Below are 60,948 nucleotides of genomic sequence, written 5' to 3' on the forward strand. Positions count from 1 at the left end.
AATTTACATCAATCACCTTTCCTAAAATGACCAGCAACAAATCCTTCCCTAAATTTAGCAGATTCAATTCTAACCAACCAAATTAATGTACTTTAATAATATTAAAGGTTAAAAAGAATCCGTTTTAAATAAATACAAAAACATTGAATAATCAAATGAAATCTAAATAGATTTGTACATGTTTCAAAATTTAAAAATATGATAGGATGCGATTCACCTCCATATCTTTTTTGTCATTTGTCATTAAAGTTTAGACTATTTTTATTATTGTTTTTAATATTAACACTATTAAAAAAAACTTTTAGACTTGTATCAACATTTAACAAATGGGTTATGTCAATGACTTTGCCTCAAACCTTTGGGATTAAAGTTAAGACAGTGATTTGTTATTACGTCTGGTTAAATAGTTTTTAAATATTTTGTTTTACTTTTATGACTGACATTTCCCATACAGCATCACAGTTTACATTTCCACCCCGGAACAAATTATTTCCATCCCGATTATTTCCTATGGGAAAAATAGTTTAGCATTCCAATCAATTGAGAGGTCGACAAATTGTGTCAACAAAAACAACTGTTTTGGTCTTGCGACCGGCCCGGCTGCACACGTGGCAGCTCCGTGTTTGCCTAAAAACAGCTGGAACATCTCAAGCAGATGTTCCTTCTGGCCTCGCCTTCAACACATCATGCAAACAAATTTTCCATGTGTGCGTGTGCTCCAAATGCAGTTGCACTCTGTATTTTATTGCACCCCAATTCGCTCTTACACACAAATGAAAAGCTCTCACATTCAATACTGAAAATATGATTAGCCCATACACACTACTGAAACACTCTCAGCCACATTAGCAAAAATTCTGTCGCTCTCTTTTACAAAAAAATTATCGACTCATATACAATGTTTAAATGTTCTCACTCATTACCGAAAAATTATCTGCTTACAAAAAAAAACATTCTCAGTCACACACACTTATGAAAATTATCTCACAAACACACTACTGAAATAAGCACTACCAATACTAAAAGCTCACAAACACATGAAACACTCAAGCACTTCTGAAATGCTGACAAACACACACACTACTGAAACACTGTCACGTACTACTGAAAATGACTGTAGCGAACAGGCACACTGCTAAAATAACAAAACTCACAATTAAAATGCTCACACTACTGAAAGGCTCTCACACTAACGGTGAAACACTCACATACAGTATAACTGAAACTCTCACACTCACTACTGAAAAATTATCCGCCCAGAAACATTGCTACAACGCTTTCACACGCACTACTGAAAAACGATCTGTTCACACAAACTACTGAAAGACTCACACACACTCACACACTAATGAATCACTTTCACAATCACTACTGAAATATTCTCCCATTCACACGACTGAATCGCTCCCACATCATACTAAAACATTCATACACAAACCATGATACACTGTCACATATAACACTTAAAAGCACTCTCTCTCTCTCTCTCACACACACACACACACACACACACACACACACACACCACTGAAACGCTCACTCACAATATTGGAACGCTCACACACACACTTCTGGAAAGGTCTCACACCTACTGAAACGCTCTCACACCCACACAAATACATACACATCACTGAAAATCTGTCACACACCACTGAAACGCTCTCACACACGCACTTTGTGTGTAAGTGTGCGTGTGTGAGTTTGACGCCTCACTCAGGCTTTAGCAGCGTGGGTGAAGTTGGGTACAGGAAATAAGCAGTTTCCTACTTTTAAATAAAACACCAGAAATGTGAGAGCAGAAGAGAGACAGAGACAGAGAGAGAGAGAGAGAGAGAAAGAGAGAGCGAGCAGAAGAAGGCCCCACTTACGGAATTAACGATCCCTTTGAGCGCGTGGAAGCCATCTTTGACGGGAAACACCTGGTCCCTGGTGTCAGCGATGTCGGCGAGCTGCGGAAGGGGTAGAAAAGGTTTGAGAACGCCGTGGTCCGGGTTGGACTGAGCCTTCACTTTTGAGCGAGCCGGGGGCAGGCGACGGAGCAGATGGTCCAACTGTGGCAAATGCTCGATGGTGGTGCAAAGGCAGACTAATGTTTCCTTTGTTTCGGACTTAACAGGCGCGGGATGGTTACCAATGGTTGCCATGGTTACCGAGGGGGGAACAGGACACTGTATTGGAGCCAGTGCGCATGAAATACTGACGGTGGCCAAATGTGGCCTACAGGGTTTGCTACTCCTTAAACTGCTGCGAATGAATCTGTCTTTTTTTTTTAATTGGTGAAAAAAATTATATATTTGAAATGAAAGCGAGCATAACAATAAGCTGATTTGACCTTAGGGCCCGGTTACCATAAAACATTTAAAAACATATATCTTGGGTTAGCTATGAGGTAAAATCAATGGGAGTCTTGCTCATAAATAATGTCTGTATATTTGAAAATTGTAGTTGGAGGTTTCGTTCAGTCAGTCGGTTGGTTGGTCATTAAGTAGGTTGATGGGTAGGTAGATGATAGTAAGATAGGGCAGATGGTTAGTTGGGAAGTAGATAGATAGGTAAGTAGATGTTTGATAGGTAGGTAGATAGGTGAGATAGCTGATCAGTTGTTAAGTAGATAGGTTAGTTGTTCGATCAGTACGTAGTAGGAGTGTAACAATTCGTTTTAACAATAATTCGATTCGTATCACGATTCGTGGTTGGTTCAAGGACTATAGCTTTGTTCCGACGTGAGCGCAGTATGGACGCTCACGTGGCGCGCATCCGACCTATACTGTCAGTCATCAAAAGGCGACAAATGTCACAACTGTTCGACAAAACAGACACGCCACAAAACGGCAATGGCGGACGAAGGAGCAGAAAACAGTCAGTGGCGAAAATAATACGCTTTAGAACTGATAAATATTAGAAAATGTTAGTTACAGTTGTACAAAATCGCAACAAATACGTCATGACGAGAGCTACGAGAGGGGCGATGTTTACTTCCGTCAACACAGTGACTCGTGTTTGCACGCATGCGCAATGTGACGTCCTGTTTTGTGTCAAAGTGTGTGATGTCACAGACACATTCCTTCCACAGCAGAAACCGCATGTGTTTTTGTAATGTAAACGACTACATTAAAAGATCAGATTAAACAAAAAAATCCAAAGTGGTGATATTTCCCTGCAGTGTCAACGTAGCCATTATTGGTTCATTTATATTGACACAATCCAAAACGATTTAGGGGCTTGAAATAGATTCAGAAACTTTTTAGCCAAAAATTTGACAGTCTGACTGTGAAATAAATACCTGAATACTAGACAGTGCCGTGGAAATTTCCTGGATTCCTTTTGTTTGTTTTAACGGAATCAGGTAAAATTAATTATAGATATAATAAACAACTATTAATGGCAAATGCAGTCACACTTTATTAAAATAAAGTCCAACTAACATCTCTTCAGGTTGAATTAAAAGTACATTCACCTGCTACTTCTGATTTTGTTTTTCAACATACAATTTATGTTAGATCCAAGTGTTCTAAATTGATACATTGATGTAGTGAATGAATCATTACACCCCTAGTAGGTAGGTATTTTGATGGGTCAAAGGTAGTAAAAGGTAGTTAGATGGGTGGGTACGTCGGTTGGTCGGTCAGTAGGTGGACAGGCAAGTTGGGCAGTTGGTCGGTCAGTAATTAGATGGGTAAAAAGGTACAGTAGGTCAATGGGTCGGTAGGTAGGTAATTAGTTAGGTAGTGGGTAGGTTGGTCAGTAGCTAGGTAGCTACAATATGTAGCTAGGTAGGTCAGTAGTTACAAGGGTAGGTAAGAATTGTCAGAGGGTTGGTCAATCATTAATTAGTTAGGAAGGCAGATAAATGGGTGGCTAGTTTGGTCGGTAGGTCGGTAGGTAGGTCGGTAGGTTGGTAGGTCGGTAGGTCGGTAGGTAGGTAGGTAGGTAGGTAGGTAGGTCGGTCGGTCGGTCAGGCAGTTGGTTTGCCAGTAAGTAGATAGGTAAGTATGTAAGACAGCTGTTCGATCAGTAGGTACTGTAGGTAGTTTGAAATGTCAGTTGGTCATTTGGGTATTAAAGAAGGCTGGCTTGTAGGAAGGAAGCAAGGTAGTTAAGTAAGTCGGTCGGTTGACTGGTCGGTAGTAGAAATGTAACAAATCAATTATGAACATCTGGAACAACCACTCAATTGTTGTGTGAGAAAAGCTCGGATTTCACACCATCCTTGAAGGCACTGCCTGACTTAATGAGTGAATGAAACCTTGATGTGTCTCCTCGTCTGTGTGTTCTCCCGGTGGGACGCAACAAAAGCAACCCTTAATGGTTTCACATGACATCCTGTAATTTTGGCCCATTTAAACCAGGGCGGGGTGCATGAAAGTGGGTCAGGGGATTCACTCAAGCGGCAAGGTACACTGGAGGCTCTTTTTTTCATACCCCTTTTCACACAGAGCTGGTGCCAGTGCTGGTTCCACTCCAAAAGCAGCCATTTTGTGTCAAGAAGCAAGCCCACTGTGTCCAGTGTTCCATTGCCTGTGAATATTGTTGTATGATCTGTTTGTATGTGTTGCTGTTCCGTGTCTGTAAAGTAACAGTTGTCTGAAGGTTTAGAATAACCGTGACATCAATGTTCATTTCTGTTAGCCTGTCGATGGCGTTTTGCATTATGTTAGCATTAAACAAACTATTCTCTCACCTGCTGCTCGTCAAAGTCCTTGATGCCCACGCAGTAGACACGAGCGCCGTACTTCCTTGCTTCCTCCGCCTGCAGGAACCCCGAAAACAAAACAAGAAATGTGAAATCCAGAAAACCGCCGGGAAAAAGATGATGACAAAGGACGGCACCTGTTTGACGGTGAGCTCGTGAACAAACACTTCCAGCTTCCCGTCCGTCAGTGCCAGGATGATGCTGGACGACTTGATGGTCTGCTCCTGGATCTGATCCGTGGCCTGCAGGGTGGAATGAGGGAAAAAGTCAGAGCAATTTCCCGCAGCTGTTACGACTCTGATAAAGTATCTCCGCGTTAAAGGGTGGCACTCACCTTTTTGATGCCTTCGTGCATGTACGTCTCGCCAGCTGGATTGACGCCACGCAGCTTCTCCAGGCCTTCTTCGATCTCATACCTTGAAATACAAAAATAGTTGTCGTGTTTTTGTATCCTAAGATACCGCTAAAACTGCACTGTTTTTTTCTTTGAAGAAAATGGGATAAAAACTGTCTCGTTTTGATCATTTTAGAGCTTGAAATGCTAACATGCTAGCACAAGAACAATAACTTACCGATCCCCGGTAAGCGGAAGGAGAACGTGAGCTTGGGCCGAGAACACAATGAACGACACTCGCATCCTGGGACTGAAGGGTAAAAAAAAAATAAATAAATAAATAAACAATGGCATTATTAATAAGATTGTGTACTAACTTTAGCTCATAATAACATAAGATAAATAGCATTTTTGCTATTACGACGGATGGCTATGAAGCAGAAATTTTCAAGATGTGGTGTTAACATTTTGTTAGCGTGTCTTAGGGTTAGGTGATTAATTGAATTCATCACTTCATTCACATCTACGGCTCAGGCGAATTTTTGCGAGAAAAAAGATTTGGGGGGACAATTTCTTAGAGGAAAAACTTTGTGGGGGAAATTTTCTGAGGATGAAAAGATTTTCTGAAGGGGTGAAAATATTTTTAGAGTGGGAATGAGATTTATTGCGGGGGCAAGGATTTTCTTGGGGCAATAATTTTTAGGGATGAAATAAAGATTTTGGGGAACATTTTGGGGAGGAGAATATTTGTGGGATGATATTATTTTGGGGGCAAATTAGATTTTCTGGAGGGGTGGAGTATTTTTTTTAGTGGGAACAAGATTTTCTGGGGGTGAAATAAATTTTTTGGGGTGGAAAAAAAGATTTGGGGGGATCTTTGGGAGGAACTATATCGTGAGAATTTTTTTTTATGGGAGATATTTTTTGAGGGGAAAAAATATTTGTGGGCAAACAAGATTTTTTTTGAGGGGAGTTTACTTTTTAGCTGGGACTAGATTTTCTGGGAGTGGGTAAAGATTCTCAAGGGAGTTGGGAAAAAGATTTTGACAGGGAAATATTTTGTTGGGGGAATTATGGTGGAAGAATTTTTGGGAGGGGAATATTTTTTCAAAATAAAGATTTTGTGGGGATATTTTTGAGGGATAAAATTATTTATTTGGGGAGAAGAGTTTTGGGTAGAAAAATATTTTTTTCTTTTTATTTTGAGGGGGGGATATTTTAGGGGTAGAAATTTTTTTTGGAGGAAGTTTTTTGGGAGAAAAAGATTTGTTTTATTTTCTACACCTGATGTAAGCATAATACTAAATTTAGCATTTTATTTATTTATTTATTTATTTTAAACACAGCTTCTGTGCGCCCGAAGGAAGTCACAGTTAACATGTTGCTGCGATATGAATCACATCATGCAGAGCGCAAATATGTACACAAATCTGTATCTCACACTTTTAACGCCACACCGGACAAAGTTAGCTGCATTTGATGACTCACTGTATAAATTTAAATCTCAATATCGAGAGACAAAGTCATGCATGTATACATGTATATACTCAATTTTTACCGCTTTTAAAAGGACATTCACACGCTGTTTGGAAAAGAGGATCTTAGTTTTTCGCCAAATTAAGCTCATGCAGCTAAAGTTGTTCCGACACCTTTTCCACGATCAACTTTCAGCATTTCCGCGACCTTACATATGTAAACGACATTTATTTTAAAATATGTACCCAAACAATATCAGTGATGATATTTGCACTTGAAGTAGTACAAAGAAAGCGTTAAAGCCATATAGAATCAATGTAGTAAACACTAACATTCTGCATAACGGTGCACACTGTAGATAATACACTTTATATGGTAATGTCGCGGCACGGTGGCCGACTGGTTGCGTCTGCCTCACAGTTCTGAGGATCGGGGTTCAATCCCCGGCCCCGCCTGTGTGGAGTTTGCATGTTCTCCTCGTCCGTGCCTGCGTGGGTTTTTTCCGGGCACTCCGGTTTCCTCCCACATCCCAATTGATTGAAATCTCTAAATTGCCCGTGGGTGTGAATGTGAGTGCGAATGGTTGTTTGTTTGTATGTGCCCTGCGATTGGCTGGCAACCAGTTCAGGGTATACCCCGCCTCCTGCCCGATGATAGCTGGGATAGGCTCCAGTACGCCCGCGACCCGAGTGAGGAGAAGCGGCTCAGAAAGTGGATGGATGGATGGTAATGTCTATGTACACTGGAAAATCGTATTTTATACATTACATATTTTATATTTTTGTTCTTTTAAAGCTTAATTGTAGTTTATTTCATTACAGTTAACATCCCTATTTCATGTTAATAACATCATATAATTTTATTTATTAATTTATTTGGATGGATTGGCGGCACAGTGGACAATTGGTTAGCACATCTGCCTCACAGTTCTGAGGGTGTATCCCACCTCCCACCCGAAGTCAGTTGAGATAGGCGCCACCACACCCTAGTGAGGATAAGCGGTTCAGAAAATGGATATTTATTTGGATGTTTAAAATCGATATTTATTTAGTTCTATTTAGGATATCTGCTGGTTGAAGGAAGCCAGATTTTTTTCACAAAGATCATGTCAATCAAATTTAAGATCACAACGAGCAGGTTCTGTGGGCCTCAATATTATATCACAATATTAGTCATTTTTAAGAAATGCTGTCCTATTTTTGGTTGTATATTTCTAAGGTTGAACAAAAATGTGCTATATTTTTGTTCAACCTTAGAATTAGTGCATTTTTAAGATCGTAGAATGGCAGATTTCAGGAATAAAAGTGTCACTTTTGAAAGGAGAAATAATCATCTTGGAAATGTTTGAATGTAGCGGCCAGTTTGTATGTTTTGTTCCCTTTGTGTTAAAAGTGTAAAATGGAATTGTAAATGAGGACATATTGGGTGGAAAGACAAAATGTGCCACTTTCACTTTGCCGGGCGTGAAGTTGCAAATCACACCGGCCAACTTCCAGCATTCCCACAGGCCTTTGTGGGAGCATAAGGTACAGATACTTGGCACCGTATTTTACTTTTTAAACTTGTTCCATTTTAAGTTTTGATATTTATGTTTTGTGTTTTTTTTTTTTTATATCCTATTTTCGATAGACCATCCTGACAACACAATGATTGTTGCTTTAACGATTAGTGTGGCATTTTTAAGGATAAATAAGGCCTTCATTTTGGAATACCACATGTAAAAACTTATGGATTTTTCCAGCAGCAAAAAATAAGTGTCTATTGACTCATGAGATTACGATTTAAAAAAGACTTCTTACCTTGGAATTTTCTTTCTTGGAAAAAAATTGTGCTTTTAATCTAGAAATATATTTGTTATTTTACCTTGCTACGTTGATTTAATAATCAATATTTTGTCTAATATATATTATGTATATATGACTACTAAGGTGAGATAACATTCTAGTAAAAAATGCTTTTTTTAATCTAAAAAATATATAATTTTACTTTGAAAAAAAATATACATTTATATCTGATGAAAACTGTGAACGAAAAGATTTGTTTTCACCAATTTTATACTTTAGATTTTTTTCTAATACAATTTTATATGACTACTGTCGTAAAATTAAGACTATTTTAGAAAAATGACTTCATTATGATGACTACTTATTCTATTTAAAAAGGTTTTATCTAAAAAAAAGTAACATTTAACAAAGAGTATGTAACAAATAATCAGAAAAAGAATGTTGTCTTTAATAACGAACACTTTACCTTGTAAAAAAATAACACTTTCTTCTGTAAGAGTAATATATATATAAATATATATATATTTTTTAAACATCTTGTTTCATCCAGAAACAGACAAAAATGTATTTTTTTTGTCTTGAAAACCTTTAAAAATTTATATTTTTTTCACATTTTTATGTTGAAAAAATACACACTTTTGTCTAGAAAAATAATTTGGTTATCTCCAATAATAAACATTTAATCTCGAAGAATATGACTTTTTTCTCATAAAAGTACAACTTTAAAACAAAAACTTTTTTCGCAAAAAAAAAAAAAAAAAAGACTTTTTAATCAATATTTTCAAAGAAAACATAGCAGCGTTACTCATACATTTCAAAGGCTTTTGAGCAACAGGTTTAGTGACATAGCAAGGCCTTCATTTTATAATTTTACATGAACACCCTGACTATTTTGTGTTCACTTGTCCTAAATTGCTCTTTAATTATAACAGGGGACATATTGGGTGGAAAGAGAAAGTGTTTTGAACTCAGCATCTGGCAGGAAACAATCAGACTTTGGCTTAAAGTTGCACACGGATGCTGTCCAATGCAGACACTTTAACTTGGAGCTCATCCACAAAAATGGCCACAGTGTACATCCATGTAATGACGTCGGCGATTGTATACATGAAGTTACGCCAAAACACACAGCGGGGGGGGTTGGATGACTTCCTGTCGGGATTGGTCAGACGTAGTGTAGCCATTAGCCACACATGGTGGAACAGAAGCGTTCCTGGTGTGCGGCAATCTTCAACAGATTGTCCTCGCCGCCTTCCAGCTGTATTAGTGTACATCGTGTACATTTTGGTGCAGTGGGAGGGGGTCTAGGGGGAAGGGCTGGGGGTGGGCTTAATGGCTTCTTGCTTTAACACACACCAATGTACACTGAGTTTTTCTCAGTAGAAAAGTGCTTAAAGAGTGACAAGGAACATGTCTTTTAAAAAGGTATCCTTAGTCATAAAGAATTTGATATTGTTCAAAGTTACTACAGTTCTTGCTCCAATAAAGGACAGAAAAATTGGTTGGTGAATGTTACCGAATTCATAATTGGGGGGAAAAAAACAATCTTTTCAGAATTAAGTCATGATTGAATAGGAGAAAAAAGTGGCAAAAAAAAAGCTGTATTTTCTGTATTTGCTGTAAAGCTGTATCTGTCCATTATTTTTTCAATAAATCGATGAATCGGGTAAAAACACATTTTTTAAATGTCCATCCCTTTATTCAAAAGCAGGATTATTTCAAATTGACAGTGCAGAAAATGCAAAAACAAATTGGGATAGGCTCCAGCAGCCTGCGACCCTAGTGAGGATAAGCAGTGAAGAAAATGGAAATCGATTGAGTTACTGGTTTAAAGGCAAAATGTTGGTCATTGTTTTCCAAAGTAAAAGCAGATGTTTGCATGTCTTATTTTGATTCAACACAAAGATACTGTAATTTCTTGTGCATAATATGCATTTTTTTCCCCAAAAAATTGTCGAAAGTCAATACTGCGCATTATACATAGGTATTAGGGGAAAATGGGAACTTTCACATTTTATAAATGTGTGCTGCCATCTAGAGGTTATGAAAAAGCTGTACACTTTAATTCCAATATGCCACCGCCACCTAGGTTATGAAAAAGGTGTAGCCTACACTTTCATTCCAATATGACAGGGGTACGCATGACTGCATATATGTACAGTGGTGCTCATAAGTTTACATACCGTGGGAGAATTTGTGAAAAATTATTCATTTATTTATTTTTTTTAAATACGACTGCCGACTGTGCCTTGCGACTGACTGGCGACCAATTCAGGGTGTAGTCCGCCTTTCGCTCGAAATCAGCTGGGATAGGCTCTAGCGCCCCGCGACCCTAACCAGGATAAAGCGGTGTTGAAAATGGATGGAAATGGACTGACAACTGAACAACAACCATCAATTTCTTTATGGTTATGTTTTGTTTAATGATAATACTTTTCTGAAATGGTTGACAGTTTAATTTGAATCCCATTAAAATAAAATTAAATGTGTTTCGCCTGGCCCATCATGTTTTCTTTAAAGAATTGTACCCATTTTACAAATTCTTCCTGGATAATCAAAATTACAAGCACAACTGTGTGCTTTCTCATTTACTAAATAAAAGAAGGGCTGTGAATTTCAAAATAAGAGCAAGTAAATAAAAAATCCAATATTTCGTGTTCAAATAAAGTGCTCAATTTCAGAATTATTATTTGGAAAAAAAAAACAAAGTACAGATAATACTTCATTTTGATCATATGGGAAGAAGCAAAAACATGCATTGTAAAAATGCATTATACATAGGAAGAAGGGTCGTCCAGAATTTTTAGGACAACTTTGGGGATGCGTATTATACATGGGTGCGCATTATACATGAGAAATTACGGCAATCTGTCTGCTCAAGGACTACAGATATCTCAGAATATTTACTGTTGAGAGGCTGACATTCCAAGGATTAGGACAATTTTAAATTAAACAAGATCTTTAAACAATTATTTGATCATCAAAAGAGTTGATTAATTTGATAATTCATTGTCAATTAATTGACTGTTGCACCTCTAACTGGAATCCTAGAAGACTATATTTTTAGATTAAAAAATCGCAGTTATTCAAGAAACAAATTAGAATCTGACGAGATTATAACGAAACTTTTTGAGAATTTTTTTTCGCAAATTAGATTTTATAGGTAGAAAAAAATTGCCCTATATTTTTTTTTCAACTAAATATTTTTATTTGTCTGTGAAAAGTCATATTTTGAGAAATATTTTGTATTAATATTTTGTCAAGAAACAGTAACATTTCTAAGATCTTTTTTTTTTTTAAAAAGAGCTGTTTTTAGCAGAGAAAAAAGTTGCAAACCTCTTGGAGGTCTTCATTTGTTTATCAAATAATTTCTAACAATAATTTTGAAGAGGAAAAAAGATACTTTATAATCTGACAAGAAGGGACTTTTTTTTAGAAAGGAAAACTAAGGAAAAAATATGTACTTTGAAAGGAAAGCGTTGCATAAAGAAATATACTTAAATTCAATGTATAATCAATTAAAAGAAATAAGTTGTTTTCAGTGGAACAGTAGTAATGTTTTTTTAGAAGGCGAATTTTGAGGGGAAAGAAGTCGTATTGTTATGATAATATAGAGATATTTGTTTTTAAAAAAAAACATTTTGAGGGAATGGTGTATTTTATTTAACAAAGTTGTATTTTTACAAAGGTTTTTTCAGGAAGAATAATAAAATCATCTCATGAGACTGTTTTTTCCGATAAAAATAATTTTTTTGAGAAAAACTGCGGAATTGTATTGGAAAAAAAGTAATATTTTTCAAGAAAAGTCACAATCTTGTAAGAATGAAAAGAAAAGTGTGATATTTTTCAAAATAAAGTAATTTTACGAGACTATACATTTTATCTCAGGGCACTGAATCAATTGCAACTGGACTGTTCAGACCAGAACAGTCCAGTTGTAAATCAATTGAATGCCTTGAGAATGAAATGACCTGGATGAATGAGAATATTCACAGGCAGAGACATTTTTGGGTGATTTTTTTTTAATCGTGTCTTATTTAAAGAATAATTCAATTTATAAGTAAACTTACGAGAACAAATAGTTTTTTTAGTAAAAGTTGTATTTAAAAAGTTAGCTTGTCCAGTAGGTTCTGTCAATCGGAGACGATATGGTGGAAGTCAATACAGTGTGTGTGTGTGTGTGTGTGTGTTGTGTGTGTTGTGTGTGTTGTGTGTGTGTGTGTGTGTGTGTGTGAGAAGGCGGGGTAGCAGGATTGGCAGTGGGGGAGGGGGGGGGGGGACGTGTTGCGGCCACTCCCGTGGCAAATGGCCGTTCTCACAGCACAGAAGAGTGCCCGACTCCGCCACCCACTCCCACCTGCTGCCTTTGCTATTTTTTTCAAGCGAGCGAGCAAGCAAGCGAACAAGCGAGCGAGCGGCGCTACTGGCGAGGCCGCCGCCGTCTGTCCTTTAGCTGAGCTGGCAGCCGGCGGCAGCGTTAACACTTTGAGTCGGACAATTTTTGGGTCTGAAGAGGACGTGTGGCCTAGTCGTCCATAAGTCAGGAGGGGAGTCGCAAGTGTTTTTCAGAGGCCCGCGCCAGCAGCAGGCAAATGTGAAAAAAACGTGACAGGATTTCAACCAGGAACAAAACTACTGGATTATGCAGGACATCCATCCTCGTATTGTTTACTCCATATTGTATTAGTTTTAGGAAAGTTACCAATAAAGTCATATTTTTCTTAAGGGGACAAAGCCGGAATCTTGAGGGAATATTTTTATTACAAGTTGTAATTCTACGCAATTTCTTTTCCTTATAATAATCCTGATATTAGAAGTATAAAGTCATATTTCTTAAAGAAATAAAAGTAATATGTGGGAAAAAGCTGTTTTTTTTTTTTTTTTACAAAATGTTTTCGAAGAAAATTGGAGAATTTTGTTATTTTTTTATTTCATTTTTTTACGTGTTGTATTTGGAGATTTTTCTTCGAACAAAATAGGGGGGAAAGTGTTTTATTAAGAAAATAACTGTCATTTCATGAGAATAAAGTCATATTTGTGAGGAAAATTATGTATTTTCAGCAAAAAGTAGTATTTTTTTCACCAAAATTTAAACTTTTGGGAAAATGTAATTGTTCAAAAAGATTGTAATTTACAAGTATAAACAGATTTTTTTGAGTAATATGTTTTTAATATTTGAAAAATGTTTTATTTTTTTAGAAAATGTTGATGTAATTTCTGGGGGTGAAAAAAGTTTGTAAGGGGGAAATGTTAATTTTTTTTCCCCCAAAAAATAAGTTGTAGTCTCATTCAATTTAAGTCAAATATTTCCAGTAAAATATGTATTTTAAACAAAAAGTAGCATTTTTTTAAGTTGTAAATTTTAATGAAAATTTTGAAATTTTTAGAAAAATAAATTTTAATATTACACGAGTATCAAGTCCAAACAACCTTGAGTAAAAATAAGCACTTTTTTAAATAAAGTACTAATTTTCAAGAAAAAAAATCAATTACATTTTTACCCAAAAAAAACTGGAATAGAAAGGCTAAGAGCTAAATATCTGGATATTCAAACAGACTGAAGTGTCATACCTAAAGTGAAACAACACTAATTCTTGTAGAGAGTGATTACAACGTGTTATTGTGTTCAACTTTTCGTTCCAAAGATGTTCCTTTTCGTGATGTGTCTTTGAATTTTTACTTCCCATTTTGATTTGAGTTGTTGCTACATACATAGCTGTGACTTGTGTTGTCATCATCGTCATTAGCACTCATGATCATTATCAATAACATCATTATTATTATTATTATTATTGCAGCAGATTGTAGCTATTTGTGGCCTGGAGTTTAGGGACATAGTCCGTGAAAGCGTGCAAATTTAGCCACTTTGGACGCTTGCCACTTACCTCACAAATCTGTCAGTTAGATTCCTGACAAAGGAGTAAATCTCAAACCAGTCGGCAGCGACGCTTCCCGACCTGAAAGGAGACAAAAACGCTGCTGCTCATCTTGTGGCATATACTGTATACTGTATCACCAAAAATCAATAGCATTCTTGCTCTGCTGTACAGCAAAAGCTAAATCGATGAAAGATCGTGGAAGTGTAACTAATAGAAGGAGGCTTAAATTCACCACACAGGAAGCATCAATGAATTTGACATAATGTTATCTTTTGGTTTGGTGGCTTTTGGGTTGGTGGCTCATTGCCTATGGTTATTCTCTTATGCTCTGTTCGAAGTAAATCAGTAGAAAAGTGGCAGAGAAAATATCAAAGTAGAATTTGTTTGCAAGAAAATTTGCCATTTTACGAGAAAAAAAAGTCGTCTTTTTTCAAGAAAGATTTGCAGTTTTTAAAATTAACGGAATCATGCACAAATACAGACATTTTTAGAGAAAAGGTCACAGTTTTTCAAGAAACATTTTATTTTATAAGGATAAGGATATTTTTAAAGAACAATTCTGAGAAAAAAGTAATTTCACATTAAGGCACATTTTGAGAGGAAAAAATATCCTTTATAGAAAGTTATTTTTCAAGAAATTATTTGTACTATTTCAGTGAAAAGTCGTATTTTGAGACTAAAAAAATTTTTTTTTCAAAGAAAAGTTTCAATTTTACCAGGAAACAAATGTTATTTCCTGAAAAACTTTTAAACTATTTTCCAAGAAAAAAAATCATTTTTTATCTTTTTTTTTTAAATTAAATTGGCATCCTACAATAAATATTTTTTTTAGGTCACACTTACTTTTTCAAGAATATTTCTTTACCTTACAAGCATTTTTACCTTACATGAAACATTTTTTAATAGAAAAGAGTTACATTTTTTTGAAATTTTTACAGAAATAAAGACATTTTGAGAAGAAAATCCTCCATTTTAGAAATAGTTTTATTTTTCACGAAACCTTTTGTATTTTTTTCTGTGAAAAGTAGTATTTTGGGAAAATACTTTTTTACAAGAAAATGTGTAAGCATAGAGTAAACATTTTTTTCGAGAAAAAGTCACAATGTTACTAAATTAAAGTCAGATTTATTTTTATAATTCTTTTTCTAGAAAAAGTCATAATTATGAGAAATTGTTTTTTCAAAAAAAATTGAATTTGAATAAATGAATTAAAAAACTTGTATTTGTTTGAGGGAAAAAAACTCATTTTGCCATGATAAATTTCAGAATTTCACAAGAGTAATGTTATTTAGCTATTCACATAAATAGGGTTGGGACAAGAAATGTTTTAAGAATTCTATCCATCTTGTATCTAGAAATCTACAAACCCCAATTCCAATAAAGTTGGGACATTGTTTAAAACGTAAATAAATGAATACAATGATTTGCATATCACCTATATTCAATTTAAAACACTACATAGACAAGATAGTTAATGCTCAAACTGATAAACTTTTTTTTTTTTTTTTTTACAAATATTCACTCATTTTGAATTTGATTGCCTGGAACACATTCCAAAAACCTAGGACAGCTGAGGACACTAATTGTTGAAGCTTTGTATCTGGAATTCTTTCCCATTCTTCATGGATGTACAACTTCAGTTGCTAACAGTCCAGATGCTCCATTGCTGTATTTTGGACTTCATTAAACGCCACACATTTTCAATAGGAGACAGGTCTGGACTGCTGGCAGGCCAGTCTAGTACTGGCACTCTTTTACTACGAAGCCATGCTGTGGTAAGATGTGCACAGTGAGGCATTTTCTTTCTGAAATAAGCAGGGATGTCCCTGAAAAAGATGTTGCTTGGATGGCAGCATGTGTTGCTCCAAAACCTGTCCCATAGTCCTTTTCCATGATTTCTCCAAACAATTTGAAACTCATCAGACCACAGCACACTTTTCCACTTCCGCGTCAGTCCATCCCAGATGAGTTCATGCCCAGAGAATCTGGCGGTGTTTCTGGGTGTTGTTCAGATATGGCTTTCACTTTGTATGGTAGAGTTTTAACTTGCGATTATAGCTACAGCGGCGAGCTGTGTTAACTGACAAAGGTTTTCCGAAGTGGTCCTGAGCCCACGTGACAATAGCTCTTACACAATAATGCCGTTTTTTTAATGCAGTGCCGCTTGAGGGATCGAAGGTCGCGGGCATTCAATGGTGGGTTTCCTCCTTACCGCTTACATGCGGAGATTTCTCCAGATTCTCTGAATACTTTGATGATGTTATGGATCGTAGACAATGAAACCCCCAAAATTCCTTGCAACTGTACGTTGACAAATTTTGTTCTTAAAATATTGGACTATTTTCTCACACAGTTATTCACAAAGTGGTGAGTCTCGCCCCATCCTTGCTTGTGAACAACTGAGCCTTTCCGGAATGCTCCTTTTATACCTAATTATGACACTCAACTGACTCCAATTAACCTGTTCAACTTTAGAATGTTCCAAACAGGTGGGTTTTTTTAGCATTCTTCAACTTTTGTTGCCTTTGTCCCAGCTTTTTTGGAACGTGTTCCAGGCATCAAATTCAAAATATTTGCAATACATGAGAGAATATTTGCAAAAAAACAATAATGTTCATCACTCTCAACATTAAATAGCTTGTCTTTGTAGTGAATTTAATTGATTATACATTGAAAAAGATTTGCAAATCATTGTATTTTGTTTTTATTTACATTTTACACAACATCCCAATTTAGACTTCATCCTAAAGCCGTACAAAAATCAAACTTGACGCCATCTTACAAACGTTGATGAAACAGGCTGACTAAAATGTCCAGCAAAGGCATCAGCATTCAGTCCTTTTACAGGAGGCAGGTTGGCTCAAAAATGGCTCAACGGGAGCGACACTGACACAGGAAGTTGAGCGTTTGCTATGTGATGATGCAACTCTTTCTTCCTGCGTTTGCATCAACCCCACAAAGGGAACACATGAAGTTGTTTTGGGTTAGAAGCAAGATGACATCCAACAGAAACATGTGGCCCGAAACTGATCCCCATCGAGTGTCCATCCATGTCGTGATGTGGACGGATGCCAGCTGGCGGTCCGGCTGGAACGCCAACAATGTTCCAACTTTTTTCTTTAAACCTCACAAACTTACTGTGTCTTTGGACTAATTATTAAGAACTCACAACTTTTGTATTGCTTATTTCAAGGAACAAGGCCCAATTCCAACTAGCACAACACTTTTTTTTAGGAGGAAAAAAAGATTGGAGAATAAAGTTTTCTTTCTAGAAAATAGTCACTTTTTTCAAGAAAAAAAGTTGGAAAGTTGCATGAATAACATTTGGGGGAAAAAGTTAGAATTTTACAGTACAATAAATCAAGAAAAAAAGTTTTAATCTTATAAGAATTCAGTGAAAATAAAGTTAAATATTAGTTACATTTTAAAGTAAAACTGTGGGTTTTAATTCCGTATTCTCAAGAACAACATTTGGATTATTCATTAATAAAATTTGTAATATTACAAGATTAAAGCTGTATTTGTATATAATTTTTAAAAAATGCGATTTTTCAAAATCATATTTTTAAAAGAAAAATATCAGAATTTCGGTAGAACAGTGGACAACTGGTTAGCACATCTGCCTCACAGTTCTGAGGGCCAGGGTTCAAATCCCCTCGCCTGTGTGGAGTTTGCATGTTCTCCCCGTGCCTGCGTGGGTTTTTCCGGGTACTTCAATTTCCTCCCACATCCCAAAAACATGCACAGTAGGTTGACTGAAGACTCTAAATTGCCCGTAGGTGTGGATGTGAGTGTGAATGGTTGTCTGTTTATATGTGCCATGCGATTGGCTGGCGACCAGTTCAGGGTGTAACCCGCGTCTCGCCCGAAGATAGCTGGGATCGGATCCAGCATACCTGCGACCCTAGTGAGGATAAGCGGTACAGAAAATGGATGGATGGATATCAGAATTTCACAAGAATAAAGTATTTTTTTTTGTAAAAGGACTGGAATCAAGTTGCATTTTTTCGAGGAAAATTTTACTGTAGCCTACATGTATGTGCTGCACGCACACGTCTGCTTGCGAAAGCATTTGGTTCCACTTTGACTTACGGCCTCAAAACTCAATGATGCTTGACTTTTTGGATTTTAACAGTTGCTGAGTTTGAGGGACTATACAAAACCGGCACAATGTTAGTACTCAGAAAAGCCACATTTTACGTCTTCTTTGGCGTCATAGTATGGATTTCCACAGCCACAATCAATCTTTTCATTTCGTCTGCTACTCGGTAAAACCCTTCCCCGACATTTCAGTGAAAAAAATCCATCATTAACCTCGTTATGGAGGATTATAGAGGGATTTGAAGTTCTCATTCCATGTTTTTTTATAGACTTAACACCGATCTGATCGGCCTGATCGGTATCGGCCGATTATTAGCATTTTATGCTGATCGGCTTTAATGTCATAATTTGCCAATCCGATCACTGGCTCCACAAAAGACATTCACTCCACGTCGTCATCGTGTACAGTATATTCGAATCATAAATCTAGTTTATTTTTAGCCTTGTCGCGTGTCTTTTGACGTAGTACTGTAACTATGTGACCACCAATAAAGTTTTTTTTTTTTTTTTTTTTTTTTTAAACGTGGGAAGTGGGACAGACAACAGGTAATGCCCGGATCAGACTACAAGACAAATTTGGTCTTTCACAATTGCACTATGTCAGACAACTGCAATAAAATCTTGTATTCCGATACCACCGCATCCCATTTTTTGCGATCACTGGGCTTCATCTTGTCGACTCAAACGCAACCAGGTACACTCGTTACCATGGTGACAACAACAATAATGGATCACACCATGTGTTTATAAGAACAAAATGGGGGAAAACGTGTGTTGGTAGTCACCGGTGCTCGGAAGAGGACGTTCGTTTAAGGCTTGCTTGAGGTATGTTCACGTACTTTTAATACGATACGGCTCGCAAGCAGTCAACAAAACGTTGTGTAGTCTAGCAAGCTAGTGCTAGCACTAACTGTTGTAATTAAACATGCAGGCGTTCTGTCGAATCATGCTCTAAAGTTTTGGTGTGTGTGAACTAATTTAATTGCAATAAAGTAATTTAATTACAGTAAGTTAGCACCCATTATTTCTGTCATGTTGTAATGTTGGTTTGACCTGACTGATTAGAATACACGATCTGACTAGAGCAGTGCTTTCCAACCTTTATGGAGCAAAGGCACATATTTTACAATTGAAAAATCTCACGGCACACCAACAAACAAAAACGTCACAAAAAGTGGATACATTAGTTACTGTATGTACTTCCTGCCATCTAATAGAAGAACATTCATTTGTTCTGTCTGTCACTGTGCCTCACTGGCATAAATAGATGAACAAAGATACATTATTTATTGTAAATATAATTTTTGGAGCAATTAAGTCCACAAGTATATCCAGTAAATGAACGAGTCATTTGAATAGACACATTGCTCCATCTTGTGATTGGATTGGTGACCAGTTATCGGTTTATTAAACTCGCTGATCGGTGATTGGCCCCAAAAATCCTGATCGTGTAAAGCCTAGTTTTTTAGAACATTCCACCAAGATGGCGACCACTTGTCACGTTGCTAATCAAAGAACACAAATTAGCTTGTCCAGGAAAGGTGTGCTGTTACTTTTCGGAGTCTACTTATTAGAACGAAAATATTGGACTTATTTTTTGTAAAAAAAAAAAAAAAAAAAAAACGGTTTACGAAAAGCCTATTGTTATGCCATATACAGCATTTAATAATGTCACACTGCCCACGCCAACAGGGGGACATATTTGAAAAGCATCTGGAGTTGTCATGACATGCTGATGTGGGCCAGCGGTATAACCATCCATTTATTTCTTGTTCGGTAATTCTTAATTCTCATGCAAATTGACATTTATCGCATAATAGCATCTCTGTCTCTTAATGGATTCGAATGCAATCGAGAAGAAAATGTACAGCTCGTCCGGGACAGATGTGCTATTACACTACATATTCCAATGATTTAACAGAATTTAAATATTTGTCTTTTACAAAAAAATAATTATTATTATTATTAAGCCATCTACAGCATTTAATATTGTCAAGCTGCCCACAGCCACTCGTATATGCATGGCACCTAGGATTACTACTGTATGATATATGCTGAGTCAGCTGTCAGTGATTTTCTTCTTTGGGCAGTTAATCTAAGACAGTTATTCTCAACTAGTGGTTGGGGACCCAAAAGTGGGCCGTGGACCCATTTTGGGTGGGTCGTGGATGGCTATTCAAAATGTACATGTATTCGTATTTAGATTTTTTTCTGGATTGTACAGAGGCATACCAAGTTCCCACATGGAACGTACTTGGTAAGGGAAAGGAAATGCTGCTCACTTGTGCTCTAGTCACAAGTTTACTCCGTAAACAAATATTGTACAGTGCAGCTCAGCCTCTGGCTAGCGGGCATCATGTCTAGCAATATGCCTTTGTCGGTATGTCAAACTCATTTGAAATGGTGTTTCAAAATATAATATACTGTCCATGTGTTTTCAGAGGCTTTTTCTAAACAAAACAAAATAAATAAATAAACGACTGGTTAGCACATCTGCCTCACAGTTCTGAGGACCGAGGTTCACATCCGGCCTCGCCTGTGTGGAGTTTGCATGTTCTCCCAGTGTTTGCATGGGTTTTCTCCGGGTACTCCAGTTTCCTTCCGCATCCCACAAACATGCATGCTAGTTTCAATGAATACTCTAAATTGCCCGTAGGTGTGAATGTGAGCGCGGATGGTTGTTTTTTTATATGTGCCCTGCGATTGGTTGTCGACCAATTCAGGGTGTACCCCGCCTCTCGCCAGAAGATAGCTGGGATAGGCGCCAGCACGCCCACGACCCTAGTGAGGTGAAGCAGGACGGAAAATGAATGAATGAATGTTCTTAAGTGGGTCGTGACTTTGCAACAATAGGAAATTGCGGGTCCCAGGGTGACAACAGTTGAGAACTGCTAGTCTACGAAGTAACATTTTACGTTCAAACGCAATTTCACATTTAGCATCTCCATCGTTTAACGCATATGTGTCAAACTTCAAGGCTGCTACATCATTTTATGTGGCCCGCAAAAGCAAATCATGGTCGTCAACTTCCGTGATTTTTGCTCAAATCTGTACCATAATTCCAAATTGTCATAATAATAAACAATAACGTTGAGATATTGCATTTTTCTGTTACCAAACCCTTCTTCTACAGTAACTTAAACAATACTTGAACAAACTATTATGCTTGTCTTCTGATTTCAAAACTAGTTATCCCTCAATGTGTTGTGTAATGGTAATAATATGATTTGGTGATTAAACATTTCATTGTTCTAACGGCCCTCGGAGGGAAATCATAACCTACAATTATGCCCGAGACAAACATGAGTTTGACACCCCTGATTTAACGGATTCAAACGCAATCGAGGATCAAATGTACAGTTTGTCCAGGACAGGGGTGCCATTGCTTTTGGAGTTCAAACACTTATCACGATAAGCCATATTGTTATGCCATCGACAGCTGGCCACAGCTACTCGGGGGAATATTTACATGGGGTTGTTATGGCAAACTGTGATGCTATTAGCGCTATCGGCACTTCTTTTATTTATTTATTTATTTATTTATTTTTACAGTATAGCTGATTTCTCACATTATTAAAATAAGTACGACTTACTTGTCCAGGACGAAGTAGAGGTCGTAAGCTCCGTGGCAGGATGTTTCCTCCGCCCAGCCCGTCGAGGCTAAAACACCAAGCAGCAGCACAGCGAAGGCGGCCACACGCCACCAATGCTGCCCGGGGATAAGTTGACTCGCCGGGGAGATGTGAAGCGACTTTTTGGACATTTTCGAACGTTTATCTCGAGACATTTGCGTGGAAGAAGCAGACGGCTAGTGATAAGCTACATGTCAGAACACCACATTAAAGTCCTCAGCGACATGTGAAATAGAGGAAATTACCGCTGAGACGTCATCGTTGTTGACTCAGAGTTCGCTCACTAGCATCCACGCTAAACTCCAAACAAACTCCATGATTCGCGTGGAAGTCACTTTGGAGGAAAATGTGAGAAAAAGCGGCGTGACGGTATGACACAACTAAACTTGAAGTCGAAGTCGAACTCCTGAAGTTGTGATGCGTTCAGGCGAAGCTCGGATTTGTGATCTTCTAACTTCAAGGAAGCTAGGGGAAACAATTGTAAACTCTTAATACAGTTTATAATAACAACAATAATAACTGCTGTGTGTACAGCGTCTTTTCAGGGAGCAAAGTAAGCTTATTACAATGAATATTTATGAAAATTATTCAACTTTATGTTGGTGTTTTAAAAATAAACTATGTATCCAGGAAAAACAGCAGAATCAGAAGAATAAAATACTTTTTTTCAAAATTAAATTGTCAAAGAAACACTAATAATAATAATACAAGCATAAAATATTTTTTGAGGGAAAACAGTCGCATTTTTTTAGGAAAAACACAAGAACCTTGCAAGAAAAATCGATTTTTTTTTCAAGAAGGAAAAGTTCTAATATTACAAATAAACAGTAGATTTTCTTTTTGGGGAAAAAAAGTTACAGTCCAACAAGAATAATATGTATATATAATATGTATCAAAAAACATAAAAAAATTTGTTCTCGGCAAGGCAAGGCAAATTTATTTGTATAGCACATTACATACACCATATACAACATTACTCAATGTTAAAAACAAAGAGCAAAAGACATTTCAAAACAAAGTACAGAAAAATAAAAGACAGCTTACTGAAATTACTAAAAACATACAGTGCAATCATTAGCATAAGAAAAAGGAATAGTTTTTAACTTGGACTTAAAAAGATTTACACTTGAGGCTGATTTCACATCTGTTGGCAGCTTATTCCATATATGTGCAGCATAACAGCTAGATGCTGCCTCACCATGTTTGGTTTCAACTCTGGGCCCCACTATCTGGCCTGAGTTTGTAAATCTCAGAACCTTACTGGGTTAATAGTCCATCAGCATTTCTTCCATGTATTCTTAAACTAAACCATTTAGTAATTTATAGACCAGTAGCAGAACTGTAAAGTTCATTATAAAGCTGACTGGGAGCCAGTGTAAAGACTTTAGAATTGGGGTAATAAGCTCTGATCTCTCTGTACTGGCCAGAACCCGACTTGCAGGGTTCTGAATGAGATGCAGCTGTTTAATGCTCTTTTGGGTGAGCCCAGTCAGAAGAACATTGGAATAGTTAAGTTTACTGGACATAAAAGCATGGATGAGCTCCTCCTGGTCTGCTTAGAACATGTAACCCTTCACTCTGGATATGTTCTTCCGCTGGTAGAAGGGTGTTTTAGTGATTGATTTGATATGACTGCTGAAAGTAGATTGGAATCTATCAGCACTCCTAAGTTTTGGACTTGGTCTGTGGTTTTTCAAGAGAGTGATTCCAGGTATTTACTAACAGCAATCTTTTCTTTACTTCTAAAGCAATTACCTCGGTTTTTGTTGTGGTTAAACTGTAGGAAATTCTAGTTTATACAGATATTTATTTGTTTTAGACAGTGACACAAAACCCTCAATTTAACTGTGGTCATCTGCAGACACCGCTAGATATAACTGTGTATCATCTGCATAGCTATCATAGTAAACATTAAGGAATTTGGCCCAAAGGAACATACAGGTTGAACAAAAAGGGTCCGAGAACATATCCTTGAGGGACCCCATGTCATTACCATTTGATGAGACTGAAAATCTACAATGATAACGAAATAACTCCTTTCATTCATGTCGGACATGAAGCATTTAGGAACTGTTCTACTAAGTCCTACCCACATTTCCAACCTGTTCAAGAGCAAAAAAGTAAGACAATAAAATCATATTATCGTCACGAAAAAAAACTTAAGTAGACATAAACATTAAACATTAACTTAAGTAACTATTTTTTTCAAGAAAAATTTCAGAATCCTATGACATTTAAGACGTTTTCACTGGGAAAAAAATGGATTTTTGAGGTGAGAAAATATATATTTTTTCTGATACTAGGTCATATTTTTTTGACAAAGAAGTCATAATCAATCCATCCATTTTCTCTACCGCTTATCCTCACTACGGTCGCATGCGAGCTGGAGCCTATCCCAGCCACTGTGGGCAGGAGGCGGGGTACACCCTGAACTGGTTGCCACCCAATCGCAGGGCACATATAAACAAAAAGCCATTCGCACTCACATTCACATCTACGGGCAATTTAGACTCTTCAATTAACCTACCATGCATGTTTTTGGGATGTGGGAGGAAACCGGAGTACATGTGTGATGTGCTAACCAGTCGTCCGCCGTGCCGCCAAGAAGTCATAATATCAAAGGAAAATGTATATATTTTTAAAATAATCTTATGAGAACAAAGATCCATTTTTGACAATTGTTTTTCTATTTATTCAAAAAAGACAAAGAAAAATAGTCACAAGGAATATGCTTCGTGTAGTGTTCACGACATCGCCATCTAAGTGTTTATAACAGTAATCTTTTAAACATCCCCTCAGGTTGACAACAAGATACCTTTCCTGACAAGGTGTTTTCCGGGACAAACAGGAAATTCCAAGAACATTATCACTCGTCCGTCTTGTTCAAAGAAGAGTTGGCAACGTGGATGGAAGACATGACTCCGGGCTGTGGAATTAAAACACGGATTGCAACATATAGTACCTGTCACATATTGAAAGTCAAAGATATGGCGCCAGCATGCCGGCGACCCGAGTGAAGATAAGCGGTACGGATGAATGGATGGAATTAAACCACAATCTACCTACATTACTATTAGAATGTAATATTGCGTTCAATATAAATTGTCAGGTGGCTGGAAGGGGAAGTGAAACATCACAGTTTGTTCGTTGTTTGACTGACACACACATTAGCAAAATTGTCGGATTTCGTAACATTTGAGAGTGAAATCCACTGCAGACGAAAATCTTTTTTTCCCTAAAAAATGTTCACATTTGTTCACAAGCATTTAATTTTTTCGAGAAAAAAGTGATACCTTCAGAGACTATGTATGATGCCAAACTTCTTTGTTTTTAATGTTAACAGTTAGCCGAACTTTTTTTAGCACTTAACACTTTACTAGAGATTTCGTCTTCTCGGCTACACCTGAGTTGTCTCACACACACACACACACACACACACACACACACAAACACACACTCACTCACACACTCACTCACTCACTCACACATACACACACCCACGTATACACACGTGCCTCCACCCCTGCTAATTACGGCAAACAGACCTCATCAAATGTGAACATCAACACAGCAGTATAATTATCTGGCAAATCAAAGTCTAATTGGATGTTAATTACAATGTTAATTCGTCTGCACGGCGTTTGCTTTCGACGGAATATGACGCCATACAAACTAGTCTCGCTCTGCATGTGTGTGTGTGTGTGTGTGTGTGTATGTTTCTTACGGTTGTTACTAATTCCCGCAAGCGCTGAGGCGATTAAACTCATTGAGAAAGAAAAACAACAGAAAAAGTCAACAAAAACAAAAGAAAAGCATGGTAGCGTGTCACTCAATTAGCAGAAGATGATCACCAGCAAAATTAATTGGAATTAAGTTGAAATTCTAGCAAAATCTTCGCTTTTTTAAAGTTGTTTGGTTGTCGTCAAAAGCGCTGTCAAAGGTCAAGTGCCTCCAGTTTATTGCAGCTTTAGCCATGTCAGACTGAGCAACTAGGACATATTTATCTTTTTTATTATTGTTTATATTTATTGTATCATTACGAGAGTAAATTAATTAATTTAATTAGTTAAATTAATGTTTTCAATCAAAAATGCTTAGATTTTTTTAAGGCAAAAAATGTCAGAATCCTATGAGAATTAAGATTAGTCCATCCATCCATCCATCCATCCATCTATCTTCCTCCGCTGATCCGAGGTCGGGTCGCAAGGGCAGTTGCTTTAGCAGGGATGTCCAGACTTCCCTCTCCCCAGCCACTTCATCCAGCTCTTCCGGGGGGATCCTGAGACATAGTCTCTCCAGCGTGTCCTGGGTCGTCTCCGGGGTCTCCTTCCAGTGGGACGTGCCCGGAACACCTCACCAGGGAGGCGTCCAGGTGGTATCCGAATCAGATGCCCCAGCCACCTCATCTGGCTCCTCTCGATGTGGAGGAGCAGCGGCTCTACTCTGAGATCCTCCCGGATGACCGAGGTTCTCACCTTATCTCTAAGGGAGATCCCGGACACCCTGCGGAGGAAACAAATTTCCGCCACTTGTATCCGGGATCTTGTTCTTTTGGTCACGACACACAGCTTGTGACCATAGATGAGGGTAGGAACGTAGATCGACCGGTAAATCGAGAGCTTCGCCTTTCAGTTTAGCTCCTTCTGCAACACAACGGACCTATACAAAGTCTGCTTCACTGCAGATGCTGCACCGATCCGCCTGTCGATCTCCCATTCCATTCTTCCCTCGCTTGTGAACAAGACCCCAAGATACTTGAACTCCTCCAGTTGGGGAAGGATCTCATCCCCGACCTGGAGAGGGCACGCCACCCTTTTCCGACTGAGGACCATGGTCTCAGATTTGAAGGTGCTGATTTTCATCCCAGCCGCTTCACACTCGGCTGGGATGTACAGGCACCAAGCTCGGCGCCTCTCACCGTGGGCAACTCCAGAGTGAAAGAGAGTCCAACCCCTCTCAAGAGGACTGGTACCAGAGCCCAAACCGTGTGTGGATCTACTCTAGTCGGAATCTCTCAACTTCACACACCAACTCAAGAGGCCAGAGAAGTGACATTCCACGTTCCTAGAGCCAGATTCTCTTGCCGGGGATCGGATCGCCAAGGTCTCTGCCTTCAGCCACCGCCCAGCTCACACTGGACCCGACCCCTGTGGTGAGCACATGGGAAGGTTAAGATTAAGATTAGTATTTCAGAATATTACAACACATAAAGGGCTAGTTCGTTAGTTAGTTAGTTAGTTACAATTATGAACTCCTACTTTTGAGGGAAAATGTTTTACTTTTTACAAGAAAAATGAATTCATGTTTCTAGAAAAGCAGTTTGGGGTTTTTGACAAATTTGGGCAGAGGAAAATAAAAAATTTTACGAGAATAAAGTTGTATTTGGGAGAGAAAAAGTCAGAATATTACTGTTAAAAAAGTCCTATTTTAAAAAAAGTTTTATCAAAAAACTGTAGCAATCTTCCAGAAGTAGTTATTGAAAGTTTCTGAGAAAAATGCTTTTCGTTTTTTTCGAAAAGTAATTGAGAACAAAAGTTCTACTTTTTTTTTAGAGAAAGTTTATTCATTCATTCATTCATCTTCCATTCCGCTTATCCTCACTAGGATCACGGGTGTGCTGGAACCTATCCCAGCTAACTTCGGACGAGAGGCAGGGTACACCCTGAACTGTTTGCCATCCAATAGCAGGGCACATATATGAACAAACGACCGTTCGCACTCACATTCACACGTACGGACAATTTAGAGTCTTCAATTAACCCTACGATGCATGTTTTTGGGATGTGGGAGTAAACCGGCATACCCAGAGAAAACCCACGCAGGGCACGGGGAGAACATGCAAACTCCACACAGGCGAGGCCGGATTTGAACCCAAGTCCTCAGAACTGTGAAGCAGATGTGCTAACCAGTCCCCCACTGTGCCGCGTCTTTAACAATATTTTTTTGAAAAAAACATCACATTTCTTTTGAAAAAAAACTTGTGGAAGAAATAATTTAGAGTTAAATTCATTTTAAAAAAAAATAGCACTTCAACATTTTTTTTTTCAAGAAAAAACTCACTGTTTTTAGAACAGAAGTCGTAACATCATCAGAATTTAACCACTAAAAAAGTGATTCCAAAAAATACGTATAATTCTTAAAATTATTATTTGAAAAAAGTAATGATCAAATGTCTTAAGCCACACCCTTCACATCCTGACATTGTTGTTCGCGGCCTGTACGACAACAGCAGACCTAATGAGTGGGGGAAAAGTGGCCTAATTGGACAACGCAACATATAGACACTCACGCACGCAGAGCCCCTTCCACACACACACACACACACACACACACACACACACACGCACACACACACACGCACACACGCACACACAGAAACTTGCAGACGCACACACAGTCATGATGGATTGACGGCATTTATGTGTGGACTCGGCTCTTCTGTTTTAACTAGACACATCGTTAGCAAGCGATAACAGTTTTCCTCCAAGGAGCTTCTAAAATAACAGCCACTCAGCTAATTATGAATTATGGAAGTTATTAAAGTTTGTCCTCAGCACTGATAATTGTTTTGCGACTCCTCGCCATTTGTGAACCCATAGCTTTTTGTCATCTGGGTAAAGAACTGCTATTGTCAACGTACAAGACTAAATCAGAGCTACAGTCTTGTTGGATACACAGATGAGCTAACACTACTCAATAAGCATTATTTAATAACCAGCATGCAATATGTAATGCTCAAAATATGACCAAAAATAAAAATATGTAAAATATTAGACCAAAAATACACAAATATTAGGAATTAAAACAAATATTGGGGATAAAATCTAAAAACTATTTGATATAAAAACACCAAAGTAATACCACAAATACAAAAATCTAAAAAAAATAATATTTATAATATTTTTGAGAAACAATAAGGAAATAATATACAGTAAAAAATTTAAACAAAACAATACAACAAAAATTTAAAAAAAAAAAAAAAAAAAAGATAAGTTCAATGCAAAATAGTAGAAAAAAATCAATGCAAGAAACAAACAAAAAAAGATTAGATAAAAGCAATTACAACAAAACAGTGACAATAGGATGAAAAAATTCCAAGAAAAAAAAAAAAAAAATTACATAAAAAAATACAAAAATAATAGCCGAAAATGACAGTGGTACGGTGGGCGACTGGTTAGCACATCTGCCTCACAGTCCTGAGGACCCGGGTTTAAATTCGGCCTTGCCTGTGTGGAGTTTCCATGTTCTCCCTGTGTCTGTGTGGGTTTTCTCCGGGTACTCTGGTTTCCTCCCACATTCCAAAAACATGCTTGGTAGGTTAATTGAAGACTCCAAATTGCTCGTAGGTGTGAGTGCAAGTGTGAATGGTTGTTTGTTTATATGTGTCCTATGATTGGCTGGCGACCAGTTCAGGGTGTACCCCGCTTCTCGCCCAAAGATAGCTGGGATGGGCTCCAGGACACCCGCCACCCTAGTGAGGATAAGTGGTATGGAAAATGAATGAATGAATGAGCCAAAAATGATGAAAAACAAAATTAATATGATAAAAATATTAGATTAAATATAAAGGGATAAATAAAAAAGATTAAACAACAAGACAAAAATATTTGATGAAAAATACTAAATTAATCCGATAACATTTTAGATGAAAAATATATAAATAGTAGAAAAACCCAAAAGATTCAAGGCATATTTAAAAAAAATAAGATTTGATTATTTGATGAAAAAAAATATATATATATACTTTTAAAATTACAACAAAAGAATATGATGAAAAATACAAAGACTAAAAATAATAGACAAAAAGCAAAGATGTTATGTAAAACGAATACACGTTTTGGCAGGAAATGTCAAAATATTGTTTAAAATTACTGTAAATTTAAGCAAAAATCTCAGTAACAAAATGTAAAATTAATGGGGGAAAAAATTGGCAAGTGACCAATTCAACGACATCTTGTTTTGTCTGTCAGGTTCATTGGCACACCCCACAGTAGAGGGTGACGGGGTGAGCAGTCAAGTCTGCCCCCACAAAGCGAGCTGATTGGAGGATGAAAAATGTGCTGCAATTCTTCCTCCTTGTGCTGTTTTGACCCCGGAAGACACCTTGGAATTGTTTTAATTCGCGGGGAAAATGGGCTAAAACGGCATCCATTAAAGTCCCCGTTTGACGTCGCCGCCGTCCCCCCGAATAATTGCTCTTGATTCCCCCTTTGTGTTTCACGCTCGAATCCCCCCTGACATCGCGGCGTATGAAGATGGGCGCGCTCGCTGACAGGTCTCCTCGTGATGAACAAATTAAGGATGGACTTCGCCTTAATCTGTCTGGAAGCTTCTTTTTGCGGCCCGACGTCTTCACCGGTGGCAGCCACGCTTGCCATAAATTGGACATGAGAGAAGTCGGCGGCATTTAATACGAGACGAGGGCGGAGGGTAGGGGGGGGGGGCGGTAGGGGGAACAGGTGATGAAGTCGTCGGCAAATTACCGTCTTCTTGTTGCCTTGGTGACTGATTAAGTGAAACATTCAAACTCGCGCATTAACAATTTTCTTGGATTTTATCTGTCCAGAAGCTTCCTAAAAGTTCTCTGAAATAAAACTAAAATCAAACAAAAGCGAATAAAAAAAAATAAATAAAAAAATACAATAAAAAAAAGAAAATATATATATATATATCCATCAATTTTCTGTGCCGCTTATCCTCACTAGGGTCGCGGGAGTGCTGGAGCCTATCCCAGCTATCTTCGGGCGAAAGGCGGGAGACACCCTGAACTGGTCGCCATCCAATCGTAGGGCACATATGATAAACCAAGTAACCATTCATACTCACATTCACACCTAAGGGCAATTTAGAGTCTTCAATTAACCTACCATGCATGTTTTGGGGAGGAAACCGGAGTACCCACGCAGAAAACCCACACAGGCATGGGGAGAAGATGCAAACACCACACAGGCCTGGCCAGGATTTGAACACTGAGGACGAGGGTGAGAGGATAGCTCCAGCAGATACCAGGAACAACAGCCGACATCTCCATCAAGAAGAGTACGATACTTCTAACAGCTAAGATCCTACGCAGAAGCGTCAAACTCCCAGGCCTCTGGTAGAGGACCCGAGCTTTAAGGAGATACTGGCTGGGTGGGCAAGAATTTTTTTTTTTCTTAATCCAAAAATACAAATGAACATGACAAAGTAATTCAAAATAATTTCTCCCTCAAAAGATTTTTTTTTTGCTTTATTTTATTTATTTTTTTACATTTTATTAAATTGTTGATTATTTAGTTCAGTTGAGTGATAATATTTCCTTTTTTTTTTTTATTATTGTGAAATGTTTTTGTTACTATCGTACCCAAATGCCATTCTCCGTATAACTTCATTAACTACATTCCAAATTCTGTTCACTTTTAATTGACACATCAAATCCGTTTCTAATATTTGGATCCCCTGGTGTTGATAAATTTGATATATTGAGAATTATCTTGTAATTTTCCTAACATGCAGCGACATGGCTTTTTCCCCGAGGCGGGAAAGTCGCTTATTCCTCAACGGCCCTGAAGTTGGTGAGCAGAGACACACGAAGGGAAGACTTTGGAGCGCGCTTTGTAAACGCAAATGTGTGTTTGACTGAATGAGTACGGAGGAGTCGGCGGGCAGAAAAAAAGCGGATGAGCTGTGGCTTCACGTGTCAAGAAAGCGCCACGCTGATGGCGGCTGATTGCTGAGGAGGCCCGCCACCACCACCTCCGCCCCCTTCTGTCCCCTGGGGGGCCCAGAAGACTTTTTTTTTTTTTTTTTTTTTTTTGAAAGAGAAGCAGGAAGTCTCAGTCGCTCGAATGGGCAGCAAAGAATCCTCAGAAGCTCGTCACCTCCAGTGCGAGAGCCTCGGGCCAGCTTCATCTTGCCGATGTTTTTGCCAGCCTGTCACCGAGTAGGAATCACTGCATTTTTCTTCTCTTGGCTGACCTCGCATTCAACTTCAACTATGTTGCACTTAACTAAACACATGCAGGAACACTAAGTGATATTTAAATGGAGCTAAAAGACACAGGAAGTCGGCCATTGTGCTTTGTAGCAGCCATTTTAGACTCATTTTGGCCATTCCCAAGGGGTCCTTCAAAGACAGATGACTCCTAGACAGCTTTTGAAAATTCAGCTCCAAAAAGCTAGTTCAACTGAGCAACGTGAAACTTGGTAGGCATGACTATCGCAGGTCGACCTACAAAAATGTATCAAGACACCATGCCCTAAGAGACATAGGAAGTCTGCTATTTTGGTCTGAATCAACCAAGTTCATGAACATTCCAACGGGCCTCCAAAGACAGACGATCCCTAGGATTTTTTTTTTAATTCAGCCCCCGAAGCCAGTTTTGCACCATGACGTTTGTTAGGCATGTCATCAGTAGACCAACAAAAAAGTCTCAAGAAGCCACACACCAAAAGACAGGGAGTCTGCCATTTTGGTCTTAAGTGGCCATGTTAGGCTTATTTTGGTCATTTCCAATGGTCCTTCAAAGACAGATGACTCCTAGAGATTTTTTTTTAAATTCATGCGACGAAGGTTGTTTCACGAAGATGCATGAAATTTGGTAGGCTTGTCTATCATGAGTTGACCCAGAAAAAAGTCTCAAGAAGCCATGCTGGGAAAGACACATGGTCTTACATTTTCCTTTGAGGCGACAATTTTAGGGTCATTTTGGCCATTTACAGGTGTCCTTCGAAGACAAACTTGTCCTGAAGAGTTTTTGAAAGTCAAGCCTGTCTCACTGAAATGAAATTTGGGGGCAATGTCTATCATGCAGGGGCTGTTTCGGACATGGGCGATATAGCCAGCCACCCAGGGCCCCCGTTGATGATTGGTCAGGGCGGAGCACAGGGCGCTATAACATCGAACTGCTAAACTTTGCCACCTTCGTTAGGCTAAAGAGGACAGAGCCCTGTACAATCAGGCCAGAAACAAGCTGACAAAAGAAATCAACATTGCAAAGGGAAATTATGCAGAAAATCTGAAAAACCTGTTTGCTGCTAACGACTCTGCATCAGTATGGCAAGGATTACAATCACTGCGAGCGATCACCCCCCCCCAAGCAGAGAACAATAAATGACTGGCTGTCGATTTGAATACCTACTACTGCAGATTTGAAAAGGACACTTTCACTCCCCACACCAACTCAGCCGCACCGCCAACGACCACCATCTCAGACTCCCCCCTCTGCATTGACCGTTCATGAACAGGACGTGAAACGTGTCTTTAAACAACAAAAGACCAACAAAGCACCAGGCCCGGAAAAGTGTGTTCCCCTCCTGCTTGAAAGCCTGTGCGGACTGGCTTGCTACAGTTTTCATACAGATCTTTGGAACTGTGTGAAGTCCCATCCTGCCTCAAACGTGCCACCGTCATCCCAGTCTTCAATTTCAGGACTCAATGACTACAGACATGTCACCCTGACATCTGTGGCCCTGAAGTCCTTTGAACGCCTCGTGTTGGACCACCTCAAGAGCGTCACAGGTACCCTGCTGGAGCCCCTGCAGTTTGCCTATCAAGCAAACAGGTCTCTGGATGATGCAGTCCACATGGGACTACACTTCATCCTGGAAGACGTCGACGGCGCAGGAACCTAAAACGGGGATGCTGTTCGTGGACTTCAGCTCTGCATTCAACACCATCATCCCCAACCTCCTCTCCTCCAAGCTCCTCCAGCTCAACGTCTCCCCTGCTATCTGCCAGTGGATTTACAGCTTCCTGACAAGCAGGACACAGCAGGTGAGGCTGGGGGACACCACCTAGTCCACACGCAACATCAGCATCGGGGCTCCCCAAGGATGTGTCCTCTCTCTGCTGCTCTTCTCTCTCTACATGACTTCACCTCAATGCACCCGGCTGTCAAATTGTAATGTAAATGTAAAAATGTCTTACATCGTAATTAAAAAAATATTATAATCATTTTTGAAATGGCCCACATTTTTCTCTATAGATATAAAACATTCAATAATTGTTTTAATAAATTCAATTACAATGCTTTTAATCATGTAAAGCACATTGAGTTACCATGTGTATGAAATGCGCTATATAAATAAATTTGCTTTGGTTTGCTTTGCTTACTTTTCTCTGTGGTGTGTCGAATTTACATGCGATTTTTTGGGCCTGCTTAGTGTCACTTTAAATAGTTGATTTACAATTTCATTGTAACATGCTCCAATTTTGCACATCTCTGTCAGGACACTTCTACATTATTCGTGTACTTACGTGGCACTATTTGCATACTGTTGTTGATTACTACTACCCACTTATGTGTTTGAGAACTCTCTGCACCATTTGCACAATCCCCACACTACCAGATCATTGCACTATTATTCATTTTAAATTGCTCTAAATTGCTTGAGGACTGCATAATTTGCACAATTGCCATTATGTCAGCATCACTACACTAGTGGTACACTTTCGTTGCTCAATGACTCTCCATACTTGTGTTTTTTTATGTCCTAAATGTATATTTTGTCATAGTGGCTGTTTGTTGTCATACTAGAGTGGCTCCAACTACCAAGGACAAATTCCTTGTGTGTCCTGTACCATACTTAGCCAATAAAGCTGATTCTGATTCTGATTGTGGGTTGTGCTTAGTGCTGTTAATTCCGAGGGGCTTTGAATGCATCGCTCTGCGCATTGTGGGGAAAATCAGAGAGAAAGACCCTCGGGTTGAGCTGATTTCTAAGTACTGTACATAGTTCACCTTGCTCCTCTCCTTTTATTTGATTGTTTATATTAATTCCATTCTTTTTTCATTTTAATATAATTAAATTGAAGGTGAACCCCTCCCAAAAACAACAACAACAACAACAGTTTTTTACTCGACTTTTAGTGCACCCCCCCGAGGCCACGGCACACCTACCATTTGTTAATGTTGCCCTAAGGGCGGGCCAGCCCTGGATACCAGAGGTCTGCCATTTTGGTTCAAAGTTACCATTTTAGGGTCATTTTGGCCATTTACAGGTGTCCTTCGCAGATGAACTTTTTTAAGAATTTTTGAAAATTCAGTCCCTGATACCAGTTTCACTCAGCAACATGAAATGTGGCAGCCATGTCTATCATGAGTAAACCAACAAAAAAAGGCTCAAGAAGCCAGACAGGACAAAGCTCAATTGCAAATATTTAGGGTTTCCGTAATCGCGAATCAGTACAGCAAGGTGGTGAAGTTTGACAAATCACGATAAAATACTAAACTCCATACTTCCACTGATACTAAAACATTGAGTCACATTATGATGACAAACACACAATTTTTTACCGTAACTCATTCAGTGTCAGCCCTCCCAGTTAACATGGATATTTGACTTCTAAAGCAGTCAGTGGCACTGAATGTGTTAATGGAACAAGGTGTTCAAAAATTATCTTGGGCAAAAGAGCCACATGCTGCTTCACCAAGTCTAAAGACAGAGAAAAATGCCTGAGGAAGTTGGACTTTAGGAAGTAGCAAATGCTTCCACAACACACTACACCACACTACACGCGTTACCCCCACCCCCTGGTTGTAGTGGAGTGGCATTTGTCGTTGAGCTAACGCGATTTGAGTGTGCGGTGTGGCAGCTCAACGTCCAGCAAAATATTGCTGAGATTGGCCCAGGCGTGCTGGTACCGTTAAGTGCGGCCATTAATCCCTCACATGGGCCAACCCATCAGCACTGTCGCAGACCCTTAATGTGACATTAGCGAGCCTTTGGAGACGAGAGCAGGACCAGCCAATGAAGGGGGGCGCAGAGGGGCGAGTGAGCACCCATCCTTTATCCACCATCCACCCATCCATCCAAAGCTCTTATGTTGGCTTTTGGGAAAACGGACGCCGAGGCCGCCTTGGCCTCGTGTCAGCCCCGGTGGTGCGTAATCGAATTAAAAGTTGACTGAGATGGGACAAAACTGAGCGAGATCGGACAGGAGGAAGCTCGTTAGCTGATGAAGGACAATCGGGAGACAAGTGAGCGTCCGACAGCCTCCAACTTTAGCATTTGCAAGTCTGTATGATCTATAGCAGGAGCTTTTCTAAATGTTTGTACATAAATAGGTATTCATTTGTCAGTTTATTAGAAACTTTGAAGTTGTAACATATTTTTGCCAGGACGTTGGTCGAACTAGATTTTGAAACAATTTTGCCCATAGGAAATTGAGTGGAACCTACAAATTTGAACGCGGTTAAGGTTGAACAATTTTCAACATTTTCTAGAAATATGAGCAAAAGTTACACAAAGCGCTGACTCCCTTTGTCTTCAGGCATGACTGATGTCGAACAAATTTCCTATTGCTAAGTGAACCTCATATATTATGGCGAGTCATCCAAATTCGCCGCCAAGCTTCAACCCCACGTAACGATTCGTCAAAATATTTCACAATTTAGCATCATCAATCCGTCAATTATGCTCGCTTCAAATTTGGTCGCAATCAGACTAAATCTCAATGACAAGTCCATCTTTGAAACGGCCAAAATGAGCCTAAATTGGCCACGTCAAACCAACATAGCTCACTTCCTGTGTCTTTTTTCGAGATTTTTTATTTGATGTACTCAGACATGTCTATCAAATGTAATGCTGCTAGGTGAAACCAATTGTCTACCAAATATCATGTTGCTAAGTGCAACCAGCTTCAGGGGCTATTTTTTTGAAGACCTAAAATGGTCGATTTGAAGCGAGATGGCAGACTTCCTGTGCCTTTTCTGCCTGGCATGGCTTCTTTAAACTTTTTTTGGGGTCTATTCGTAATAGATATGTCTACCAAATTACATGTTGGTAAGTGAAAATGGCTTTGGGGGACTGAGTTTTTAAAAACATCATGTGGTTGAGTTAGTGTTTCGTGTTTTATGGTGAGTCATCCAAATTTGCCGCCACATGCAAATTTGAAAACTCAAATATTTCACAATTTAGTGTAGTCCATCTGAGATGTAAACGTGTTTCAAATCCGCTGTATGTGGAACGTCAGGTGACCAATGCGGAACACGGAATAGCTGACTTTGTGTGTATACTATGCTCATGAGCCGAACTTGGATTGATAACATTATTGTTTGAAGCCGAACTTGCTAAAGTTGTATTTTCTTTATGGCTGGTGTCTTCGGACAAAAGTTCAATACATGTATATCATTTATTTATACAAATGTGATATGATGCATGTAATCGCAAATGAAGCCGAAACATCGTCTGTTGTCATCTTTGGTGGCTCTGTGGTGACATCTTGTGTTTAAAAAAGACATGGTTACCAAATTTCATGTTGCTAAGTAAAACTGGCTTCGGAGGCAAAATTTAAAAAAAATACTTTTGAAGTTCCATTGGATGTGGCCAAAATGACCCTAAAATGGTGACATAAAACAGAAAGGGCAGACTTTTTTTTATGGATCTTGCCATGAAAGACATCCTTACCAAATTCCATGTTGCGAAGTAAAACCTGCTCCAGGGGCACACATTTTTTTCAGATGTCATTGTCGAACAATTATTATAACATGCGAAAGAAATTTCACAAATTAAAACAGATCGTCATCACATCTCCCGCCTCACTCGTTCACTCCCATGCATCCCTTATTGACGCACTTCCCTTGGAGGAGGCCGAGAATATGGGGATGATTAAAAGCGGGAGCAAGTCCCGGAGTTTGGCAGCCTTCCTGCTAACACATCTTTCGCCACACTGCGCCTCATTTAGCAGGACAAAGGAGATGGCAGGGTGGCATTGCGGGAGGCGGGACGGCGGCACGTGAGGTAAATCTGCTGTGAAATCTGTCCAGGAATGAGGTCGCGGTGGTCCGGAGCGCCCGGACCCCCAGAGGGTCCCGAGTGCCGGAGGGCTATTGCGGGGTTCGTTAAGACTTGGGGGGGAGGGGTCACTCAGGAGCAGGACCATCCCGACACACGCACACACACTCAAAGAAGGAAAGGGGGTGGGAATTGACAGCGATTATCATCAGATGCTGCTATCCATGTCGGCCAGGGTCAGAAGTTAAAGGATCCCTGGTGACTGCCGGCATGTCCCGGACTGGGGAGCGCGCACCCCCCGTGCCACCTAACCTACCTCGCCTCCATTAAAGCCACCCCGACACCCCCAAATCCCTCAGGATTGACTCGCTTTCTATTAAAAGCATTCAAATCCTGTCAACCGTGTCCTGACGGGAAAGTATGTCAGCTCACAATTCTGGCCCTGAACTAACACTAAACCAATTCAAAAAATAATATAATCCTTTTTTTTTTACCGGCTAATAAAACATATTTTTAACAAAGTACAATGGCTCCGAATGGAAAGTATATTATATTAACCATAAGCTTATTAAAGTTGATTTCATGACGTGCTAAAATGACAACCGATCAATATACCCCACACCACAGGATAATCTATCTTCAAGCACCCCTCCCCAAACCACACGGAAATCAATCATAACACACCTCACACTTTAGGATAATCAACCTTAACGCACCCCTGTGCAAACCACAGGATAATCCGTTTTAAAGCACGCCACACCACACGTTCATTGATCAACATACACCACAGGATAATTGCTCGCGATCATCTTTTGAGACATTCGGCGGGCATGGACAAAATCATTGGTCTCATAGAAAAATGTTTTCATTGGTTTGGCGAATCTGATTGTTGGTAAAAAAAAAAGTCAAAACGATGATAAATACGACAGCTATGAAAAATGTAATGTAAAGTGGTTGAATGGAAACACATGTGGAGCACAATGGACAAATAAAACATGTCAGCACATCAACAATTAGCGTGTTAACTTGGTCCCACTTGCAGCAGTATGACTCACATTGACCACGCTAACACAGCTCTGTGTGTGTGTGTGTGTGTGTGCGTGTGTGTGTTTGTGCACATATGCATGTGTGTGTTGACATCTCAAGAATGATGTGGGCCCTCAGTGAACTAAGCATTTCTGTCAAAACGAGTCCTGAATGTTCCCGTGCAAAAGCTTAACACAAAGCTGAGTATGCGTCACTTTTTACAAGAACCTCCCTGCCCTCCCTGATGATTTTTTTGTTGTTGTTTTTCTTTTACTTTTAATCTTTTTTTTTTATTCACTGTCACACTATTTTTCTGATTCTCTCTTTGTGATCAAATTTGCTGACATGCTTGTGGGAGGACGAGGCCTGCCCAGCCCAGGGAGGCTGGGAGGAGACACGCACACACGCACGCACGCATGCCTTGCATTTATACACATGCAAAAACAAATTTGTCTCACACACACACATGCACAAACACACACACCAACACACTTTGCATATCTATCTATCTATCTATCTATCTATCTATACATACATTTTCAACACCGCTTATCCTGGTTAGGGTCACGGGGCACTGGAGCCTATTCCAGCTGATTTCGGGCGAAAGGCGGATGACACCCTAAACTGGTCGCCAGTCAGTTGCAGGGCACACACACATATACAAAAACACATTATGTGTACACACAGAATTGCACAAAGACATTGATTCAGCGATGCATTGGAATTTTTTTTCCTGCAATACAATATCGATTCTGCAAATCTGCTGAATCGATTCACCTTATGTCCACTACGAGGCGCTGTGCGTGTGGTTCGCGTGGTATGGACGGAAGCCAAACACAATGGCTACTTTTAAATCTGCCATTTGGGGTCATTTTGGATTCCCCTGTAAATCCAGAACACAGAAATGAGCAAAAGACACTCAACCACAATACGCAATTTCAACACGAAAACACACCAAAAGTCGCCATCCTTGAACTGTACACGGCGTTAAGACAGTGTTGGAGTCATTGAAGTCGACAGAAAGAGCGACTGACCCCTACGTACGTAACTATCACTTCTCATTTAATTTCTAACAAGAGGGAATTCGTTTCAAATGTTCTGCAGACAAGAGCCCCATACACAGAAGCCGCACAGGGAGGGAGCGATATACTGTAGCTAACTTGCTGACCGACGCTATAAATAAATGGGGTTTGACTAGCGATGTTACGAGATGTGCCGAGTCTTCCAAGCGTGTGTCGGGTAATGGAAGGGGCGTTTCTGTAAAGCCTTGCTTCGTGTAGGGGAGGAGGTTTGACAGCAATATAAACCCTTCGTGCGGCCTCCATTCGTGGATCGATCGATAGATAGATAGATAGATAGATAGATAGATAGATAGATAGATTTGCAATCAGCTCAGAGTTTGGGTAAATATTTTATAGTTTGTATAAGCTACCGGTTTGGAGAATGTTTCTAGTGTTTATTGAGTTTAGAGATGGCTTGGACAGTGGAGAGAGCGAGCAAATGTACGGTATTCAACGTATTACAGCTCGGCGGTGCCAGACGTCAAGCAGGCGGGACTGTTCAGGATGAATAACTATCGTTACTTCAGATGTGTTAATTAGGTTTGTTTATCAAGAACTTTATTTTTCACCGGTTCTTATTTTATTCAAAGGTGAGGTGTTGACTGTGTTCCAAAGAAGTAGGGTACAATAAAGTTACACCAACAAAGGCAATGCCTTCTTCCTGGTTCCACAAGCACTTTCAGAATCTTCTGTCTGCTTAACGTGACAGAAAAAAAACATGATACATGTCTGTCCCTTGTGAGAGAACTTTGTCCCAAAAAAGGAGACGGCAAATAATATCCGACAGAAGAAACCGGATCAGCACGTCAAAGCTGAGGCACTTGCTTTCTCAATGCCAATTTTAACTATCGGTTATCTTAATGCAAATATTTTTTTTTTGTTTTGTTTTACATATTTTTATTTAGGCGGCACGGTGGACGACTGGTTAGAGCGTCAGCCTCACAGTTCTGAGGACGCGGGTTCAATCCCCGGCCCTGCCTGTGTGGAGTTTGCATGTTCTCCCCGTGCCCGCGTGGGTTTTCTCCGGGCACTCCGGTTTCCTCCCACATCCCAAAAACATGCATTAATTGGAGACTCTAAATTGCCCATAGGCGTGACTGTGAGTGCGAATGGTTGTTTGTTTGTATGTGCCCTGCAATTGGCTGGCAACCAGTTCAGGGTGTACCCCGCCTCCTGCCCGATGACAGCTGGGATAGGCTCCAGCACGCCCGCGACCCTCGTGAGGAGAAGCGGCTCAGAAAATGGATGGATATTTTTATTTATATTTTCTTGTGTTGTGGTTTTTTTGCAGTGATTCTGCATCATTTAAAATATTTATTAGTGCAATTGTGAATTGTTTGTTTTTGTATTTTATTGTATTGCAGCACCATGTAGAGTGAATAAATAAAGGTATATTTTTATAATAAATATAATAATAATAATATATACAAATATATTGCATTTTTTTCTCCATTAGTATGCATAATTTTACATTATTTTTCTGTGATAAATGAATTTAAAGGACAAAAAATTCTGAAGAGCCGTTCGGGAGCTGAAAGAGTCAATTCTCTAAAAAGAGCCAGAATTCCCATCACTAACTAGCTTGTCTCACAATGCTGCAGGTATTACTTAAATACCCTGCACATAATAATAGCAGATCAAATAAGTAAAGAAATATTGTTTAAGGATACCTACATTTTACTTTTGCAATACAGAGCTGTCATCTCATTTTAACTTTTGCACTCCATATGAACAAATACCTTTTTATTGTGCATTTTCTATGACACTTTCTAAGAGGAAGTAAACATATTTGAAGTTCACGTGCACTTTACCTTTTCAGTGTTTATAACACAACTCCATATATCCAAATACGTTATGCACAATTTTTTACTTTCATATGATTTATTGCTTTAAATATGTGAAGTGACATACGACATATTTTTACACGGCATCAAAAACAAATCTTTTAAAACTTGTCAACATTTACTCTTAATCATTTGTGTATTCGTACTTCTTACTGAATCAATGTCGGAACATTAAAATCGATATCGAATCCAATTGCAACCCTACCGAATCAAAATCAAATCGAATCGAATCGTGTGGGTCTTAACAATCCCCAGCCCGAATACGCGCACACACACACATACAAAAACACATTTTAGATGCTAACTCACACGCAATCACCTGCGTACAGATGCCTTTACACACACACGCATTTTACAGACACACAAACATAGAGCTCCTGGTGCATGTCACACACACGTAAAGACACATTTTGAATACACACACACAAACACATTTTTCACATACGTGCAGTAGACACACAAACACATACACACAAGCATTTACGCATGTACCAAAAAGAACAGCACATACATGCAGATACACACACTGGTGCATTGGAACACACACACACATGTGCACAAACAGCTGCACAGAGATGTATTAACTGTACACAAACATATTTGGCACACACACACACAGTGTAACACAGCGCGCGTGTGTGCTGGCTTTGATTTGTTGTTTTACCGCAGCGGTCGCAGGATGTGCGCGGTGGGTTCGAACGAGGTGGTAGGCTACCAGGGGCGGAGGGGCACTATGGTGGCTGATGTTGTTGTTGAACGTGCGACGTGTCTGGGGCAGGGAGCCGACAGCCCCTCCCGAAGGCCCGGCCGGCTTCTGGCATGTCAGGCGCGGCCCGGCACCACATCAAAACAAGCCCTGGCGCGTCGGACCTGCCGGACACGTTCAAACAAACTTTTGTCATGAAAATGAGCGACGTGAAGCGCTACACTCAACGTGCAAAACCCATAGGGTTGCCAAGCAGACCGGGAGGCTCGTTAATAAACTGCTTTTTATAAAAAATGTGCATTGCGTTATCACCTTCCATACGCCGTCAAGCAAATTAGAAAGAGGTAAAGGTGATTTAAAATGTTATTTTATGTACTTCATTTGTCATTTCTATTTATTTCACATTGCTATCTGTCCATCAAATTATTATTCTCTATAAAAAGCGCTCTATATTTTAGCATTCATTTGATTTACATTAGTTCCTATGGGGATTATTACTTTGGTTTTCATATGATTCCGTTTTAGTCAGACTTTCTAGAAGGGACAAATCACAAAAACTGGAGTTACACTGTACTAAAAAAAAAAATCAATGTACAGTAACTATAAGTATTTGTACTTGGTTACTTACCCCCAGTGGTGTCGGCCTGCCCTTAGGAGACATTGAAGACGAAACTTTGAAACGCAGTCGGAGCCAATCGGCCCACTTGTGCCAGACGAGTTGACGGCAGTGATGGGCGGGGCAGACGTGCACATTTTGCGTGTGCGCGTGTTTTTGTGTGTTTTATGGAGGACGCCCTGAGGCGAGACAGGGTTGGAGACATTAAGTGTTGCCACGGCGCCTCAGTGGACCCCTCAGCCTTGAGCCGCTATGGCAGCTGGACTGGGAAAGAAGGGATGGAGGCTCAGCTTTAGGAAACAAAAAAAGGAAGTCAAAAAAGGATGGGGTTTTTTTTAACCCTAACGGAGGACCTGAAATGTGTTATAAACTATATTGTCTATCTATCCATCCATCCATCCATCCATCCATCCAGTACACACTAATTTGGGAAAACCTGCTGAACTGATGTCATATGTTCATATTTTTCTGATTCAAACAAAATCTATTTCAGCCAGTCACGTTTGTTATATAATTTTGTGGATTTTCACTATTTAAAGGCAAAACATTTTTACATGTCAAATGATTTCAGTCATCTACCTTATTTCCTATAAGAATATTATTTTAAATCTGTGTGTCTTTGTGCGAGTGTCGTATGAATGTGTTGTAGGTTTGTGTTGTATGAATATGTGTATGTTTTTTTTGCATGCAATGTGTGTTCTGCATGTGTGAGTGTTATGCAGTAGATATTTGGGTCATGTGTGTGTAATGTGTGTTGTACGAAATGTGTATGTGTGTTTTGGATGAGCTGTACTGTGTATAATGTGTGCTTCAAGTGTGTGCGCATTGTGTGTTGCATGTGTGTTGTGTGTGTGTGTGTCTATTGTACAGTATATAGCCTGTGAGTGTGTGTCTACTTATATGTATGGATGTTTTCTTTTTTTTGCACCTTAATCTTAACAGTGGTCAACTTCCTCTAAAACACGTATGGTGTCAGTTTGACACTGGAACAGATTCACCCATTTCCATATTCTTTTCTATGGGGAAAAAAAGGATTCCAAACGCAAAGTGGCTGGAAGTGGACGGATTGCCGCGTTCCTGGTGTGTAGGTTGGTGGCCCACAATGTAACCATCTTTCATTCCCCACCCCACCCCTTTCCTATCTTCTTCTTCTTGTTCTTCTTCTGTGGTGATATGAACCCTCGCCAGCCTTCCTCACTCCTCAAGCATCTTCCTCCCCCTCCCGTGCTGGGGCCTGGCTGTGTTTTTGGCAGTTGCCGCTGACCATCACGGACGTCATTGCCAATTTTAGTGAAAAGTGGCACATATGGCAGCTGAAGTGCCATATGTGCCCTACACAATATTTCTTGGCCGCGTTCCCCCTTTGGATAAATCGCCGGTTTAAACGGAGAAAAAAAGTGGCTCATTATTAATTCATCTTTTTTGAAATCCCCTTTTTTTTCTCCCCTCTGAGGTATTTATGTTATTTGCCTCATGATGACTGCCAGTCACGATTGATGGGTTTATCTTGTTTGTGCACGCAACAAAAGCAACCATTTGCTTTTAAATCCTTTATATTAACACGGAACTCATTGATCGATAATTACACAACATCATAGGATGTAAGAACGAGAATCATGACATTATGGTTCAATTAGTCCTCATCTAAATGACTGTGTAAGGCCTCTAAGGCAGTGTTGTTGTGTGTGTTGTTTGTGAGTCTTTGTGTGTGTTGTATGTTTGTATGCATGTTTTATGCTGTATACTGAATGTGTTGCATATGTATATGTATTCTATGTGTTTATGTTTTGTGTGTCTGGGTTAGGGTTAAGTCTGTTATATTTGAAAATGTATTGTATTGCAAGTGTGTGTGTGTGTGTGTACGTCTGTGTGTGTCTTATTATATACTGTATACATGTGTTGTTTTATGTAGTGTGTATACGTTTTAAGTGTTGTGCTGTATTTTGTGGTGTGTGTGTGTGTGTGTTTTGTGTTGTATTAATGTGTTTTAAATGCATGTGTGCGTCGCTTGTTTGCTCGTGTTGTATATGCGCATACGTTATGTATATACGTGTTGTAACTGTTGTGTTGTATGTCGTTGTACAGTATGTGAGCGTGTTGTAAATGTGTACGTGTGTTTAATGTGTGAATCTGTGTATTGTAAATGCATGTGTTTATGTGTACATATGATATGTTTTTATGTATACGTGCGTCTGTGTATATGTTTGTTTTAAGTGTTGTGCTGTATGTAGTTGTGATTTGTGTGTTATACATTCGGACATATATGTGTGTTCTGCGTGTATTATGAATGTGTTTTATTTGCATATACATTTTATGTTTTTGATGTATATGTGCACCTATGTTCAATGTGTCTGTTTTGCATTTGTGTTGTATAAACGTGGGTGTTGTGAGAGTTGTTGTACATGTGTGTATGTAATGTTTGTGTATTTCAGAATCAAAAGCATCATGTATGTTGTTTTTGTTTTATGCGTTTGTGTCTTGTGTTTGTTTTATAAGTGTGTGTGTTGAATGTGTCTTTGTGTGCAAGTTGTATATGCATGTTGTTAATGTGTGCGATGTATGTTTGGTATCTATTTTATCGGTGTATGTTCATTTAGCTTGTGTGCGTGTGTGTGTGTGTGTGTGAGAATTGTATGGGTTGAATGTGTTTTGTGTGTCTGTAGTATGTGTGTTAAATGTGTGTATGTTATAAATGTGCGTTATTACATTAGTTATTATTAAGAATATGTAACATTATATCTCCAATCTATCTTCCATGTTTGCTCTTTTCAAAACCCCAAAGGCCAGGGTGATGATAATCAAAATAAAATTGTCATGGTTTTTTTTTTTTTTTTTATAGTATGACAGCTCTCCTCGGGCAGCACAGTTTTGTTTTTATATAGATATAATTAAAACCACATCGAGCAGCTTTCCGGTGCATTCTGTTTGTTTGGCCATTTTGATTTATTTAGAATAATCCAAAAAGATGAAGGTCTTATTTGTTTATGCGCCGCCGCCATTGATCTGATGGATTTATGATGCAGCACAAGGGCAAACACCTAAAAGGACGAGACATCTTCAAATTGTGTCATTAGTCGCCTCAAGTGGATCTTGAGTGGAAATTATTGAGCTAAAAAAGTGTGTGATTACACTTTAATACCGTCATCAATTTGTCATCATATTCCTGCCTTTAAAAGTGCTTATGAATCATGCACTTGACATCAAGGTAAAAAAAAAAAAAAAAAAAATAGCCTCCCTCGTCTCACACAGCCGCGAGCATTATACGCTGGCGCCCCCTGAGCGCGCCTCGGGGTATTGCTGGAGAGTTGACCACCGCCCACATCACTCCGCCGGGACGCTGAGCCAGGCAAAGCCCCATTGGGAGCCTCCTGAGTCGGCCGCGTTTCGCGGGCAGGCCCGGGGCTCGGAGGTGGAGGCTGGAGAGGGACAAGGTTGTGTAGCAATTCGAGCGTGGATGTGTGTAATAATAAAGGTAATGAGCGCTCAATTCGGGTTAATATTTACGATGATATATGAATATGAATCAAGATAGATCACCATAAACTGTCGGGATGCAGAGCTGAGAGAGGCCGTCTGAGGAGTCTCCTGAGTCGGCTCCAGTTCGCGGAGTGGACTGCTGTTCTGGGGGTAGGGAAGGTTGTTGCAACTTGAGCGTAACACAAAATACATTGAGGTCAATGTTCAATATGATGATATATGAATTAGTGTAGAGGACCAACAAAACCCGACTGGGATGTGGAGACGTTCCCGAGCCGGCTGGTGCACAGGGCTTGACTGTGGACATGGTTGTGACGTCAAGCAAATTGAGCATAATAGAACGTCAATTCGGGTCTTCATTAATGAATATGTATGAGAATAAATGAACAGCACAGGGTAGTAGACCACCATCCCAACTGAGCCACGTGGGCCGCTTGAGGCGTCTGTTGACGCGGCTACTGCTCACGAAATGGACCGAAATTCGGAGACGGAACTCTGTAGGTAGAGAATTAGGCGAACCGGGCCGGCCGGGAAGCCACCTGAGCCGGCTTCCGGTGCACGGAGGCGGAACCTGCATGTGGAGTTGAAGCTCGCTGCAACTGGAGCAAAGGTCGACTCGGCTCTGTGTTCATTCTGATCGCGTATGTATGGAAATCAATGAAGTCTTATCGCACCTATTGGACTTCAAATTTGATTTGCCCAAAGTGGGTTAGTGAGCATCAAAGCTTTTGATGAGAATTACAATAATAATGAGGGGGGGGGGGGGGGTTGATGGGTTCGTGGTGGTGGGCCGGGCTTGAGTGCCGTCAAGCGGCGGTCGGCCAGTGAAGAGTTAAAAGGAGGAGACGCGGACTGACACGCCTCATCGGAGAGATGATGTGCGGCCAACAAAACGCGCGTGTCGCCCCGCGAGTCTTCCACAGCCCTGGAACACGTCGTCTCGTGCGCGAGCGCCACGAGGCCGGAGCCGGACGGGTCCTGGTTCTCATACACTGAGGAAGCCCCGCAACCTTCCCCTCTTGCTTTTTGGCTGCTTTTTCTTCGTTCCTATTCGTCGGTTTTTGTGGCTCCAGGTTGTGGATTACTTGGTTCCGATTCTGCACAAGAGGTAGGGGCTGAAAACAACACTATGGGGGGGTCGGGGGCGGGGGAGGTGGTGGGTGGGGGTGGGGGGGTCGGCAGATCGGCACCGAGCACGCCGAGACCGATGAAGCCGGGTGAAGCAACCCGAGGTCCCGTGCCAAGTCCTTACTTACAATTGCAAATCTTTCCATTTGTCGGCAAAGCTGCTGAAAAGTGTCACTTTCGTTATCAGCATTTGCAAGCGTCGTTTCATTTCACAACGAATCTATTTGAACTGCACATAGTTTCCATCGAATTGAGCATTCTGCAGGTACCCAAATCCTCTCAAAACCGCAAAATTCTAATCGTGCTTACACGCGCACACAAACAAGCCAACATTTCTGCACTTGTCACGCGATTCATATGCCTTTTATTGAATTTAAAATAACAGTTTATTCAAGAAAGCATCATTTTTGTTTCGTTTAAAATGTTAAAAATCCCTTTTTGTTGTGTTTTTATTATTATTATTATTATTATTACGCGCGTCAGGTGCGAGTTTAAGCGAGGATCTTCGCGAAAGGGGGAGAGAGCAAAAAACAAAAAGAAATAAATCATCATCACAATAATGAAGCGCTTGTGCTGCTTTAATTACTCTCTCCCGCGCCGGGTGGAAAGTGGCGGATTATGCAAATGAGGCTGCTATATAAAGCGTGTAAAAGAGGATACAAAGAGAATGGATGACTTCATGACGGGATCAGGATTAAGATTATTTGTATTATTAGACTCCTTTTTGTGACTCCTGCTTTTGTAAAACTCCACGTAGCCCCGTATATACTATCTTACACTCCTATTAAAAAATGATTTTACGAAAAGGATTAAGGATTTTTTTTAAGTTGTTTTCAAATTGTTTTCTTCACTTACAACAATGTCAATAATTGCAATCATACGCAATTTCTATGCCATTTTACGATGTAATAATGTAATGCAATCATTACATTTGTATTAAACTGGAGAATATTGTATTGAATACAGTAGAAAAAAATACATCCGTACGGTGCGTGGGACCCCAAATCTACACGCACAATAATTAGTACGAACAATTGTTAGTTGTAATAATAATAATAATATCATCATTTTATTTATAACTCATTTTACACGTGAAGCAAATCTCAGTAAGACTAATTGAAGTATACAAGTGTGAATATGGAAGTTTGATTAACTGACGTGTAAACGTGTAAAACGAGAAGCAATAATAATAATATTAATAATGAGCATGAGTGTTCTTAATACCGTCAGCGGCCAATGTTATTGTTTCAAAAGAGACGATATTTTTGTTCTTTCATTAATGTCAGTGCTTATAAAAACAGGTTGTTGTCGTAATGAGGTCGAAATTGCAGTGACGTATTTTTTTTGCCTTAACATGTAAAAAAGCGTCTTGAGAAACACTTTAAAGGTGTTATTTATATTATCTTAGTTTTTTATTTTTTTGGATGAATATTATTAACCACGGAGAGAAATTTTCAGTTGCTTCGGCGTACAAGAACTGATTTATTTCCCCCTTCTGCGAGCATTGTGCATTTATTTTATTTTTTTTTTGCTCCGAGGTACGAGGTATAAATATGACCTGATGCGTTGTATGTCACCCAGAGTCCGGCCATGGAGGAGTCGAGCTCGCACCACAAGGCGCAGCTGTGGGACGGCGACGCCAAGGCGGTGCAACAGTGTCTGACGGACATCTTCACCAGCGTCTACACCACCTGCGACGTGCCCGAGAGCGCCATCTTCGGGCCGTGCGTGCTCAGCCACACGTCCATGTACGACAGCATCGCCTTCATCGCGCTCAAGGCCACCGACAAGCGCACCGCACCCTACATATTCCGGGTAAAAGCACGACTCCACATTCCCCACCCACCCTTATTATATAGATATTTTGATATTTCCTCAGCGATGATATCATGATGCAGTGACAAGTAATAGATTGTGTGTGTGTGGGGGGGGGGATAAAATAAAAGTCAGGATTTGTAAATCTCGTCTCACGATATTTGGATATTTTGCCAACATTGCTATCATGGTACTGCAATAATCTCATAACAGGAAGGAAAAAAAATCAATAATATACAATACGATGGAACTGAAAGGAAGGAACATTTCAATTTAAATAATTCAATAATAGATGAGAAAATCACAGTATAACTCGTGATATTGCAATATTTTGAAGGGAAAAAAAGACATTAAATGCACATCATGATATTGATGAAATTTAACTTCTAGAAACTTTTGCAATAGTAATGCCATATTTTGCCAACGATATCACGATACAGCGATACACATTTTTTTTGGGGGGGGGGGGAGACATCAAAGGCATATTGTGATATATATATTAAACATTTTTTTTTTACAACAAACAACAACAGCAAAAAAACGTGAATGCAAAAATTGTGTAGTATCTGTGAACACAAAACACGATATAAAAGTCAGCATCAAAATCTGATGTTGGTCACGACTGTGGAGTTGTCAGAAACTGAAATGGACCACAAAGAACAAAATCCGCTTTCAATGTGAATTAGCAATTTGAACACAAATAGGAATCTAATCTGTTTCATTTTTTTAAATGACTACTGTATTAATTATAATATTGTCTGGAGTCTGTGGACCATTCCATTAACCCACCAAGATCACCTTGAAATGTGGTCTCAATTCAGATCGATTAACTTGTGCAATGTGCACACAAAGTGTTCCACATTGATTTGATTGAATTTTGACAAATCAGAACCAAAAGTAGATCACAGATATCTTTTTCAAAAATCTCTTTTTTAAATTTTGAATTTTGCAAAATCTCTTCCGCGACCCTAGTGAGGAGAAGCGGTAAAAGAAAATGGATGGGTGGATGGGTGGATGGATGGATGGATGGATGAAAAATCTCCTTTTGAAATTGACAAAATGTGAAAGCAAAAATAATTAAATCATTTTTATCTTTAACCCACTTTTGTTTTAGTATCTGCTATTGTCACACGCAAAAAAACAATTTCTTTTAAAGCCTACCGTTTTAGTTTACTCTAAATGTAATCTCTATATTTTGTAGTTTGAGTTCAAATAGAAAAAAACTTTGCTGAAAATTAGATGTTTTCTTTTCTATATATACATATATATTTAAATGCATCAAAATGATTTAAAAATGCCGATCCTTTCCTAAAATGTCAACATGTATGTTTGAGCATTTGTTTTTAAAAATGTGTTTAAAAAAAAAAAACTTGTAATGATTTGTAATTGAAGCTGGCTGTCGTAATAGTGAATGATGACTCTTACCGTATATTCAATAAGAAAAGCTTTATTTTTCATAGAGCAGCTGTTTTACCTTACATTTTGTGCTCAAAAACAGAATCGTATTTAGTAAATGGATTCTAAATTCAAATTTTATAAAATTGTGTAGTAATTTCTCAAAATGTTTTCAAATTGACATTTAAAAAAAAAAAAATTTAAGCGTATTTTTCAGCATTTTGACGTGTCTGAAGATGTAAAATAAAAATAATAATTAAAGCCTAGTGTGTAACAATACAGTGGACCTCTGTTATTCACGACCACAAATAACGAAAATCCATGCGTAATTGAGGCTCCCTTATAATTGCCATGATCATTTTTTTTCGAGAAAAAAACCCAAGAACAAGCAGGGGATAGGGTCAGAAAAATGCAAGAAAGTAGGGGTTTCTGCAAATAGGCAGGGGATCGGGAAGCGCGAATAACATGGATTGGTTAAAAAAAAAATCTACAAAAAGGTGACTTTGCAAATGCCGAACTGCGAATATGCAGGCGTCCATTGTAGTGAATGGGGACTGTTACTAATGATAACGTGTATTTGATGCCTTTGACAGGTGGACACATCCGCGGCCAACAGCACGTCGGAGGGCCTGACGTGGCTTCGTCTGGTGCAGTCGGCCCGCGACAAGGACGAGCAGAACCTGGAGGCGTACGTGAAGAACGGCCAACTCTTCTACCGCTCGCTTAGGCGCATCGAGAAGGACGAGGAGCTGCTGGTGTGGTACGGGAAGGACCTGGTGGAACTGCTGCTGCTCACTGCCGCCAGGGTGTCGGCTAAGAGCAAAGGTGACTCTCAGGTTTACGGTAGCTTCAGTATGCGGGGAGGTTGCTGCTACAGTATGTTTTGGAGGTCTTCTCTTGTAAAAGAAGAGTTTCTCGTGTTTGTGGTCACCACATTACATTAGTGAGGTTGCTACGACACATCTGGAAGGTCGTAATTTTGTATCTAGGCTTTGTGGTCACCAGTTTGTAGTGTTTATACATTTGGGAGGTCTTCTCACAAAAGAGCTTGATCTAGAGTTTCTAGTTTTTGTCGTCACCAGTTCCAAGGGTTTGTGGCAGCTACAGTACTGTATGTTGAGGAGGTATTCAATGACAAAAGATCATTTTAATCTAGTTTCTAGTGTTTGCAATCACGACAGTAGATATGGGGGGATGGATGGGGGGGGTCTTCTCTTGCAAAAAACAAAAGTTGAAGCGAGAGTTTTGTTGCAAGCAAATCTGAAGATAAATGACTAGTTTGGTCTGTGAAAGTATGACGTATCATTAGAAATTAATGTTTGTGTCTTTCTCCCAAAAAAGGTTCATCCCACCACTCGTGCCCGGACTGCAGTCAGAGGTTCCAGTTCGAGTTCCCGTTCTTGGCGCACCTCCGCTTCCGCTGCACCAAAAGACTGCAGAGCCTGACGGGGGCAGACGAGGAGCCCAGCAGGGAGCGCAGCCCGGACCGTCCCAACGCAACGCCCACCAGGAGCAGCCCCAAGCACGGCCGCTCTGAGGGCGACGGAAGCAAACCCTCCACGGACTTTCACAACCTGGCTCGGGACATGGAAAACAACCGGACCGGAAGCCCCCTGCGCGACAGAGAGGCAGAGGTGTGCAGCGAGAGCTCGGGGAAGAGGAAGTTCTCCGCGGTGGAGGACCGGGAGTGCCGACGACCCGGCCTGCCGCAGTCCAAGTCCAAGGAGGAGCTGGCGACGTCGGCGCAGAACTACCGGGGAGTGTACGGCTTAGAGGAGAATCACCGGTCACTTTCCTCTTCCAGTTCCTCGGAGACCAAGTGCAGCGCCTTCACCGAAGTCAAGAAGTCGGTTCAGACTCTCAAGAACCACGGCGGCAGCAAAAGCCCGTCGGCCGCCAACTCTGAGAACAAAGACCGTCCCAGCAGCAGCCCCTCGGAGAAGCACCTGAACATCCGGCAGGTTCTGTCAGAGACGCAGCCGCCCCAAACCCCACCCATGGGGAGCGCCTTCACCTCGGTGAGCCAGGGAGGCAGCGGCAGCGAGAGGAAGAGCGCCTTCAGTCAACCGGCTCGATCCACCTACTCCCAGATCTCCCCGCTGGTGTTGCCGCCCAAGCTGCTGGACTGCCACCCTGCGGTGGGCGACACCATCTCATCCAGTCGTCTCTACCAGGCCGACCACCTGGCCGCCAAGCTGCAGGGCGCCGAGCTGGGCGCTAACTGCCCTGTGCCGGGCGGCGTTGCCAAGCAGAGCCCCTTTGTATACGCTGCCGCCGCCGCAGCTGCCACTTTCTGGCCCAAGAACTCAGGCGCCGTCCAGTTGCAGATGCCCTCGGCGCTCACACTCCTGCCGCCCTCCTTCACGTCTCTGTGCCTGCCGGCGCAGAACTGGTGCGCCAAGTGCAACGCCTCATTCCGCATGACTTCGGACCTGGTGTACCACATGCGCTCGCACCACAAGAAGGAGTACGCCATGGAGCCCCTGGTCAAGCGGCGGCGCGAGGAGAAGCTCAAATGTCCCATCTGTAACGAGTCCTTCCGAGAGCGCCACCACCTGTCACGTCACATGACCTCGCACAATTGACTTGAGGCCCCTGGACCTGGCGCTGGGGGACCTGTCAGGAATTAGGTGGATTAAGGGGGCCCTGCCGCTTCAGTGCCGCAAAATAACTAAAATCTTTAAGGGCCCCTGTCAGTCATGTGGTCTTTGAGTAGGGGTTCTCAAACTATTTGGGTACTTTGGAGATTTTTTGATTTGATTTCGAAAAAATACACCCTAAGTGTGTGTGTATGTACATCCAGCAAATACTCTTTGTAAGCTTCTCTTACTAACAACCCAGGCTAAACCTAGCTCCTACCAGACATACAAGGCTTATCTATCAATTGAAATGTATTACTTCAACATACTTCTTTGGAGCAATTACCGTGCTACTTTTTTTTACATAGACAGGTCTTCAGTTCCATATTGTGGCATCTTGGGTTGTTTCAGAAAGAGCAAAAAAATAAATAAATAGTGACTAGGTGAATGCGGAAATAGCGAACCACGACAAGGCAGGTGCGTATTCTACCATTCATGTTTTGAATATTTCAACCTAAATATTCGTGAATGGAACTGAATGAAATGTGATATTTATCCATCGTTGCAAGCTGAATGCACTGCTTACACTTACAACGTGGCTGCAAACAGAGAGGGTGTAGTTTATAAAAGCACAGTCAGTGTTGCCAACTTCGCCATTTGGTCACTATATTTAGCCACTTAGCTTAGCGACAATTTTTCAAAAAAGCGACTACGTTCTAAAAACCAGGCTTAAAAAAAACAAGAGAAAAAAAAATCATCAAATGTGGAATTCAGTATATTATTTACTTTAAGCAAAAATATTGCAGAAAAATGTTACCTTGCAAAATTTCCTAAAACAAGTAAACATAGCTAGCCCACTGATATCCTAAAGCTAGTGTGTTTATATGACTTAGCCCTACAGAATTATGGTACTACGTACCTGAGGCTTTTTCACGTTGTAAGTGGCCCTCGCTTTGGGGACTGACTTTTATATGTTTCAAATTTTTGCTCTTTCGGACAAGTTCACCCGTAAAGGACCAAAATGACCCTAAAACGGCCACTTGAAAGGGAAATGGCAGACTTGCTGTGTCTTTTCAGTAATGGCTTCTTGAGACTTTTCGGTGGGTCTACTCATGCGACACGCCTACAAAAGTTCATGTTACTAAGTCAAACTGGCTTCTGTGGCTGAATTTTGGAAGACTCTCTCGGGGGAGTTTGTATTTGAAGGACCCTTGGAAACGATGTGGAGAAAAAAAATGGCAGACTTTCTGTCTCTTTGCAATCATGGCTTGCGGAGACTACGGGTCGACTCATTGTAGACATGCTGACCAAATTTCATGTTGACTTTTCAAAAACTCCCTTGGAGCATTTGTCTTAGAAGTAACCCTGAAACAGTCAAAATGAGCCTCAAGTGGCTACTTTGAAGCAAAATGGCAGACTTCCTGTGTCTATTCAGTCATGGCTTCTTGCGACTTTTTTGTTGGGTCTACTCATGTCTAACAAATTTCATGTTGCTAAATAAAGCTGGCATTGAGGGCTTAATTTTCAAAAACGTTGGAATTTGATACATTTTATGTCGGGGAGGAGCCAAGTTTAGCTTGGGTCGTTAGCAGAAGCCATTGCGGAGAATCAAAAGTTTGAGAACCAATCTCTTAGAATCATCATCACTGACTTCGCCACCCCCCCTTGTGGTGCCCCCGTCCCCCCCTCCCCTTTGCACTCCTTTTCTGGAAGGTTTCTTTTTGTGTCCAAAAAACAAATGTCACGTTTGAAATGAATCTATTTATGAAGCACTTACCCCGTCTCAGAAGGGAAGATGGAAATATGTGTAAATGTACAGTGAGTTGTATTTTATATCCTACATGAATATAGACACAATGTGTGTGAGTGAGTGCATGCACTACTACGGGAAACCATATCCACTCCACATGCAGACCATGTGTAAATACAAAGGGTTCTGATTTGAAATACAAAGTGTGACCATGGTATTGCTAATAATAATAATATTTTGTGTCTGTGTGTGTGTGTGTGTGGAGGGGGGGGGGGGGGGGGGGGGGGGTAGGTGTTTTCCGTTTGGGGGGAAATTTTACTACGTACGACAGTTGATCTAATCATGTTGAATGCATTGACAATAAAAATAGCTTTATTTTCAAACGGCACCCTGCTCTTTTGTCCTCTTATTATACATCAATGTATGTTTATTTCTTTACATTTTTCATAATCTAAAGGAATACAGACACGGTTTAACCGTTTATTTATTTCTTTTTTTTACTCATTACACATTATAATTTTCATTGAAAACAATTGAATTCAATATATTTAATGAGTAAAAATCAGTGAGTGGTTGTTGCCTGTAGATGCAGAATTATAGCTAATTATACTTTACGTCTGCAGGCAGGCCTAATTAAAACATTTTACATTTGATTTTAATTGTTCATTATGTGTAATTAGATGTAATTAGACAGCTACAGGCTGTAAAAAGGGTTTTGAGAAATGTATTTCATAAAAAAGGATTGAGTTTAAAAATAAATGGGTAAAATATGGTTTTTATTAATAAGTATGATAATTTGGTGCAGTTATACATGTACAAGATGCTACAACTATTTTGAGATTTTGATTATTTAATCTTTGAGAATATTAAATACAATAATATTTCAGAATAATTATACATCTACTACAAGCTGCAACAGTGTACTGATTTTTATTTCTTACAAAATATAACCTGTAGACATAAAGATGAAAAAAATATTCATTTAAAAACACACTTGAAAACATTAAATGCGATTATAATTATGAAGTAATACAAGTAGGCTGCAACAAACATTTACTGAATGTATTTATTACAAAATCATTAAATAATAATAATAGAAATACATAAGAAATAGTATAACTATTAAATGCAATCCGGTATACAGTAATTGCAATTAATTACCTACAGGTTGCAACAACCAACATAGGTTTGTACTTAATACAAAATATATAATTAAATATGTCAAAAAAACAAAAATATTATTACATGTGATTATAGGTATAATTAAACAGATTATTATTAATTAAGCAATTTTTTTTCTCGAGACTTATCTAATTAAATATACGATACGTCGAGGCATAATCTACAAAGCACATAAGTGCGTTTTTATCACATGCAAATACAGTAATTTATCATGAAACGTTTCTAATAAAAAATAACTGCGAGTGAAACATGTCCTTATTATACTATTAAGTATGTTTATTATGTTATGTATTTGTAAAAATTGCTAAATGCCTCTTGCACAGTTTAATGCCACAAACCCTTTTGAATGCAATACAATCCAATCTGACGCTTGGGATATAATTATTGTTTTTTTTTTACTTTATCAAGAAAGCAAGGTGGCATCCTGTAATTGTGATGAACGATGATACCATAAACACACCACGGCGTCAAGACACGGAAAGAAAAAGAAGCCATTTTCATATGCAGCATTTGAAAAACAAAGAGGGTCGACGTACCTGTGTGTGACGAGCTCAGCACAGGAGGGAGAAATTTGGAAAAACAGATCAACAGCACCACCAAGTGGTAGAAAAAGGAAGTGCCGCCCAAGAGCTGTAAGAAGTCAAATGAAAAATGTAAAACACATAAATATCTACTTTAAATATACACTACCCATATAAAGTCCAACTGTTGAATAAATCAGTACTTTTAGAATTTTTAAATGGGTTTTCACAGTATATTTGCTGACTGCGATGCCCTCGCATGTGGGAAAGGAGAGGCACAGTTGCCGATATACTTTTCAGCCGTTTATTGAATGCTGGGAGATGAGGAATGCAGACTAAGTACACTCAAGCAGGAGTTGCTGTAGCCCACAGCTCACACCCGGACAATCACACGTAGACTCGCTGGCGTAAAATGCCATCTCACCAGGCCCATCCTCTTAAAGGCATATGCATGTAAACAGACACTACAATACTGTACGTATTTCCTATACCAGTGATTCGGAACTGGTCGTGGGTTCAAACAGTGTTTAAAAAAATATAATATATTGTGTTTGTGTTTTCATAGGCTCTTTTTAAACAAACAAACAAAAAAACATCTTTATTGTTATTAACGTCTATAAAAGCTGGTTGCGACCTTGCAAAAATAGAAAAATGTGGGTCGTAAGATGACAGCAGTTGAGAACCACTGTGCTATACTCTACATTTGTTGATTACAATTTGTATTCTGCATTCAAAGATGTTTACCATGTGTTTAATACTTCTCCACTCACTCACTCAAACACACTCATACACACACACACACTGTGTGTGTGTGTGTATGTGTGTGTGTAAATTTGTTTAAAATGTGTGGGAGGAATAAAACTATATACTGTATGAACAAGGATTGCTATGGTGTTTTGAATATCGCAGATTTTCAGCTCCAGTGAACTCCCGCTATTTGCGCGGGATAGGGGAGTGTTTATACCAGGGGTCACCAATGTGGTGTCAAGTAGCCCCCAACCGCCACATGATTAGCCCATGGGCCTGTTCTCAAAATAGCTCGCCAGGGATGGGACATTGTGATTTTCGAGCAATGTTGTAGAAGTGATCATTTGAAAATGTAAACATGAGCAGAGATTTAGAGAAACAAAGTGTTTCCTTAATATTGTGAGAAATGATTAACAAGATCAGTGTCTTCACATAAATTAACATAACATATTAAATGTAATTTGAACACATTCGTTATTTCAGATGTGTGTATCAAACTGGTAGCCTCTCACATTAATCGGTACAGTACCCAAAGTTGGTGACCCCTGGTTTATAATGTACTGCAAATGCCTATAGCTGCCGGATGCACAATGGAGTATTTTTGTTTAAATGAAGTTCCTCAACTCACTTCAAATAGTTTCCTTGGCATCAAGGTGCCACCAGATTGCAACATAGCAATACAGTAAACCCCTACTATCTTGCGGTTCACCGATTGCACTCCCGCTGGGTTATTACAGTAGTTACTGTCCTGTTCTATCTTGTCAGGCCTGTCCTTCCCTCACAGGTTGTAGCGCTACAGCCCCATGCAACACTCATATTTAATGTTTCATTGTTGTCGATAATGTAATGATTCACTTCTCTCATCCTGTTTACAATTAGTGCTCTGTCTTTTGTCTTTGTTTCTCTCTCTCCCTTCTAGAAACTTTGTCGTGTTCGACTAATCAAGTCTGATTCTCAATAAACCTCAATTATAATACTAAGAAACCAAAGCGGAAGCTTAAAAACTCCACTGTGACACAGTAAAACTGTTCCGGCATAAAAGGGATACAGATTTTCCATTCTGCTTGACCTAACAGCCGAACAGGACAAAAAAAAAAAAAAAGAAGAAAAATTAAAATTACTATTTTTTTATACCATTTGTATAATATTTTGTGTTATCCATTGTTCTTGCTCTCTCTCAATATATTATATATGTTTGAATGGGTTTGTATTGTTTTAAAGGTGTGTTTAAAGATCTTAAAAAAAAGTTTGAAGTGCTGTTAATGCTGTTAATGCCACCTTTGGCAGTCGCGAGCGACACACCTGGGGGAAGGAGATAAGAGGCCAGTGGAGAAGATATGAGGCCTGGCCGTGGCGGTCACGGAGTGATGAATTACTGCAGTGGTGCGCACGTCGCTGCGGTTGCATCTCATTTCACATCAACACGTGCCAAGCAGCACACACACGCACACACTCCCAAACTTAAGCACACTAACACACATCCACACACACACACACACACACACACACTCCTGCACACGGTTTTTAGTGACCTCATACCACTGACACACACACTCTTCAACACACTCGAAACCACACACACAGAATTACACACACGCTTATGCACCAGTGATATTTAGTGACCTCATGCTTCCTCGCTTGTGTCATGGTGCCCCTCCCCGCCAACACGAGGAGGACACTTTATATGTGTGCTAAGCTGGCACTTCCATTTGGCCCCCGGCCCTGGTGGTCACACGACATTTTTACCCGCATTTTGCTGACAGGGCCCAGCGGCTCCAATCCAGCAGGTAGCCAGGCCCCAAAACACACTGCTATCATGTTATGCTACGATGTCACACTGGTGTCACAGGATGAAGTCATGCCGTCAGACAATGATGTCATAGTATGATGTCACATGTTTGTGAGGTCATGATGTGATGTCATGATGTCTATTTGGTATGAAACTTGATCTGTTAGTAATATAAAAATTTGTTCTGTTTTGGTTTTTTCGTTTCTGACACTTTTAGGTCATTAAACATGCATTGGGTCATAAAGTTCAGGTGTTCAAGTAGGCTTTTCCTGACCTCAGGGTTTTGTGCTGTTGTACTGTTCAGAATCCCCCATTTAATGTTTTCCCCATTTTTTTCAATTATTCATACAGGTTATAGGCCACATTAATAGTGGAAATGTTTTTATATCACAAAAACCTGGCATTTGAATAGGGGTATGTAGACTATAGCCACTGTTTTTGGCTCAATAACGAGATGAAAACAACGTTTATTAGAATTTGTTGTTGTTTGTGACACTGTTGGATAAACTTAACATGCTCTGGTTCAAATTGACCCATTCAAAAAATTATATAGTTAATTTTTTGGTTTGAAATTTTATGTAATAATGAGATTTAAACCTTATTTGTTTGTATTTTCTTTCCCATTTCAGACACTTTTGAATCAAAACACGCTCTGGGTCAAATTGGCCCATTTTAAGAAAAAAAAAAAAAAAAGTTAAATGTAATTTTTGGTGTATTACACTGCCACATTTGTTGCGATTTTCTTTTGTTTCAGTCATTTTTGAATAAACAAACTACACCCCGGATAAAATTGACCCAATTTCAGTTGAAAGTTAAAAGTAATTTTTGGGGGAGTGAAACCTATTCTGCTTGGGTTAATAATTATGTAATAAACAATGTTTATTTGGATTTTTTTTGTTTTTGTTTCTGACAATTTTGGATTATTAAACAAAAACTTTACAGTAGTTTTACAGTATAGAACTTCTGCTGCGTTTACAGTAATAGTGAGAGATCAACAATTATTGGTTTTAATGGGATATTTCTCCCTTTTGCTTTAAATAAACGACGTCTTCTTTCTCTGAAGTAAAAATAGACGGGCCGTGTTCTATTTTTAGATGCTGAACTGTAGCTCAGATGTAGCCATCATGCCCGAGTGGCGTGAATGCTACCTGTCTTCGCTGCACTTCCTGCTCCGGAATTCCCAGCGCGTGGGAGATTTATGTCACAGCTGTTTCCTCCAAGCCCGGCAGAACTCGACAACCTTCAGACAAGGACGTTTTTATAATTAAGACAGAGCAGGAGAAGAGGTGTGCTAACTGGGAGAAATAGCAAAGCACATGCAGAGAAATATCTTTTGAGCCTAGCTACTGCAAGATTCTTCAATAGGATACTCAAAATAAAAAAGCTCCCTTGGGAGGATTATTCCGCAAAATCAATAGGGTTCCCGTTCATGTGATAGAACAATATTCCCCAAGAGTTCTCAAAAATCACTCGGTCTCCCTTCGTGTGAGAAGACAATATTTTCCAAGAGGTCTTCCATTTTGATGTGATAGAACAATATTCCCTTTGAGTTCTTGACAATCAATAGGATTCTTGTTCAAGTGATTGTACAATATTCCGTAAGAGTTCTTCAAAATCATTAGAGTACTTGTTCAAGTGATTTGACAATATTCCCAAAGAGTTCTTGAAAATTGTCATCTTGCTCATGCGATCGAA

At 39.6% G+C, this 60,948-nt stretch overlaps 2 protein-coding genes across 6 annotated transcripts in view; one reads left to right on the forward strand and one right to left on the reverse strand.

Annotated features, from left to right (window-relative positions):
* antxr2a (ANTXR cell adhesion molecule 2a) overlaps window positions 1–22,326 on the reverse strand; it is a 122,471-nt gene extending 100,145 nt beyond the window's left edge. The window contains exons 1-8 of one of the 4 annotated variants that reach the window (XM_061766884.1): window positions 22,145–22,326; window positions 21,861–22,075; window positions 14,173–14,244; window positions 5,266–5,337; window positions 5,028–5,109; window positions 4,831–4,935; window positions 4,682–4,750; window positions 1,869–1,949 (exon numbers count right to left, since the gene is read on the reverse strand). In XM_061766884.1, the coding sequence (XP_061622868.1) occupies window positions 1,869–1,949; window positions 4,682–4,750; window positions 4,831–4,935; window positions 5,028–5,109; window positions 5,266–5,337; window positions 14,173–14,244; window positions 21,861–22,054 (675 nt within the window). In that variant the 5' untranslated portion in view covers window positions 22,055–22,075; window positions 22,145–22,326. Of the gene's footprint in view, window positions 1–1,868; window positions 1,950–4,681; window positions 4,751–4,830; window positions 4,936–5,027; window positions 5,110–5,265; window positions 5,338–14,172; window positions 14,245–19,795; window positions 19,800–21,628; window positions 21,703–21,860 lie in introns of those variants that run through there. The other 3 variants (XM_061766883.1, XM_061766885.1, XM_061766886.1) reach the window with 3 other exon arrangements.
* A 24,815-nt stretch (window positions 22,327–47,141) lies between these two features.
* On the forward strand, window positions 47,142–55,285 carry prdm8b (PR domain containing 8b). 2 transcript variants are annotated; one of them, XM_061766889.1, is made up of 4 exons: window positions 47,142–47,455; window positions 49,014–49,290; window positions 51,279–51,510; window positions 52,027–55,285. In XM_061766889.1, the coding sequence occupies exons 2-4, from the start codon at window positions 49,066–49,068 to the stop codon at window positions 53,268–53,270; spliced, it is 1,701 nt and encodes a 566-aa protein (XP_061622873.1). In that variant the 5' UTR covers window positions 47,142–47,455; window positions 49,014–49,065; the 3' UTR covers window positions 53,271–55,285. The 2 variants fall into 2 exon arrangements, with proteins under 2 accessions (XP_061622873.1, XP_061622872.1); XM_061766888.1 differs by having other exon boundaries at window positions 49,057–49,290.
* The last annotated feature ends 5,663 nt before the right edge of the window (window positions 55,286–60,948 follow it).

This window comes from Phyllopteryx taeniolatus, chromosome 3 (assembly GCF_024500385.1).
Source record: "Phyllopteryx taeniolatus isolate TA_2022b chromosome 3, UOR_Ptae_1.2, whole genome shotgun sequence".
Taxonomy (NCBI): Eukaryota; Metazoa; Chordata; class Actinopteri; order Syngnathiformes; family Syngnathidae; genus Phyllopteryx; species Phyllopteryx taeniolatus.

Bases quoted from the DNA above. Each gene is read 5' to 3' on its own strand.
- prdm8b (XM_061766889.1), top strand. From the start codon at position 49,066: ATGGAGGAGTCGAGCTCGCACCACAAGGCGCAGCTGTGGGACGGCGAC. The intron at 49,291-51,278 runs GTAAAAGCACGA...TGCCTTTGACAG, and splicing joins CCGCACCCTACATATTCCGG to GTGGACACATCCGCGGCCAA. The intron at 51,511-52,026 runs GTGACTCTCAGG...CTCCCAAAAAAG, and splicing joins GGTGTCGGCTAAGAGCAAAG to GTTCATCCCACCACTCGTGC.